Raw genomic sequence first — 72,089 nt, forward strand, 5'->3', positions numbered from 1 at the left:
ACTGCTCTCCACTGAAGAGGACTTAAATCCTACTTTTGCTGCCATCAAGGATCCTTTGCTCACTGAGCCCAGCAGTCTCAGTCTTGCTTCCAGCCTTGAAACTCCGCGATCTTCCAAGCAGCTTCCTCATGCCTTGAAATTCCAGCATCACCGTGTGTCCTCACTCCCGTCCAACTGCACTTCACATGCTCAGCCATGTTCAAGTACTTCACACCTATCTTGTTCTGGATCTGTGTTCCAGTCCAGTCCAGGGCTTCCAGCCAGGTCCAGTCTTGTTCCCAGTTTCCAGCCTTGCTCCAAGTCTCCAGTCCAGAGGATCCAGCCTAATTTGGGGCTTCCAGCCAAGTCCAGCCTTGCTTCCAGTTTCCAGCCTTGCTCCAAGTTCCCAGTCCAGAGAGTTCAGCCTAGTCCGGGGTTTCCAGCCGAGTCCAGACTTGTTCCGAGTTCCAAGCCTTGCTTCAAGTCTCTAATCCAGAGAGTTCAGCCTACTCTGGGGTTTCCAGCCGAGTCCAGCCTTGCTTCCAGTTTCCAGCCTTGCTCCAAGTTCCTACTCCAGAGAATTCAGCCTAGTCCAGGGCTTCCAGTCGAGTCCAGCCTTGTTCTGAGTTCCGAGTCTTGCTCCAAGTCTCCAGTCCTGAGAATTCCACCTAGTCCAGGTCTTCCAGCTGAGTCTAGCCTTGTCCCAAGTTTGAGTCCTGCTTCCAAGCTCCAGTTGCCATGTCCAGACCCAACCCAGTTCCAGATTGCCAGAGATCCAGCATCAGAACAGCTCCAGCACACCGTTCCAGTTCAAGATCTGTTGCCTCCTGCACACTACGTTCCAGCTGCATCCAGTCTACCTATCCATGAGAGTCCTGTTTTGCTGCCTGTTGTGCCCAGTTGGGCTTCTCAATTTGAGTCTTCGTATTCAAGGACTTAATTATTGTAAATAGTTATTTAATAAAGTGTGTTTTATAAGACCTTGACTGGCTGCATAGTCTGAACAGGGCACTTTCCACTTGTTTGTTGTTTATTCATTTAGTCGCTTCCGACTCTTCATGACTTCATGGACCAGCCCACGCCAGAGCTTCCTGTCAGTCGTCAACACCCCCAGCTCCCCCAGGGACAGGTCCGTCACCTCTAGAATATCATCCATCCACCTTGCCCTTGGTCGGCCCCTCTTCCTTTTGCCCTCCACTCTCCCTAGCATCAGCATCTTCTCCAGGGTGTCCTGTCTTCTCATTATGTGGCCAAAGTATTTCAGTTTTGCCTTTAATATCATTCCCTCAAGTGAGCAATCTGGCTTTATTTCCTGGAGTATGAACTGGTTTGATCTTCTGGCAGTCCAAGGCACTCTCAGAATTTTCCTCCAACACCACAGTTCAAAAGCATCTATCTTCCTTCGCTCAGCCTTCCTTATGGTCCAGCTCTCGCAGCCATGTGTTACTACGGGGAACACCACTGCTTTAACTATGCGGACCTTTGTTGTCAGTGTGATGTCTCTGCTCTTAACTATTTTATTGAGATTTGTCATTGCTCTTCTCCCAAGGATTAAGCATCTTCTGATTTCCTGACTGCAGTCAGCATCTGCAGTAATCTTCGCACCTAGAAATACAAAGTCTTTCACTGCTTCTACATTTTCTCCCTCTATTTGCCAGTTATCAATCAAGCTGGTTGCCATAATCTTGGTTTTTTTGAGGTTTAGCTGCAAGCCAGCTTTTGCACTTTCTTCTTTCACCTTCATCATAAGGCTCCTCAGTTCCTCTTCGCTTTCAGCCATCAAAGTGGTATCATCTGCATATCTGAGATTGTTAATGTTTCTTCCAGTGATTTTAACTCCAGCCTTGGATTCCTCAAGCCCAGCATGTCGCATGACGTGTTCTGTGTACAAGTTGAATAGGTAGGGTGAGAGTATACAGCCCTGCCGTACTCCTTTCCCAATCTTAAACCAGTCCGTTGTTCCGTGGTCTGTTCTTACTGTTGCTACTTGGTCGTTATACAGATTCCTCAGGAGGCAGACAAGATGACTTGGTATCCCCATACCACTAAGAACTTGCCACAATTTGTTATGGTCCACAGAGTCAAAGGCTTTAGAATAGTCAATAAAACAGAAATAGATGTTTTTCTGAAACTCCCTGGCTTTTTCCATTATCCAGTGGATATTGGCAATTTGGTCTCTAGTTCCTCTGCCTTTTCTAAACCCAGCTTGTACATCTGGCAATTCTCGCTCCATGAATTGCTGAAGTCTACCTTGCAGGATCTTGAGCATTACCTTACTGGCATGTGAGATGAGTGCCACTGTTCAATAGTTTGAACATTCTTTAGTGTTTCCCTTTTTTGGTATGGGGATATAAGTTGATTTTTTCCAATCTGATGGCCATTCTTGTGTTTTCCAAATTTGCTGGCATATAGCATGCATTACCTTGACCGCATCATCTCGCAAGATTTTGAACAGTTCAGCTGGGATGCCGTCGTCTCCTGCTGCCTTGTTATTAGCAATGCTTCTTAAGGCCCATTCAACCTCACTCTTCAGGATGTCTGGCTCTAGCTCACTGACCACACCATCAAAGCTATCCCCAGTATTGTTATCCTTCCTATAGAGGTCTTCTGTATATTCTTGCCACCTTTTCTTGATCTCTTCTTCTTCTATTAGGTCCTTGCCATCTTTGTTTTTGATCATACCCATTTTTGCCAGGAATTTACCTCCGATGTTTCTAATTTTCTGGAAGAGGTCTCTTGTCTTTCCTATTCTATTATCTTCTTCCACTTCCATGCATTGCTTGTTTAAAAATAATTCCTTATCTCTTCTGGCTAACCTCTGGAATTTTGCATTTAATTGGGCATATCTCCCCCTATCACTGTTGCCTTTTGCTTTCCTTCTTTCTTGGGCTACTTCTAGTGTCTCAGCAGACAGCCACTTTGCCTTCTTGGTTTTCTCTTTCTTTGGGATGTATTTTGTTGCCACCTCCTGAACAATGTTGCGAACTTCTGTCCATGGTTCTTCCGGGACCCTATCTACTAAGTCCAGTCCCTTAAATCTATTCTTCACCTCCACTGCATATTCTGTAGGAATATTAGTGAGCTCATATCTAGCTGATCTGTGGGTCTTCCCTAATCTCTTGAGTCTGATCCTAAATTGTGCAAGAAGAAGTTTGTGATCTGAACTACAGTCAGCTCCAGGTCTTGTTTTTACCGACTGTATAGATGTCCGTCACCTTTGGCTGCAAAGGATGTAGTCAATCTGATTTCGGTGTTGTCCATCTGGTGAAGTCCATGTATAAAGCCGTCTCTTAGGTTGTTGGAAGAGAGTGTTTGTTATGCAGAGTGAGTTGTCTTGGCAAAATTCTATCAGCCTATGTCCTGCTTCGTTTTGTTCTCCCAGGCCATGCTTACCTGTAATTCCAGGTGTCATTTGACTGCCCACCTTAGCATTCAGTCTCCCGTGATGAAAATAACATCTCTTTTAGGCGTGTTGTCCAGTAGGTGCTGCAGATCCTCATAGAACTGCTCTACTTCAGCTTCTTCAGCATCTGTCGTTGGAGCGTATATTTGGATCACTGTGATGTTAGATGGCTTGCCCTGAATTCAAATTGAGATCATTCTATCGTTTTTTGGATTGTATCCAAGCACTGCTTTAGCCACTTTACTATTAATTAGGAAGGCTACTCCATTTCTTCTGTGGTCCTCTTGTCCACAGTAGTAGATCTGGTGGTCATTTGATGTGAAGTGGCCCATTCCAGTCCATTTCAGTTCACTGATGCCCAAAATGTCTATCTTTAATCTTGACATCTCCCCAATAACCACAACCAATTTGCCCTGGCTCATAGATCTTACATTCCAGGTTCCAATGGTGTGTTGATCCTTAGAACATCAGATTTGCTGTTCACCACCAGCATCGTCGGCTGCTAGCCATCCTTTCGGCTTTGAGCTAGCTGCGTCATCACGTCTGGGGCTAGTTGAGCTCATCCTCTGTTCCTCCCCAGTAGCATTTTGACCATCTTCCGACCTGGGGGTCTCATCTTCCGATGGTATACCGACATATCTCTGGTTGTACTGATCCATTGAGTTTTCACGGCAAGAATACTGGGGTGGGTTGCCATTACCTTCCCCAGGGATCGCGTTTAGTCTGACCTCTCTGTCATGACCTTCCCGTCTTGGGTGGCCCTTCACGGTTTAGCTCATGGCATCATTGAGGTGCTCAAGCTCCAGCACCACAACAAGGTAACAATCCTTTGCTGAAGACTTTCCACTTACTGCAACGAAAAGGAATCCAGGGTTTATTTAGAGTTGTTGCAGTTGGGCAAGGAAGTTGGAAGGAAGTCGGAAGTCGGAAGGCTTTCAATCAGGGTGACCTTTTTTTTTCTTTTTTTCTTTTTTGTAGCCATGGGCCATGCTTTTAATTGTTCAATATTGTTTCACTTCTGTGAGTTGCAAGGCTGGGACCAGTAAAGCAGTCACATCATTAGAGTGAGTGTGGCCACCCTTTTGACTCAGGGTCTTGGAGTTTGGGGGAGTTAAGGAATACCATCCTTGCATACTTTTACAAGGAACGGGGGATTGGGGACACACAAAATGACTTGATTAAGCCAAATTATGGCAGCAGCACGTTCCAAAGCCGGTTGGAGACTCGATGCGAGGGGCAGTTTTCCCACCGCTGCTGTCGAGCCTGAGATCCTCGCATTTCCCCTGACCTCTCTCCCAATGGCCAGCAGCTGGAAAGCAATTTCAGAGGTTGGAGCTACCCTGCCCAGAGTAGAACACTTTCTCCATCCAAGAGATGGAGCTTTAAACATCCCTGGGTCCCAGGAGAACTCTCCCCGTATGACTGCAGCCTTATTGCAATCTCAGGGTTATATTCAAATATTTTTTTTAAAAAAAATCATTTAATTTTACTTTTTAGTGAAATAAGGGTACATATTTTAAGACCTGACATCTTTTTTGCTTATTTTTCTTTTAATTTTTATACTTCTATTTCATTGAAAAATTCTAATAAAATATAGGAAGGAAGGAAGGAAGGAAGGAAGGAAGGAAGGAAGGAAGGAAGGAAGGAAGGAAGGAAGGAAGGAAGGAAGGAAGGAAGGAAGGAAGGAAGAATGTAGGACTGGAACTACGCTATTAGTAGCCACCATTTTATTCTTCCTTTGCTTGGTGAAGAATTGACAGGTAGGACTTTTGAAATACCTCAAATCTTTTATTTATTTATTTGTTTGTTTAAAGGTATTGGCCACCCAACTCCAATGGACTCTAGACTATACTGGCGACATTTATCCTCATTGCCACCTTTATTAAGGAGCCCAAAATCTGGTGTAGCTCCTTATCGATTGTTTTATATGTCTGGGCAAATACTTGTGCAAGTTTACTCTGTTCCCATGATGCTGCTTCTGGCTGGCATGCACAGGATTTTTACTGCATGCACCAGGAGTTTGTGTGATTTTGCTCCGAGCATAATCTAGACCCTCGTATTTCCATTATATGAATGTGCAATGGTTCATCTTCATGGCTGCCAGAAGAAATCACTTCATATCAATGTTCATTTACCATCTTGAGTTCCCTCACAGCAGTTTGCTGCAGAGAAGTCAACAGTGAAACTGTGATGGGCTGAACAGGAACAATAAAAAACTGTCTAGCAAGCCAAGTCTTGTAGAGAGCTGCCCTATTTTGCTGAATGCAAGCAGCTTCTGACAGTCCTATGGCAGCTAGAAAGAGGTACATCTATCTAAGAGAATTAGCTATTTTTTAAAATTTAATTATGTAAATTCAACTTTGGTTTCTGAATTTTTTAGCCTCCCCTCCCCATCTGATCTGCAATATGAGAGTAATAAGATCAGCCAACATAGTCAGTACTGGCTGTGTTTAAAATTAATATGGTAATGTATGTGATAGGGCATGAACGGCTTTGTTCACACAATAGAAAACAATCTAAATACATACTAAGCATTGTTAGCCAAACTACTCATTAGCTTTTGCCAGCTTAGTGCCAATATTCTTGCTGGCTGGGAATACTGGAAGTTTTTTCTCCCAGCAACACATCTGGTGGTTTCCTGCTGGGAAACACCACTGATCAAGAGCACAGGATTTAAGAATAAAATTATTGAACATTCCTTAGCAAAGAAGGGCTGCCATGCAATGTAAGTGACAAAGATTTGCAGAATGAAACTGCGAAGGCATTCCCAGAGTAGAATGTTATGACCAAAAAGGCTCTTTTTCTGATGGACACCATACTTCATTTGACCTAATGGACACCGTTTAATCTCTTCTGGCCCTCTTTGCCCCCGCACAAACCCTTCAGCCACTCTGAAAGGTAAATGCCACCATTATCAGTCAAGTCACTGAAATGATAGAAAGAAATTCATGGAAACACTGGGAAGCCAAGAAGCCAACTGGGGTTAAACTTGGTAACAATTAATGGCAGTATTTATTCCAAAACCAGATATCTGAAAAGCAAGTTCTTTCTTCCTAACTGTGCATTATCTGGGCGTCAATCAGTCAACATGATGCAAGCCTTTTGAGATGCTGTTGCACCATTGGCTAGATTTGAACAATTAAGGCCCTCTGCACTGGCCCCTTGCCTTCTCCTTTGCAATAACTAGCCATTGAAAAATGTCCCCAGCTGGAAAGCTGAATCCCCTTGTCTGAAAAGAGTCCCTGGTGAACTGTGCTTAGTTCTGCAATTCGTCCTTGGAAGCCAAGCAGGCTTTTGAAAGGAAAAAGCCCCACTGCTATTCTGGATTAAGTGCAGAGCAAAAGGAGTGCCAAGCACAATCTTTTGCTTTTGCCCTACTGTGTAAGTAAGTTGTAGGAAGGGGTTGATAGTAAGGATTCCTCCTGCCACTGGGTGTAATCGAAAATGCTAAATCACACCTGTTTTAATCCCACTGCTGCCCAGTCACTCACTGCATGCTTTTTATAACCCATATATCCAGAACCTGCCAAGCAGGTCAGATTTGTCTGTATTATCCAGCACTGAGCAGGAATTAAATCAGGAGCAGGCAAGGCTCAAGCTGAAGAGGAGAGTACTGACCCCAAAGGTGAGAAACGGCACATACACTCCACCCACTCCTTGCTCCATAAATCAATTTTGAATGAGGTGAAGCTGAAAAGACCTTTGGAAAAGCCAGGACATTGACTGGGGGTGGTGGGGAGAGTGGGGATAAGACTGGACCGATGGTAGGGAGTTTGCTGCAGCAATAGCCATGAGCTTCAGAGAAAAGAACTGGCTTCCTGAGCTGGCTGTGCATTAGTGAACCTCTGATTATTTTTGTGCTGTTTTCCTCGCAGCTATCTTTATCTCTTTCTCAGTCTGAGTTCTTCCCTGCCACCAAAATGCTTGGCCACTGAAAATCTGATGCTTATCTAACACAACAACTCCCTATCAGCTTCCCTACCATGTTTTAGGATTAGCTCAGCCACGAGAGGGTTTGCTTTAGCAAAGGAAACACTTGTAAAGTTCACATGCTTCATCTCCAGTCAGAACATGTGGTTTCTTTCTCCTTTTGGCTTCCAAGGGAGGCCGGGGGGAGGCCTTTATTCTGTATAGGACCCACGCAGAAGAACATGGATGGGGGCAGCAGATTCTTGTGGAAAGCTTCAGATTTATGTTGCCTGTGGGACTATTAAATGACTAGGACCAAGATACCCAGGCTCAATACCATCCCTAGCTTTGGAAAGTCACTGGGTGCCTTTGAGCCATTGCATATGCTAATATGACTCTGGGGAAAACATAGCAGTTAAAGATGTATATGTGATGCTGAATTACAATCCAAAAATGCAGAATTTGACCTCTTTGAAGACCTCTGACACTATCAAGACTAGGGTTCAGCAAAGAGAACTATCCTACATAGGTGAAAAGAAAGTGATGCTCCTGAGGTTAAAGATTGGATTCAAGGCATGTGTTCTTGATCAGTTTTTGAAATGTCTTTATATTGTTGAAATGAAAAGATGAAGCAAGGTGTTTCTGGTTGGTCTAGATTTAATAATATATTAAAGGATTGAGGTAGTTCAATATAAATGTTATATGGTTCTTTTTTATTTCTTTAGTTTTAGTTCATCTGAGTCACTATCATGTATACATTTTATTGTATTTTCACTGCATTATTATTATTATTATTATTATTATTATTATATTGTGGTTGTTATATTTCACCGTATTAAAAAATGTTTAAAAAGTAACTTTGAGACAGACACTGTCTTTCAGTCTTCCTCACAGGTTTCCTGTTGTGGGGATAACATGAAGGGTGATCCCACAGAAAGCCATCTTGAACTCTTTGAGAAAAGGTAGGATATGACTTCTAAGAAAGAACTAAATCTTAAAACTGGGGATTGGGTGAAATGTCCTAACCTTTTAACCACAGATAACAATATTTCTAGAATGATAAATATTACCTCCAGCAATATAGTTGAGCAGGTCATGATTAATTGTGAAGCATTCTCATATGGATGCCAATCAAAGTTATTCTGAGGGATTTGTCTCACTAATGTGATGCAACTATGAACGGGCTATGCCACTTCTGACCAAAAACAGGGCCTTGCATGATTATTCCTTTGCATCAAAACAAAATAATTCTTCCACATAAATATATATTCAGCTGTCAGTATATGAAAGTGGATACTAGAACCAATCCTTTGAAGTCAAGAGACCAACTGGGATTAAACTTGATTAATCCTCCTGTGACTGGTAACAATAGGCTGACATACTTTTCAGAATACCAGTGGCAATAATTAATGGGTCTTCCTAGCTCATTAACAATCAGCTGCCATTTTTTTTTGCTGTGCTACTTTAGTCTTAGAACTTGCTGACTGCCTAAGACCACAGACACTGGTTGCAGAAAGAGATACTGATAACATAAGGCAGTTTTGGATTCTTAAGACATGGCTGCCATGGATACACCTAATTAATTGCTCTATAGTGAGACCTGTACTGATTTGAATCCTAGCAAAAATCCTCCATGTGTCCAGTCTTGGACCACTTTGTACAGTGGAAGATACTGCTATGATGCCTTCAAACACTGGACAACACATTCCAAAATTCTGAAGCTCTGTTATTTACTCAGGACCTGCACTGTGGTGTTACTATGTTGTTCACTCAAGTAGTTCAGGAAATACACTGTCTGGATCAATACAGAATTCAGTTCAATCTACACTGGAAGTAAAAGGGGTGGAGAGATGTCAAAAGTTGTTTTTCTGAGACGAACCATCAGTTTTCTGGCATATTAATTATGTTCTAAACAACAAACATTTGGACAGGATTCAGCTCAGCCGGGAGGTTCTGAAACTGCTTCTTTAAAAAAGAACAGTGACAGTCAGAATGATGGAAGAGAGGCCAAATTCGAGGCACATACTGGGAGATATTCACTGCAGGTGCACCTTACCAGGTCCATATGGTAGTTCAGGTGCCAACAGCTTCCAATCTGACATCCAAGTCTTGTTTATTCCCCTCTCCCCAGATATGCTTCCCCCGTGGCTTCATCATGAGCTGCTTTTCTCAAACTGGCCTTTGTGACAAGGCATTTCCTGTGATATACAGACTAGCCCTCCTTAACTTTGTGCCTTCTGGCTAATGGCTGGGAACTTGGGAGTTGATGTCTATACATGGGGAGGGGGGAGGCTAGGAAAGGCTTGTGTGAAGAGTTTTAAAATCTCAGTATTTGGTCACCAACAATGAGAGCTTCTCTTCAACATGAACAGAGTAACAGTGGTTCTCCTGGCCAAGTAGTTAACAAGTTCTGTAGTCTCAGGCCTGGGGTTTATGGAGATATATTATGCTATGGGATTCTACTGGATCTCATCCACTTGCTATTTATCTCTGCAGCCTCCCTGTTGCCAGAGCAGAGGAAACATGTTGCACTAAAAGCCTCCCCACCCCCAGCTATTTGGCCTTGCGTTTAGCTGGGCCAGAGTGATTACCTTTCTCTCAAGTCAAGGAGAGATAAGAAGGAACTTTCTGATTTTCCAGAGGAGATCAGAGCTTGATTGCTTCCATTTGAGAAGAAAAGCCCTGGGACTCCAGCCTGTGTGAGAGCACTTTATCTAATCCCACTTATTGTAGCCATTCAGTACAGAGGGACCTATCCTCTGTACATGAGCAAAAGCATTCTCTTGTTACTTTAGTTCTATTAAAATAACTCCTAATCATGAAAATGGATTTCGGGTTAAAGAAGCCTTACCACCCCCAGTCCCTTCCAGATGGGCTGGGACTATAACTTCAGAATATCTAGCTAGCATGGCCAGAATATCATGAGCTCATGGCTCATATTAAGCCCTGGGGATGATGACAGCATTTCCTGATTCCCTTAGTTTATTGAGAGCTCATATACCCACATTTGGAGATCTAACAAAATTGTGAATTTGACCTATGCACATTTTTTTTCTGCCTTTGCTGTTTATATCTATTCCCCAGGGACCAGGAAAACAAACTATCCATATATCAGTATTAAGCAAATATTTGTTGTTGGGATTGTGTTTGTTATAATCCATGCCTTGGGAGCTGAGTCAAGGAAAGCTTTGAAGTTCATGGCCTCCATGACAACCATTGGCATGTCCTAAGTCAGTGTTTCTCAACCTTAGTAACTTTAAGATGTGTGGACTTCAGTTCCCAGAATTCCCCAGCCAGCAAGGCTGGCTTGAGAATTCTGGGGGTTGAAGTCCACATGTCTTAAAATTGCTAAGGTTGAGAAACACTGTCCTAAGTAATCTCTGCTCTGACGCATGCAGGTGGTTGTTCAGAAGGGCTTGTATAAGTGCAGAGTGGTTGGTGGTGATCTGAATAAGGAGGGCATCACATTTAGCTTGTTGCTTTCAGATTGGTCAGATTGCTTTCTGGTCCAACTAAAGTTAACTGTCTCAGGCTGCACGGAACTGAAGGGTTCCCAGAGGATGCTTGGGGAATTTCCCAATCATCCAACAGGTGGTTCTGCTGATTGCCTAGTTAGCCTCTGACAGAAGGCAACAGAAGGCAACCTGAGCAATCAACAAAATTGCTCCCAAGTGGCCTCTTTCTGTTTGATGAAATTGGGGCGCACCTTGGTTTATTGAGACAGCCACAGTTTAAAAAAAAGTAGATTAAAATGATGAAAGCAGCATCACCATGTCATGACACAATCTCTACCCTGTTCATACAGTATGTCTGTACAACATGTACAACATCACAATGTGCATATAAAAGGGACTGCTTTTGTCATCCATCCCCCCCCCCACTTGCCCTGTCCCTGCAGATGTCTCTCCAAGGAGATGAAGCACTGGAGCACTGATGGAGAAATTCCAGAAATGGATCTGATCAAGCTTGGACGTGAATTCAAGTGTGAGCCTATACCATGGAGTTATGGGAGATGAAGCATCATTACTTTTCCTCCCTTACTGCATCACTGGGCTGTCAGCCAGTTCCCTTGTTGAGGATAGTAAATTCCCTCTTAGGAAGGGATATTCAGGAAGATCTCCTGCCTGATGGATGTGACCATTTTACTCAGCAGTTTCCCAGTAGTAACTCAATTTTGCCTAAGTCTTGTTTCTGCCTGGGCAGAGTCTGTAGTAGTGACTGGGGTTAACTTGATTATCTTTGATTTATTTGGCCTGTGAACTTTGAGGAAATGGAGAGGGTACTCTCTCATATGACCCTGCCACTTGTGGATCCTGACTCCTACATGTGGCTGGTGTGCATGTATGATGACCTGATTTGAGAAAGGGTGATACCTGCATCCTTGAAATAAGTTTTAGTATACCCCTTCTTAAGAAGCTCTCCTTGGAACCAGGGTGATTGGCAACTATTGCCTAGTCTCAAATCTTCCCTTGTTGAACATTTCATGGGGACTGTAGAATATTCTAAAGGAAATTGATTATCTGGAGCCTTTTCAATGAGGGTTTAAGCCTGGGCATGGGTCTAAGAGGGCACTGATCACTTTTGTTGAGTCCTCAATGGGAGCAGTACAGTCCTGCTATATCTCCCAGTCACTTTTGATACCATCAACCAAATCCTACTGGGCCACTTGCAAGGATACAGAGTCTGAAACACTATGTTTTCCTACCATACTGGGTGGTTCCAGGTAGTGGCTATGAGGGGGGGTGGCATCTTTCTAGTGGGACACTACCTACAAAGATTGGTTTTCTACACACATAGACAACACCACTGTTTAACATCTATATGAAGCTGCTGGTTCAGAGTGCCCTACCATCAATATGCTAATGATACTCAGGCTTTATTTGGCTATTCTGGCCTGACTAGATAAGACTATTGAAGTCTTATCCTAGTTTCTGAAGGCTTTGGAGGTCAGGGTAAAATTAAACCTTAGCAAGAATGGAATTATTGTTTGTTCATTTTGGTTCTCCATCAGCTCCAGTGTTATCTTCCAAAAGAATGGCAGGGTGCAGGTCCATGACTTGGGGAGGGGAGGGGTTCTCCCAATTCATGGCTACAGCTAGAAGGGCAGTTAGAGGCTGTGGCTAAGAGGGCCTTTGTCCAGCTTCAGCTCTAGTGCCAGCTGTGGCCCTTCCACCTGGCTATAATGACTAGTGTCTTATAGTCACGTATTTAGAGTTCTGCAATACGTTTTATGTAGGGCTGCCTTTGAAGACCACTTAGAAACAACCATGGATCCAAAATGCAATGAGCTGCATTTAGATTGTGACTAGTTGCTATGATCATATTAAATCTATCTTGCAAGCTCTGCATAGGTTACCAATTGATTTCTGGGTGCAAGTGATACTTTTGATTTATAACCCCTAACATGGCTTGTTAGATAACTTCAGGACTGCCTACTACAATCAGAGTCAGCTTCTCAGAGATCTATCCTGGGGACTCCAGTGCAGTCCAGCACAAGAAAGAACACCATCTGAAAATTGTGTTTTCCTCCATAATGGCCTAAAGGCTGCTTAGAAGGCTCTGTTAATGTTATCGTGGCTGCCAAAAGACTGATCAGTGCAGGCCTTTTGCTCTGGGGAAAACATGAACCCCCCCTCCACCCCAATCCTTAGTCCTTCCCTGCACAAACCATAACCATTATACCGCAACCACCAACTCCTGTGGTCTATCAGTTGTGCATCTCTGGCCTTTGTGCCACTTTTTTTTTTAAAAAGCATACCATAAAATTTCTCAAAAAAAATTCATGGGCTGCACCATATAGAGCAGTGTTTCTCAACCCTGCTGACTTTAAGACGTATGGACTTCAGCCCCGAATTCCCTAGCCAGCATGCTGGCTAGGGAATTCCGTAACTTGAAGTCCACACATCTTAAAAGTCGACAGGGCTGAGAAACACTGATATAGAGTGTAAAAAACAGTCTAAAGTTTAGCATCATGATGACTGGTTATGTTAGTTGCCCTTAGAATGTTTTTATATAGAACATTTTGTGGTTGACTTCCCAGACTTAGTAAAATTAGCTACAAATGGAATATTTTGAAGCAACTTCAAAATTTAGACACCCCTTTCATTTTTTAGTTTGCATGAGGCATTCCAAACTTCCCAGGGTAATGAATGCAAAAGATGGTAAAATCTTTAAATATTCTCAGGGCAAAAGAAAAAAAGAAAAAAGTAGTCTTAAACATATTCACATGAAAACGTTTATTCAGAGACACCAGAATAGAATAAGAAATCAGGCATATATGAAAATAAATATGCATACTAAAAGAATAAAACACTGATTTATCTGGAAATGGAAAATGCTTTGTCAGGGCAAAATACTTAGCATAACAATAGATCCAAAAATACCAAGCTATTTCAGGAGACATAGTTGGATTCTCAGGCAGTAAAGCAAGCATCTTGCACATATCATCAGGAGAGCTGGTTGGCATACGGGAATTTTCCACATTTGTTTTACAAGTTAAAATTAAATGCTTCTTTATGAAGAACAGAGAATCCTTTGAGTGGTGGGATATAGCTAGCAACCTTATGAGTTAAACAACGTGGAACTGTTCAGAAGAATTTGGTTATATTTCACATGGGATTATTGGATCATTCTAAGGAACACAGAGCAGCAGGTTCAGGTCAGCCTTGTAGCAGACTTGGATTAACTGAACATGATGCAGAGAGAGTATAAAAGAAGAACCAGGCAGTAAGTAAAGTGCATCTCCTTACATGTTTTCATTTTATTATGACTTTCAGGCCTACAAAATAGTTTGTAGGGGAATGTCACACTTCGTTTGTGGGGCATATGAACTGCAAATATCTAATCAAAAGGCACTGGAAGGAAGAATGAGCCCATACCTTTCTTTCTGAGCAAGATGATTGCTATCCAAGAGTCAAAATGTTGGTTAATATGCTAGTGAACCTCCAATGGAGAGTTTTAGTGAAAGAGAAAGAAGATGTATTGAAGAATCTTCATCATCCTTCCATTTATATCCTGAAACAGTCTAAAGCAACTCTAACATCTTGGGATTGTTACTATCTGATAATAAGAAACTGGTGTACCTATGCTCTGGCAGTGTTGCGGTTGTTTACAACTACTAAGAGAGAAACATCTTACTGCATTCAACTAAATATTGTTTGTTTCATTTTCACCTCAGTAGACTTCAAAAAAGGCCACCAAGAGCAACTGTCAGGCATGATCTGGCCAAAGACTATACTACATCAGCAGGTGTGGGGGCAATGCTGTGAGAAGTAGTTTGGATTGAGAGCAAAAGCTTCAAATTCACCAAAATAGCATGACCAGCATCACTGTAGCTGTGTTGGACTAGTAAAGGGCAGCCTCAGTGATGGTCAGTGGTGCAGGAGAAGCAAACAGTACAGTAACAAGCAATATCCCTTTCACCACAAAAAAAAAAGAAGGATAAAGCTCATTAGACCCTTGCTTCAACTCTTCATCTCATTCCAGCACTTCCCACACAAGACTCTTCTGAACTGCAAACATCAGAAAGAGAACATCAGTTCAGACACCAACCATAGACAGTTATGAGTTGCTTAGATGGGAGCTCACAGAGGTAATATGTATTTTTATTCCTTACCTTTATAGAAAAGCAACCACCTTCTGAGAGGCTAGGTATATGCCTCAGGTTCTGGTCTGAAATTGCATCCTTTCTTTTTGCTCTTCAAAGTTCAATAGAGGAGAGCATTTGCTATTCCATAGGATAAGTTGGCAACTGTGGTCCCTGGGGGTGGAGGTTAAAAAGTCAAGGTGGCAGTTGTGTGCATGATTAAAGCCCTACCCTTTTTTATGTGTGCATCTATCATACATGTAGAAAAGATGGGGGTTTGGTCTGGTGGTTGCAGCTGCCATCTTGACTTTTTGACCCCTCTGCAGATGCTCCTGGCTCGCAATCTGATGCCATTCAATTGTTTTGGACTACAGTCCCTTGCCATTAGCCATTATGAAAGTTGACATCTAAAATAACTAAAGGCTTACTTACTCCTGTTTTAAGTATACTGGAAGAAAAATTCAGGTAAGTAGTGTATGTACAGTCCTGGTAATGAAAGAGCACTTCCCAACTTAATGTTTCCACTTGCTTTGGACTATCATTCCCAGCAGCCTGGCCAATGGTTGGTGGAAGAGGGTTGTTCAGTTTTGCTTTTTAATACACAAAATCTATACAGCATCAGTAGAGGAACTGTCATTCTTATGAATCAGGGATACTGTAAAGAATGCAATTCAACTGACCCACAGGTGCCATCAGGGAGATTTTTATTCTGTGCCTTTATAAACGAATCCTACTTCAGTGTGCTTTCATTTCATAAACTTGTGATACCATTGTAATTAGTTCTGGAAAGGAGTGTGTGCATTTGTGGGTGTGTGATTGTTGCTAGAAAATCAGCTAATATCTGCAGGACATACAGCATTCTCAGACAATTGATTTACCAACTTAAAAGCTGCCATTTGTCAGTGATGCAAATGGGATGCCTGATTGTGCTGTGAAAGGGATCCCTTTTTGAGGATGCACACATGCACACATGCACACAAACTTATGCAGAAAGTGTAGGCAATCCAGGTCTAATATGACAGACTCCCTCTCATGAAATTCCGGCCTGCTTTGCTTTGAGTATGTTTTAGCTGCTCATTCGAAAGGAAATCTGCTCATCCCATAGAGCGCTTGCTGCTGTCACACAACATACTTTTTTTTCCTCGCACCAATACACTCCTCTGAATGCATGCATTCACCCTCAATGGACATTTAGCAGAACGTTGCAGCATAACTCACGTTTCTTGGCTTTATAGGAGTTGTGGAATTTTAAGTACAGAGCAATACAGCAATATTCATTGTGTGTTTGATGAACAAGTATGGTGAATATTAATTAGGTTGCTAATAAGCAGGTATGTTACAACCATGAAAACTGAAAAGCAGACCTGCCCATGTCAAGAGTATATATTGTCCTACAGATCCAGCATCGTTTATTTGGGTTCATTGATCCCACAAGGAGACAAGCAATATGAAATAAATGTTTCAAGCAATATGTGCTTGAGTTCTCGTATCTACCTTTGATAACTGAAAATCAAGGTTGTTTAAATCTGTCCTTATTTCTTCTACCCAGCATGTTTAGATTAAAGCCCATGAGACCAGTATGTTGCTGAAATCCTGAAACTGACTGTTGAGAAGTTCATAAACATATGCTTCAGGTGCTAGCTAAAGACACTTTCACATTGTCTTTCACTCTGTCACATGCACACACACAGACCAAGTATAAGCAGATTCATAAAACTACTTTTTATTTAATACAGTGATGCTGCAAACTTTCTAGATTTCCTTTTTGCAAATCTCCAGAGTGCCATCTTGATGATGGCATGTTGGCACCAGGGTTGTGGCCAGGATTTAATGCTTCCTACATTCTGCTTGTTCCCTAAAATAGACTTTTCAGTCTCATTCATTTTCCCTGAGAAAGAAAAGCCAGTTTCTGCTCTCTTTCTACCATTCTGGTTTTGTTTACTAAAGTTCTATTTTCCTGTGCTTGCAATATCACACCACACTCTGACATCACAACATCCATCTGTGCATTAGTTTCAGCAAGATCTGGGTTTAGTTCAATACCAGCCTTTCTGCCTTTGATGCTACATACAATGAGGATTTTCACATATGCAAGTTTCCCCGAGTAGGGGCAGAATTTTCATAGTGCAATTCCCTTTAGTGGTGTACTAGCAATGTTCCACGGTTGACTGGAACACTAGATTCAATGTACTCTACTTCACATTTGCTGCAATGTCATAGTAACAATAAACAAGATGGGACTGTGTCCCTGGGAAAAGTAGGCAGAGGTAAGGTTGAACTGCCATCTGTCATGTTTTCTTTTTTTCAGTTCTGTCTTCATCCCAAGGGTTCCAAATCATTAAATTTAAGCCAAAGCTTCAGATTATGTAACAGAGAGTCCTCCATTCTCTCTGGCACTGTCCATAAGGGTGGACAAGGAAAGTAGGATGTCACTTATCTTATGTGCTCTCTCTTGCAAAGGAATAATTTCTATGCCTTCTAGGATGCTCAATGAAAGGGGTTTTTTTTACATATAAGGTTTAAATATGTTTGTTCTTAAATCAGACAGTCCTTAATAAAATTAAATGGTTGATGAACATTCACATTTCATGTTCTTCTACATTTTGCCCCACAAAATTAAACAACATTCATGATGGATGCAAGTAGTTCAAAGAGAAGCTTAAATATATGCTGTTTTGGGTCATATGCATGACTCTATCGTAACAGCTAGGTGAAGCAAGATTCTTCATCTTTAGAACATAAGGACATGGAAGAAGGGAAGAACGGGGATCTAGTACTGCAAGTATTTTCATAGTTCATGGTAAGTCATGGCTTGTCTAACCAAGGATTATTGAATAAATCACACTTGGCAGTTTGCACACAACGCTAAGCTGTAAACAATAATTTATAAACCACAATAGCTGGGTTCACACAACATGCTACAGTGAAACAAACCAGATCACATAAGAGCTTAGTTCATTGTAAGAATCAGCCAAAGTGATGGCCGTAAAATAGGAAGGAAGCATTTGGTATTTCACTTTAGGTAGCAAAATATGTTGCTGTTGCACTGATCTTAAAGCAGGGATGGGTAACTTTCTTATCGCCAGGAATTGCAACTGATGATATCATAATGTTAAAGGGATAAGTGGGGCAGTCTTTTGGAGAAAGGTTCTTAGAGGTAAAATCCCCAAGCATCCCCACCCCCACCCCCTTTGGGAAAAATTGGCCTAAATTTAAGACACCTATTTCACCACTTCTTGAGTTCCTGAATGCGAAAAAGAAAAGAGCTGAAAAAGTTGGCCTTAGCCACTCCAGGATCCTCTGGGGATAACATACAGGACATGAGATGTTGGCCTTTGTCTTACAGAATTCCAAGAAGACTTGTCTTCCAAGTAAAGACCTCACAAATTGAACTCAATCCCTGGTGACTACATGAAATATACCCATGTAGTTTTGTTTAGCAACACTGTGAAAGGAGCTTGCCATTGCCATCTTCAAGGATTTTTTCTTTCAATTTACCCATCTTGCATACAGCTGTGGGATTTTCTGGCAGTCTCCCATCCAAATATGTCTGATCTGATTATCTTTTTTGAGATCAACAAAGGTCAGCTAGGGGTTGCCACCTCCTGTATTGGACTTCAGATCCCATTCTCCTCAAACAACATAGCCATTGGTGACGGAGCTAGGAGTTAGGAACAAAGGTGAGGCAACTCCTTACTATTAAAATATGAGAAGTTCGTTTCTGGAGTTTGATTGCTTCCCCCCTCTCTCCTTCCTGCACTTGGGGCATGGATGTGTTTTACAGTGTATCGTAGGATATATTAATCTTTATATTTTAAAGCCAATGCACTTTTAAGAAGTAACTCCTTTATAGTGTGATAATTATGTAGAGAAGTAAATATAGGTAATAAAAGAGCTCATTTCAAGGATTATTGTCCTGTTCCATTTATTAAAATATCCCCGTTCAAACTAATGTTATAGAGGTGGATGTATTACTTTTCATTCAATCCTCATCCAGTGGGGTAGCCCATGGGCATTTCTAAATGATTAAACACTGGAGTGCACAGTTCACCGTCAGCATGGTGGAGAGGATTAAATAAAGGAGGAATAGTTTACACTGCACTGTTACAGAAGAGGAACCTTGACTTTCAACCACTTATTTGATAATGTTGATTTGAATGCTATATACATATAAAAGACCTTTAAGAGCTGTAGTGAAGGAGCTCTCTAAAATTATTTCATTTCTTAAAAAATTGTATACAAGAAGGATGAATTTATCACCAGTTACCATAACTCAGATACCCCATCCAATCTATGTGTATGACATTTATATACATAAATGTAAACAAATAGTTTGGGATTTTAAAAAACATGATGCCAGCCTGATTTACAAGGAATATGGAAGAGGTCTGCTTGTGATTATGAATCTCATTTCAGCTGGGATAGTATTTCTTCAGCTTCCATGTTCAGGGTGAAAGCAGTTCTTGTGATCAGAAGGAATGGCCACCACTGCACACTTAACCTGTCTCCTTGCAGGTCCCCTGCAGCAGGTGGCACCTGCTGTTTTGCTCAGGTGGGCTTATCCCTTGCCTTGGCTTTGAGTGATCTCAACATGAGTCGACACAACTAAGATTGAGCTATTGGAGGACACCTCCCACGTTGCTATGTTTCATACAGTAAAGCAATGTCATTTGGGCGGGCCTTGGAGACAGCCTTCTCTGTGGTTGCCCCTGTCCTATGGGAACAGCATTCCTGCTGAAGCCTGTGCAGTCCCAACCCTATTATGTTTTCATAAGGGTTTAAAAATCTGACTCTTCCAGTAGACTCTGGGGTCAGGTGAGATATGTCCTGCTCCCTGGCGGTGGATTTTTGTCTTAGGCTTATAAGTTTGCCCTTCCCCCAATTTGTTGTTGGGTATTATCACAATAAGTTATTGTTTGCCCTTCCCCCAATTTGTTGTTGGATATTATCACTGTTTCTTCTGAATATGGAATTCGATAGTTTATGAAGTATTCTGGCTTTATCAAGCCTGGAGTTTGGCAAAGAGAATTCTTTTAACTTTGATGGAAATAAATCTACACTCCTGATGTTAAAGGAGTGGGTTCTTTTTCAATTTTTGAAGTCTTTATATTCTAAGAATGAGAAGATGGGGTAGTATATTTCTATATAATCTAGATTTAATAATAAGATCAAGGATCGAATCAATTTTATATTAATATTATTTGGATTCCCCTTAGTGCCTTTCCCCCCTTATGTTTAGTTTAGGGCTAGCTCATTCATGTGTAAGTTTGCTTGAGTCTTATTGCAACATATTTAGCACAAAACCATCCCTGTCAAGTGTATCATGCCATACCAATGGATATTTGCACCAAAGTAGTTTATAGAGACCATATGTCATGGAAGGTTCTCTGTGTCTGCTTCATGGTCTGGTGGAGAATAGTATAAAGCTGCCAGTGCAGAATGAATGTGTTCAGATGCTCTCTATGGAACATGAGGGGGGGTTTGCAGGAAACTTTCTTCTTCTTCACCTCCTCCTGTGTGGCTGCCAGCTCCATCTCTCTCTTGACAGCAGACATGATTTATAAGACTCCACTCATTTTTTCTGCAAGCCTGGAGGATAGGCCACCAAGCTCATTTTTCTGCTGACCTTTTACAGACATTCCCACTTAAAATGGGTTTCCATCTTCTAAGCTGAGGGGACACCTTGTGAAGCCTCTCCAGCAGGAAGGCATAGACAGCAGCAGTTCCTACTTTTGCCCTTTCAAAGAAGAAAAATTATCAGAACTGTTAATTTAACAATAGTATCCCTTTTCCCCATTTGTTTTCCTATTAGGAGCTTGCATATTTTTTTTAGCCTGAATATACATTGCTCATAAGCCCAGCAAGTATTGGATTTCTCCTTGAAGTTTATCAGAAACCAGAAGGTTATCTAGTCCACACCAATACACTCAGGCATTACCTTCTGACTCTCCCAAAATGACTGTTTGTGAGAAGCAAAACAAAAAGGAAACCAAGCATCATAAATAATGTCAGAAATGTTGTAAGGTTGGGCCTTTTCTCATGGCTGATTAAGTACAATTGCCTCATCCTTCAGCTGGCTAGAAAACTATGCTGCATAAATTATGCTGCCCCCACTATCCTGCCCATATAACCTCTGTTCTGGCTTGCTGAAGTATGGTGGTGTCTATACCTGGTGGTGGCCTATGCAGGGTGTGTAAAGCAAGACTATTGATTTGCTTGGCAGGTGGCTTCCATAGATGGCAGGGCCAAGAGGTAAAGGGTGGGGGCCAGGATGTAATGGTATGTGGGAATGACCTTGGGAGACAGGAGGAAGAGCCCCAGACTAGACTAGTGGCAGCTGAGTCTGCAGAAGGAATGGAGGTGTTGCAAATGCCTCAGGAGAGGCCCTCCCTAGTTTCTTGGACTGCAAAGAGATGTACTTTCAGATTCTGTTAATGTAACCTTACAGTAAAGTTAATACTAATACTTCTAGGTGTGCTTCTTGTCTGGACTACCTCGCAAGGCTAACACAGGTAAGGCAGAAGAGCCTCTCCCATTTTAAGAAGTGACTCTCCCAGATCCAAAAATCAGCTATCTGGCAGACTTGTTTTCAGTGCAGGTTTAGCACCTTTTCCATTGCAGAGCCCACTAGGCAGCAGGTATAGGAGAAGAGCCCAATTTGAAAAAGCCAGACTTTCCAGCTTTCCAGAAGAGAGGAGGGTAGCGAAGATTCAGAGGGGAAGCTAACCCACAGCAACCTGAAGTGATGAGGAGGTGCTGGGCTGATCTCACCACCACCAATGGTCACCTGACTCACCACTAACAGCAAAGAATGCTGGATTTTGCATATAGCTGCACCATGTAAACACCAGAATAACTAAGGACAACTGAAGGATGCCTTGGATAGAGGAGATGAAGGCAATGTCAAGAGGACAAGGCAAAAAAAAGGGGGGATGGGGCATGTTCACTGCGAATGGGGAAAGCCCCACATTAGCACAAAGGCAGATATTTCTTCTTTCTTTCTATTTCTTCTTTGACTACCACTGTGCTGACTGGGAAGCCGACTTACCTCTGTGCAAAGACACCCCGTGATAGTCTGCCTCAGTGAAATGGCAGAGGGGTGGGAGGCTGCCACTGCCTTGTCCCACTGACCCACCCCACTTCCAGAGTAGGAAAACTGTTGAAAACCCACAGGGCCTGACTGGGGCCAGTGTCCACATAGGCAGTGCAGAGGAACTTGCTCCCCTCCCCATGTGGCTGCCCACTAAGAAGAAAAAGAACGCAGAGATGGAGAGCTCAGAGAAACTGTTCCTTCAGGGCTGCTCCGTAAATATGGTTAGTTATTCAAATTTGGTTGTGTTTGGCTTTAGTGGTAGCAAATCTGTCATTTGTCACAGACACATAGGACCTGGCCAGTCCTGTGTGGGCTGCAATTCTAAGCAGGGTCAGTCTTAATAGGATTTGGATGGGAAACTCAAGGTCTATCAGGGCTGTAGGCTAGATCAAGAAGTTGAAAAATATCCTGTAGGAAGACAGTGGCAAACCACTTTTATACTATTGCCAAGAAAACTGCACGGTTGTGTCCATGAAATCATCAGAAACTGAACTTGATTTGAGGTGCCATTACTTTTTTTAATCTGTTATTTCGTTTTAAATTGGCAAAAAAAAATTACCTATGTCCCAGTTAACTTCAGAAATGATTTCTGCATGAATTATGCATGAGTACAGCAGTACCAGTTCTTCTAAAAATCAATATATATATATGATCATTTACAAGACTGGCAGGTGAGCAAATACCCACCAGTACATTTGGGAAAGAAATTACATCAGATGGGTATTACTTAAAAAAAAAAAAATAAGCTCATATGGAAATTTCAAGTCAACCTTTTAAACCTGGGGTCAGTTGTATTAGGCAGCAGTTAAATTTTTAGAAGAGTGGCTTGTATGAGCCAAAGCTCTATGTCTGCTTCTCACCTTTCTGTCTCTTTTTCCATTTTTGGAACAGAAAATGGCTTCAGGCATTGTTCCGTTACTACAAAGACAGTAGTAACAATTGACATTTATATACGCCAAGGCCTTTTAACAACAAAATTAGTTCTGTCATTTGAACAAAGAAATCGTAGTTAATTATTTATATGAATTTTAATTGAATAATCAAATCTGTATATGAATAAATATTCAGAAGAAAAGGCGTTTGTAGGCCGTAGTCTTATACCACGAAGCAAGTTTCACTGAATTTGGTGGAACAGTACTTCTGAGGAAGCAAGTGTAGGACTGCACAAACATTAGATAATGCATGAATGTTTTACAGACCTCTCTCAGAACTTGCATCTCCTATGTGATTAAGATGGTAGATCTTGTATAAGGAGATGCCTACCACCCATGGATTGCTGATATAAAAACCCCAATATTTTTAAAAGGTGCAGCCCAATTAATAAAATATTCCATTTTTAATGGATCAAAAATTATTCCATGTTTTGATGAGCAACTTCCATCCTGATTTTCTCTAGATGCATTAGACTACAACTACCATTATGGCTTGTCATCTGTGATGACAGATGTTGTAGCCAGATACATCTTTACGGTGCTAGGCTGACCAACACTATAATGTTTATTTCTGAACTGCAGATTAGGAAACCCAGCAGTCTTGAATAATTTCCCATACTAAAAATATGATCACAACATAGGAAACACTGAGTCATATAAACATGCAGTTTTCATACACTACCATCATCAGTGACAAACAGGCTCAAGACAGGAATCTTCAGCATGAAGATTGCAACAAAAGAATGAACTTTTGTTCCTCCCTAAATATTAAAAAAAAACTTTTATAGTATAGCTCTTGCTAATTTTATGTGTGCATTTCCTTTGTTATACTCTTCCAAGGACCAAACACCAAAATGAGCAGGTTATAGCCAGGTGGGGAGGGGCACATACACACACAATTCACATGCAAATATCCATTCACATCCTACTCACACACACATACTCCCTAGTTCATATAGAAAGCCTCTCCTTGGGTAGCAATTAGATTCCCCCCCCAGGGTGGGGGGAAGCTTTATGTGGACTCCAGTGCAAGATTTTGGCAAGTCACAGAAGGCAGGAAAGACAGAATTTACCCTCCCTAATTCCCCCATATCAATCCTGTTGTAATCAGGCTTTTAAAAACGCACTAAATATTTTAGCTGATATAGCAGCCATTCCTTGTCCATAGAGAGCCCTGACTGCATTTGTGAGCAAGTTGGCTCACTAACACAGAATTCTTAAGATATATTCAATGCTGACCAATGACCATCCAGCGGTGGAACATATTCCTGCTTCCCTTTGATGCTCCCTGCATTCTTCTCAAATAAGCTCTGTATGACGAGAGAACCTGCCCAGAGGGACTCTTTTTAAATTTCAACATGTTAATAACACAACAGCCTGTATTTAATCCTCTAGCAATTGTCCAGCTAAGTCCAGCTCTCTAGCCATTCCTTTGCTGAGATCTAAGACAGGTAAGGGCACTAGAATCTGCTTTACATTTCCAGTATTAATTCTGACAACGCTGAAATGAATCACTTAATTTGAAAGGTAAGCATGCGTAGATTAGGAAAAAGGAAGTTGAGAAATAAAGATTGGTGCCAAGAATGTTTTAAAGACTGTGGTGATGGAATTGAGGGAAGGGGGCTGCCACTATCCCCATTCAGGCCTAACTCCAGTAGTTCTCTTTTATTTGGGGTAGCAGTCTTGGCCATTTCCATCTCCTTTAACTGGACTCTGGGGGCTCCAACTAGCTACCTACCCTGAATATACAGTGATTCTATCTGGCAAACAGGCAGGGTTTTTTAGGCTTAAACTCTTGAGCTGTGTTTTGTTATACTGGGTTAACCAGTCATAGGTGTCTGGTACAAGCTACAATGATATTACATGTGCCATATCATCACACAAATGTAAATTATGTAATGTGCCTCAAATAGGTGCCCCCCCACCTGTGTATTCCCAGGCAACCAGCTGCAACTGACTAAAAAAAAAAAGGGCAAGTATTTAAAACCTATACAGATCACAGGATTGCCATCACTTCTGCACTCTATCACTTAAATCAGATTGTCAACTTACTATCATTCTTCCCACTGCCCATCCTTGACTCTTTAAAAATGCAGTTGCCACCTCCTCCTCCTTCTACCTCACCATAACATTAAATGGTGTCCTGAACAGAGTTCAATGGTCTGAAGATTCATTGAGCCTGGCTTGGTGAATTTCACCCTCCAGGAACAATTGATTTTATTGAATTCTTTATTTGCAGAAAACACAGAGATAAAGCACTGTTATTCCTGTTTAGCAAATCTCTCCCCCCCCCCTTTCTCTCTCTCTCTCTCTTTGGCACAAAGAAATGTCGTGTTACTAAACAAACCATGGATCAGCAACCAGCCTGATAACATGACTCAGACATATCAAAACAAGATTAAAACAAGGAGATTATTCCACGATCAGCTAACAGTAAAACCTGCTCATAGGAGTTGGGAGGGAGGTGACAACACTGTTCATAAATTAGATGTATATATATTTATATATTTATATTTATATATTTATAGTTACCTCTTACATTGTAAAAGTAAAAAGTGCAAAAGTATAAACCTTCAGATTCCCATCAGTGTGGAAAGCCGAGGGTTACCTTTTTTTTTTTTCCTTTTATACATTGTTAAGTGTGTGTGATTTGTAAACATTGCTACCTGTCCACAGTTTGTTCATTTTAGTTTTTGCTCTTAAGAGACCCAATAGTCATCCATCTATACAATAGTTTGAGAAAGGGAACTTTCTTTTTGAGAATCCCATTCAACAATTAGTGCAAATTTTGGAGAGTAGGTGGGAAAGGGGAAAGTAAGGCAACAGTTACAAATGGCTCATCTCAAACTTACAATTCGAGCCCTAACATCTGCATTACCAAAAGGGCAAGAAATCCCTTTCTTCCACCAGGCTTATGGAGAGGTTCTTCAGTTCCTTCTCAGAGGACACCAGTTTGTAACCCAGTTGTACTAATACCTGCTGGCATGCATTCTGTGTGAATGCCACAATTTCATAAGAGAGGCGGAACCGCCACTTCTCTGCCGTTGCTGCTGAATTTCGGACGGTCCCATATTTGTGCTTGGCTGCAGACCTGTCTCCTCTTGTATTATTCTGTATCCATCGTTCCACATTGCTATCCATTGGGATGCCAAGGAATTCGTACATCTCCTCAGTCTTTTTTAGAGGATTCCTAGCTAAGTCTTCATACCGCACCAGCATGTATTTGCCTTTCAGCCATGAGGGTCTATTTAGGCCAGTGGAAACGGAGTTCAAAAAGTCCTCACAGACAGTGGTGAGTTGTGTCACATCCAAGTTGTAGGGTTTCCTACCTGTGCCATCCCAGATTCGCCAAAGTCTGTAAGTGTCCCTAAATGTTTCACTCCTAGAAGCAAGGATGCCTCTGGGGTCTCTCACTAATTGTATAATTTTCAGGTTGAGCCTTGGATCATCCACCAAAGCCCGAAGGTCATTGACCTCTGGCACTCGCACTGTTTTGATTGCAACATGCCCATGATCTTTGCATGATTCAGTAGCTAGGGTCAGGTTCAAAGTGCCACATTTTTTCACACAATCCCCTTCTTCCAGAGTGGTATCAGTCAGTGCCATTGTCTCACAAACTGGTGCGGAGCACAAAGCTTTGCTGGCCCCTCTCCTGAAGAGTCTGTCTGTGGTGTGGTTCACTGGCTGGGGTTTGATGTAATTTTCCAAGAAGTAAAGATCACAGTCATAAAGACTCCTCAGCAAATCTCTGCCAGCCCCCAGCATGATCCGTCGGTCCATGGAGCCCTTCATCTGTGTTAACTTTGGAATTAAGGTGTACTGGACATGATAAAGGGGCTCAAATAAATAGAAAACATCAAAGTGCTGATTAAAGAGCTGACCAACAAAAGAAGAACCACTTCTGGTGGTGGCCAAGATCAGGACATGAGTCTTCTTAGAAAGGTTGTAAGAAAAGGTTGGGCTTTCATCACACAGTCTGTCAGCAGATTCAACCTCCTGATTCAGGCTACAATTCATGGGATTAGGTACAGGACAACTTTGGAAGGACTTGGTTGTGAAGGTGCGGATGGCTGTGTACTGGATAGCAATGGAGGCCAAAGCAAGTAGGAGGACAGCCTTCCAAGAACATTGCATGGCTGGTCACCTTCATGGAGATTCTTCACAGTTCAGTTTAGTATCTGCAACACAACAGAATCAATCTGATTGAATGCAAGATTCTCAGAATATCTATATTCCAACAGAAATCATGCACACTCTGTGAAGTAGCTTCCTTTTAGGAATCTCAAGGAGGCATTACAAAAAGGTATGTGTGTCTGTGTATGTGTAAACACTGTGTTCTGTAATCTCAAGACTTTATATTCTAAGTACAGTGGTTTATACATCTACATTTTCAGCCCCTGCTGAGAAGAAAAAAAGTTGCCTAAGGGCTTTCCCTTTCTCTCTTAGTAAAAAAGGTTAAAATTGCTGCATATTCATTGCCAATAAAAGGCAGTTGCCTGCAGTCTGATCAGCTGCAGCAGGCTGTATTAATAGCTGTGGGTGGGGTGGGGGCAATGAATGACCCCAGGTTTGTTAATGCATGGAATGATGTATATAATTCAGGGACAAACTGAATATGTGAATTTCAATTACAAAAAGTAAAATTCAAAAGAATTACATTTTCTCCCTCCTTTTTTTAAAAAAAGCAATACCTGGGATGGTTAATGGAAGGGGGAAATGTTTTTCACAAGCAGTGTACAACCCACCTTGCCAGAGGATGCAGAGGTTGGAGTCCCAAATTCAAATCTTTACCTATAAAGCACACTGAAAGGTGTGAGTAATTTACCACCACACAGCCTAATCTCCTGCAGAGGAATGACAGTAAATTAGTCCTTCTTTTCCCTTCCAAACAATCCTGATTTCATCTGTTTCATGGATAAAACAAATAAGCACACATTCACACAAGGGGGAACACAACCATGGGCATGTCAAGTGTGGTCACTGAAAAATCATCTCTGTCATCTCATCTGCTTCCTGACCTTTTACATGCAATATTCCAAGTTCTGTTATACCCAGTTCCTCATTCCACCAGGGTTAAGTTCTCATCTGCTTGCACAGAATACCCATTTCTGATTAAACAAACAGACCACATAAAGCTTTAGCCAATCAAATGATAGAGACAGAGAGAGAAAGAGAGAGAGGCAAAGACACATACACACACTTATTGATTAATTGATTGCCAAAGGCCTCTGCTTAACTGTTTTCTACATATGATCCATGAAATTATTGAAGAGTAAAGCAACTGAGTGAAATCAATCCTATAGTGTATTTTTATTTTCTAAATTATCAGAATAAAAATATCAAAAGACAAAATGTCAGCCTTCTAGTCTCTAATTATAAAGACATGTCTCACATTGTTCAAAATAATTGAACAATTCCTTCCTATGACATGCAAATAGATAGACAAACTTGTTTATGATTCAAATGCTGATGTTCAGCAGCAACAAAATTCCCTCTGTAAAATTAAGATGCTGCTACTGGGACAATCCAACAGTGTTGTTCCAGAAGTTTTAGATCTAGTAGATACTTCTACTAATGGAAAAGGAAGTTGCACACTTTTTCTCAAGCCCTCCCCCATTTACACATTCAAAAAAATAAATTTCAGAAGGTTGGTGGACCACTCAAAGCAGGGTGAAAGATAGTATATAGAAGGAATCAGAGAATATCACCTGTCTTCCTCCTTCATTAGCAGAGGCATCACCTGGCTCTAAAAGTTCTCTTACCCAATACCACTCCATTATTCTCAGTACTGACAGCTTAATCCACAGGTTGAACCCTTGCTATGATCCAATGTCACCAGATGGAACAGTCCTGCATGTGGACCTATTTCCATTTCATAGGAAAGAAACTGAAATTGTTGTTTGTAATGTGGGATTTGAAGCAAAGATTAATACATCAGAGTCCTTTTTGAAGTTTCACTGATGGGAGGCTGACAGCCTCTGGAAATATGCCCAACAAATTTCTTGAAAATGCAATAAAAAGGATTTTGGATAATGCAACTGCTTTCTCTGGGCAGATCCACACTTATTGTTTAAGCTGCTCCTGTCCTGCACTTATGGCAATTTACATTTAATCCAGTTTATGACAAATATGGCCAGACTGAGGCACTTGGCAACAATTTGTAAGATATTCCATCTGGACTGAAGGCTACAATATCTTTCTGCTGCTGTGCCCTCCCATCTTTCTGTTCCAGGAAAAAAAACTTCCCATTGCTTTCCTTCTTGTGGATGGAGCTTAATGCACATACTGTATATGCTTAATGCAAACATATACTGTTATATTTGTGGTGTGTGTGTGAAAATACACACACACAGAGCAACCATCTTTAAAATAAAAATTTCTTTCTTGTGGATTGTTTTTCACTCTAGTCACTACAAGACCTTCCCTTTCTCATTACCGCCAAAATAGCACAATAGCTATGCATTCTGTGGTGGTTCAAAAGCTAACAGAATTATTTTAATTACTTTCCTTCAGCTAGCTAGTTTTCTCTAACTAGCTAACTAGCTAAGGAAAAGAAAATCGTAATTAAAAACAATTGCGTTGCATTATTTGTTGTCAAAACAATTTTTGAACCACCAATCTCTTACATACCAAACAAGGCTGCCAGCTACTGCATTATTTTAATACCAAAACTGAAGAGAAGGTCTTAGAAGTTCTTAGAGATTAGGGCAACTGTCACCTCCCTGTGAAGTAGCCGATGAAGTGCTAGACTTAGCCCTGAAGTAAGTAAAGTGCTCCAGCCAAAATGCACAACAGCATGTAGGCAATGAAACAAAGACTTTCAAACTGCAACAGGAAAATGTACCCAGAGGTTGAATTGGCAATGGGAGGGAGATGCCTAAAAACTGAAATTATCTGTTTTCACCATCAAAATAATAGTTGCTGACCCATTCTGGTGACAAGTCTACTAAGTAATGCGGATAAGCCCTCTTTCTACTGAACTAACCTTCATTTATTATACCAGGAAAAATAACCATTGAAATGCATGATTTGCAAATCTACCAAAAAAAAAAAGCAGGGGAGATTGTAAAAGGTGGCCCAGAGAAAGGGGAAACACATTATTTGATTCATTCAGGTACAGACCCCGTATTCTAACAAATGAAAGAGACACAGCTAAGAAGGTAGTAAAGTCCTCATAGTGTTAGAAAATAGGGTGCAGACTAGTAGAATCAACTTTCAAAATGGATCTTATTTATTTATTATTTGAAAAACTTATATCAGCAAAACCACTCTTCCCACCAGGCGCCAGACCAAATAGCCTCCTGACTCAACCCCCATTCTAGCCCAATGCTTGGGGGAAGAGCCAGGTCTTTGTGGTCTTCCAGAAGGCTAGAAGGGTAGGGATCTCTTGAATCTCAGATGGCAACATTTAACCTTTTTATCCTACTAGCATCTCAGGTCAGCATAAGTCAGCCTTTCCACATCCTACTGTATCCTGACAACCTTATAAAGTGGATTTGGCTGAGGGATAATGGCTTGGCTCACATGACACCAAACAAAATTATGAGTTATTCACATGTACCATCTTTGAAAATTGCTCTCCAACAGTTGCATGCAGCTTTTTAAACAAAATTTGTAGCTTACAGTACCTAAGTAAACTAGGAATCCTAGTTTCCAGAAACCCAATACAACTGTTTCAGAGTTTGGTGATGCAACTCACAAAGCTTGGTTAAAGAGTCACACACAATGGGTAGTAAAATAGTGGAATGTGCACATTGATATTGCTTTTGGGCTGAACTTGTCATGTGAACACCAAGCAACTGCTCAGAATCAACCAATGAGCTAGACCTAAACTTGGATCTCCCCGATCCTAGTCCAATATATTAACCTTTATATCCACACTAGCAGTCATTTAAAGTCAAGGAAATGATGTCTAAGGCCAATGTTTAAAAGGGGTAATTTTTCTACAGTGAGCCCCTCCCCCATTTTTTTTTCTTTGAAGGAAATGAGATGAAAGTAAAGATGCCTTCAATCTAATCTTGATTCCTGGAGACTACATCAATATATTCATGTAGTTTTCCTGGCAACAATGTGGAAAATGTTTACCACTGCCTTATCCTAGAATTACCCACACACCCACACACACACACTTCTCACTCTAGCCATAGGCATCTGCACAGTCTTGCTACTTTGATCAGACTGAGTGGTTTGGCCATCCCTTGTCCCTGTGGATGCCAATACCTACAGGCCTAGAATTTCTTGATGGTTTCCATGTATGTCCAACACTTCTTAGCTTTTCAAGACAACCAAGACTGCCTGAATGTTGCACCCAGCAGGGCAAAAAAACAAAAACAAAAAACAACAAAAAGGCAGGTCATTCAAGTTTACCATTGCTCAGATTGTATCAGGATTTTTGTCCTGAAAATTTAGATTTTTATCATCCTAACCAAAGAGAATTACAACCAGTTTCAGTTTACCTTTACAACCTTCAAGTTGTGGGACAAATCAGCAATTCAAGCAGCATGAGACCATCCAGAACTTGCTACCTGGACATGCAAGAACAAGGAGTTAATCATGCAATACTTAACTGTTTCAATGGGTAACATGTTGTGCAGCTGTTGCAGGATAATGGCATGTCCTGCTGTCCTCTGCATCACTATTGTGAGCTTCCTGGCTACACATGAAGATTTCTACAGGAAACAGCAATGTTATATTAATGTTCTCTGCAGCAAATACATATTTTTAAGCAACACAGAGTATCTGGAAAATCTGAGAGGTCAAGATTTCCTGTCTTCATAAATGTGTTATACAGAATTTATTTCCACAGACTTTGTCTCACTGCACAAATGAATAATATCAGTGTTTCCTAGAATAGCTACCTGCAGTGGAACTCTGAATCGAAGAGTTCCCTGTTGACTCTTGAATAGTAAAACCTTGCCAGCTGATGTATTTGGTGCTCAGTGTTTGAAACTATGTACCAAAGCTCCCTGAGGTCATTGCTTGCATTCAGTATATTCTGAACTTTACTCCCTTTTGTATACTTAAGATCATGTCAACTTTGTCTAACTAACTGATCACTTACCCACAGGGAGAGGAACTTATACGTAACTAATGTTGTTGATACTCAACTGCAGTGCAGGCAGCATGGTTAATGGCTAAAGATGCTGGGATTTGTAGTACGGCGACATTTAGATAATCACAGTATTCCATTGCTTTAAGAGCCCAACTCATTATTACTCACTTCCTGAGAAGCATAACTACATCTGTCCACCTTGATTATGGCATCTGTTTATGAAATTACATTGGCCCAATTTCTGGGTGAACCTGCTGCATGTCAAATTAATACAGCTGTCCTCTAGAGTTATTTAGATAACTGTGCAGGTTGGATTTTCTATACCCACAAGCCTGACAGGTAAAGTTCAGAGGCCTCATGATCAATAATCATAGGTTCTTGAAGTGAAAATTCATATCCTGAGCATATCCTGGTTGTGTCTGGGAGCCAACTTTGATATGACATTGCTTCCGATTTTCTTTTAGTCAGTTGGAGCAATCTGGCATCCAAATTGAATAAAATAAATAAATAAATGGTCTGTTAATTTTCAGGTTTTAGTTCCACGTGGACCTTATCAAATACACATGTTGGGCTATATTCTATCCAGCCAAAGATAATACTCTGCTTTCATTTAATATCTCTTGAATTCTCTGTGAAACTCTTTATATCCATGTTCACCTTTATAATATACTTGTGCATCCACATTTCCTCTTTATTGTATAATATTAGCAATTCCTTAATGGAAAACAGAATCTTCAAGTATCCTCTTTGGTCAACCATTCTATTAATCAGAAAGATGAATCATTTTTTCCATGTTTTTCAAGACTAATCATCTCTATTGTTATGTTTAAATTCATCCTGAACACTGCCAAGCCCTGATCATCTGCAGTAGAGAAGAAGGGGCTGCAACTCAGCTGTTCTCTTCTCAGTTCATGTTCTACGGACAAGTGCTGTTGGAACAGGCTATCATGGGGTGCATCAGATTGGTCAGGGTTTGTCTGCTCTGATATGGTGGCCCTGGCTGTCCTCCCATTGTGCCTTATTTCTATATCTGTTGGCTTTAACTGTTGGAAACAAGGGATTGAAAGAACCATCTTGCATGTAGCATAAGATCTTTGCATACATTTTGCTACACTGTTAATCAGTATTGGTTCAATAAAGTGATCTTCATTGTTTATTCATGTTGATGTGTGTCTTACTAATTAAAGTACTTGAAATAAGGAGGAATTTTCTGACTGTGAGAGTGGAACAGCTTGCTTCCTGAAGTTGTGGGTACTCCATCACTGGAGGTTTTCAAGAAAAGATTGGACAGCCATTTGATCCTCACATTTGGTGTGAGGATTCCTGCACTCAGCAGCAGGTTTGACTAGATGACCTCCAACTCCATGATTCTATAAATCAACATAGCACTCATAACTATTTTGTAAGCTGGAGATTGTGGCCAAGAACACACTTAACAGGAGTAAGAAAATCTGTTTAAAATTAATTCCTTCGACAAGTTACTTACTTCTACCCTAGACCAAGGTGATGTCAACAAGAGTACAGAATATTTTGTTAATATTCTCATTCAATAGCTTTGGACCGTGCATGCAAATGAAAGACAGAAGATGAAACAGATGTTGCTGCATTTTGGCTCTCTATGGGATCTGGCTAAACAGACTATGCTGGCACTTTTTCTCTGTCCCCAAAATGAGCTGTATAAGCTGCACTCAGGGAGGAGTATCTTCTTGGCACAACGAAAATACTATATAAGCCCAGAATCTCTTCCAGCTGATATAAAACTCTTGCTCATAACATTTTAGACATGACCTATAAAGTTCCAGGGTAAAATATATTGAAGAAGTACATAACTGGACATACACACATGAGGCAAGATAACATGAAGTATCATCATATAACATCATCGTAATTTTGTCCCACTATTCTTCCAAAAATATTAGGCTAAGCTCTTTGATAACCCAGGATATTAGCAATATCCTGTGAAATAAGTAAAGTTAAGAGCTAAATGACTGACTTCACAGTCAGCCTGATCAACTCCTACTGTATATTCGGATCATGACATCACGCTGATGGATCTCTCCATTAGAAATGAAACCCGACCATCACACTAAAACAACAACTGTCATGGGTGGTACAGTATCAGAGCTTCCATCAGTGCTCTGTCTTGTGTTCCTCTGGACCAAAATATACAAACCAAAAGTGGCTAGTTGTTATTTATTTACACTTGGGGAAGGAAAAAACAGACTAGAGTTTAAATCTAGAAAAGGGATTTGTTTATCTCTTTCTTCTTGCATATAACGAACCTGGGTTCACTTGCTCGTTGGATTAGTAAGGCAGCTTCCATGTTTCCCACTTTACACAAAAACACAATCATACAATGTTCACTGCATCCCAAGGAATTTAACCTTCCACCTTTCTCCTGACAAAATTCTTGCTCACACTGAGAGCAAAGTGAGAAATTCCAGCAACAGCCCACAATATGAGACCATGTTATCATTCATAGGTCCAGCAACTCTCTTCCTTGGCACTGTGACTGCAACAACTTTTTTTTTTCACTTTTGAAAAAAATAATAAATGGGCACAACAAAACACATATCCCAGCCTGGTATTTGAGATCAGACGGACTATTCCCACTCACTGAATGACGAGTGGTCATGGATTAGCAATTGTATAAACCCATGAAATGATCTTAATAAACAATTTTCAATAAGTGGTATGGAATGAGACACTCTACTTCTAAAACAGAGGATATTCTGCTTTTGCAGTTACAGTGAGAAAAGGCTGTTTACACAGCAGCAGGTAAAGCTTAGAGAGTTGGGATGTTCAGTTTTAGAGACTGAGCACAAAATGCTGACAACAAATGCCATGTAAATCCCAGATTAATTTACCCAAATATTTTTTTTAATCTGCCCCTGTTGCAAACAAGAATCTGAGGTTGTTCTGTTTGACCAGTAGTTTGCTACTTTCTCTCCCATTTGTTGTGGAGAAGTTTCCCTCCGTCCGCTCCTAAAAGGCACATGCACAACCTTTCATCTTTAATAGCTACTCTGAGTATTGCTTAAACACCCCAAACAGTTTGCTTCATTGGTGTATTGACGTACACACAATTCTCATGTCTCCTTATTGCCCATTAAAGCTCAATAGGAGCACAAGAGCAGCAGCTGGCAGGCAACAAAATGAAGAGATTTCTGGAGCCAACAACATATCTACATATACAATGCAGTTCCAGGAATACAGTGGCTACAAGTATGTTAGTATTCAACTATTCCACCTCAAAGCTTATGTGGCTTTAGCATACTAAAATGCCAAACTTAGAAAAGGCCCAAAGTTCTTGCTCTTCTCTCCCAAGAGAAGACAGTGTTATGGGCTGATTGCTTGGCTAGAGAGGAATCAAGGAAGGCAAAAACAAAGACTAGGTCACCTCCATGTCAGTTATAGAAGGCAAGGCAGGGCTGCTTTGAATGTGCCCAGAGGCTGATTCAAAACAACAATGTTTTCATTTATCAGGAATGATCATACAGCCCTAGCTCCAAAAAATGCATGAGAATCAGGGTTTTTTTTTCCGAGTAGAATGTATACATAAGAAACTGCAAGTCAAAGAACAGATGTTGCCACAAAGTAGGATGGCAGACATATCCCAACACTATCTGGTCGGCCAATAGTTAGCAAAGCTGGTTAATAATAATAATAATAATAATAAGGCTTATTGTGGAACTATATCTCAAAATTCAATCTGCAAACCCAAGATCCAGAACACAATTATTTATATGGTGTGACCAATGTTCACAGGTCACTTTTGCAAAAAGAAATAACCAAGAAATGCCTGCCTGAAGGGACTTACAGTCTAAACTTCTTTAGGATGATGTGGAAGATGTGGAGAAAAGGGTTTTAGTCTCTTTGCTAGATGAATTTCTATTTCAAAATTCTCTGCTTAAATCAGATATTTTTCAGTCTCCAGTTCTAAAAAATGCCCATTAAAAAGTATGGAATCCCATACAGACATAATCTTTTAAAACCAAACCCATTACTGTCCATCAAAAAAATAAGCTCAATATTGTCTTTTAATGTGAAAATGAGGTGGGGGAAATGTTCTGAAACCAAATGTAAGGCAAATGGAACCTATTTATTACTATTTAGCTGGTAGTTAGATATTCAAACTGTAAAGGTGCTTGCTCACTTCTGTATCATGGAAAACCTAATTCTGTCCAGTAATTACCAGCCCTACTTCTAAAAAATTTTGAGCACTTGTAAGCAAGCATATATTGTTGCTTAGCGTTCTTGCAAGAACGGAGAAAAGTCCAAACAGAGTTATTTATTTTCATAATTGCTTCCCTAAGAGATATACCCATAGCAGGTATACAGTATAGTTTGTAATATATTGAGGCACATGACTTGAATAATCAGTGGTAGAAACTATGCTCCTAGCTAATACATACAGTATATAAAGTTCAGTTGGGCTAACTTTATTTATTGATCTGGTTGTTACAACAATCAGCATATTCACTGGAAAGCTCGAAATATAATTAAATGAAATACTGTATATCCCAGAAGGCAAAATGGGTTAGAAACACCCTCACTAAGAACACTTCTGCCACTAATCACCTGGCATTTTTCATCAGTATTTCAATAGTCTTCATCACACCAGCAGCCAAATTCCACTAGTTCTTCCTTCACAAAATTGGAATCCCTAAAAGAGCCCCTGTATCCATTCAGGAAGCTGCCAAATATATTGTCACGTTATCCATGTAATCTAGTCTTCTCCAGTTAGATGTCCTTTAGATGTGTCAGATGTCAATTCTCATAATCTGTAATCAGCCTAAAGCATCTGGAAGGCACTAGGGAGATAGCATATTTCCAGAGTCTTGCACAGAAAGGTCTTTTTCATCACTACTGCTTAAGAGATGCCAAGGATTGAACCTAGAACCTTTTGCATGAAAAATATACGCTCTGTCAATGAGCTACTGATCCTCCCCAATTCCTCTGCACTGATAATTTATTTAAATTCATATTCAGCCTTTGCTATATAGTTCAGTGTGGTCTACCACAACATATTTAAATTCAGCAGTCCCCTAACAATAAACAACTTGAAACAGAAGCAACAGAATACATAAAGCCAGGAGTTTAAAATGTTGAAAGCTGACATATTACTCCAAGCAACAGTAAAATTCAGCCTATAAAAGCCAAATGCCTTCCTACGTGGGAAAGTCTTAATGTTGCAGCAGAACATCAAGCGAATCTGCTTGGAAAAGAAGTACTAGTCTGACTGCAGCAACAGAGACAGCTGTCCTCTTCTGTCAACTAAACATTGTCTTGGAACAGATCTGAAGGTCTCCACAGATCAGTAAGAGAGACAACGAGGTAAATCAGATACCCAAACTGTGGAGATTCGAAGATCACTCTGCATCACTGCAAAGAACCTGCCAAGCAAGGCATCAAGTGCCCTCTTCTAAAGAAGGTTCACTGCAACAGTTTTACAAGTCTCTCTACATCACTGAAGCATGAGTGTGCATGTTTCTGCTGAAGTGAAGTAGCACACTTAGCTTTTGACAGGATGTGTCACCTTGATGCTTTGAGGAGCAGGTCCTCGTAGCTATGCTATACAAACACACACAATCAGCTAGTTTCTACTTGGGAAATATGTTGTCCCCACTCTGGAGAAATGAACACACACAGTTCACTTCCAATAAGCAGCCACTGAATAAGAGGTATAAGCCATCTGCATATGCCAATCATAATCTCTCTTAAGTAGCTAGAATCTCTCAGTCTCAGTTCTACAACACTAGTAATATATCATACAGATGCTAAACAAAGGGAGTGCTGGGAAACCCTAGCTATAGGACTCTTACTCCTGGCCATGTGGAAACTGAAGTGACAGAGTAAGAGTTGAGGACTCACCAAAAAACCAATGATTTCCAGACAATCTAGTTTTTCATGTGCACTCCAGCTTTTCAACAGAGCATTCTCTTTTGCCCTCTTGTGGTTCTCTTCTCCCTTGTCTTCTAAAATATTTGGAACTTTCCTTTGGATTGATAGCGGCAAGAATTTAACGGCAATGAAAAATGAATCCTCATCCTTTTGAAGTTGAGACAGATGTCAAACATGTTTTCTAAATCCCTCTTTTACCAACAAGTGTCACTGTTAGTTTACAACCCAATTTTATTTCACCCTTCTTATTCCTCCTTCTCAACAATATGCTTTTTGATGGCTGTAATTCCTGAAATCTCCAATTTCAATACACACAGTATAACCTCATTTGTACAAAATGGTTAGAGAACCAACATTCATTCAAATAAAATCAGGAACTTAAAGCAAAAAAAAAAGCTCCTCTAATGAAGATTTAATTTGATTCTCCCTTTTTAAGGGAAATTGTGAAGACTCCTCTGTCTAATGCTTACCATTTGCCCTATCTGACTCCAAAGGATTAGCATACCTGATAGCTACAGAAAATTCTCCTCCACTATCAGTGAAAATAGTGCTGTATCCCAACTGGAAATTAAGGCATTCCCATATTTATAATTACAATTTTATAAAACTACACTTCTGTGCCTTGCCTTTCCTTTCCTTTCCTTTCCTTTCATTTTATTTATTTTATTTTTGGCTCACTAATATGGATGACCTGCATTCAACAGAAAATCAGGAGAAAACTACTGATGTGCTAAGAGTAATTTTCTATCTCTTAACCGTTTAGTGATCAACACTCATACTAATTACTGAAATAGACAATGATTGCAACACTTCAGTACAGCAACACAAGAGAAAGAGAGGATATGGCTAGTTTTTGTTTTTGGTTTTTTTTTAATGGGGGGATGATGATATCCCATAGGGGTGGGTAGGGTGGGGGGGGAATTACGATCCAGCATACTGAAAGAAGCATGAATCTATTGCCTCACCAAACTGCTCTAAAGTATCCTGCCTATAATGGTATCAGAGGTTTTGCTGTGTGAAGCAAATAGCCTTAGGGCAGGCAGTTTTAATTAGGGAAAATGATATGAGGGGAGTGAGTAGGGGGGGGAAAACCTCTCCCCCCCACCTTCCAGGATTCTATTTTTATCTTAATTATACAAAAGCATTAATGGCTAACACACATAATTTTTTAAAAAAATTAAAATCTCATACAAAGCAAATTAAAATCCCATACAAAGCTTCTTGACATGTTAATTTCTTTCTATTACAACCTTTCCCCACTTAGTGCTTTGTGAAGGTGCTAGACTATAGCTCCCATCACTTCTATTTTTGTCATGGCAAAGATGGGCAATACAGTCCCCCACACTTCAACAGCACAGACATAGGGAGGTCTTACAAGTCTCTTCTGCCCACCTATTTTTCATTGTTAAATATATTTTTACTTCAGTAGCACTTTTCGTTTGCTTCACCCACAGTGCTTATCAGAGATAAAAAGATATGCAAGTACTTTTACTTCTGAAATTGTGGAGAGCACAGGTAAACAGCAAAAACACTCTGCTGCTTAGTTGTGGTTTATCTTCCATGCACACCAGGCCAAGGTAGCCATAATCCTGAAGACTGCTTGGCACAAAACAATTGTTTGGAAACACCAAGTAAATCCTAGTTGCTCTCACTTAGGCTAACTTGGTACAATACAGAGGTTCCACAAAGCTCAGTGAAAGTGAGGGCCTTAAAAAATAACACAATAAATAATATCAAGAACCAATATGAATTTAAAAAAAAATCAGCTGCAGCCAAATGTTTTGCCCTTTCTCCACACCATTATGGGACTCAGTATTTATTGGTCATGCCCTCCTAATAACATATTCTTCCAGACAACACAGCAAAAAAAAAAATGAGCACATTCCAGTACTGTTTTAAAAGAGCACAGAAGTGTACTGCTTTACCCTTATTTTGTGTGTTAAGCCCTCTTGTCCTTTTGTGCCAACGTTTCTGCAAGGCAGCTGCACCAACAATGCCCCCGGCATTAGCAACCAGAGCCTAACGCTAAACCTCTGTATGGATAGGGGGAGATTACCAAGGTACCCTAACCAAACACATTCTTCATCTTTGTATATCTACATCAACCCTGCCTAACCTAGCACACTCCCAATGTGTTGGGATTGCAACTCCAAAATTTCTAACCGGCATGTCCTCTGAAAACTGCAGTTCCAGCTCACATGTAGGATACCAGCAACACTTAGCCTAAATTAGGGGTTCCTAAACTTATTGCCATCACACCTCCCTTTGGTGTTATCTTAAACACACCTCGTCCAAAAATCCAAACACCAAAATGAACACAAATGAACAATGAAAACAATACAGTGAAACTTTATTTTTAATAAAGACATAAAATGCACAACTAAAAGGTCCACACCTCCCCTGGACTCTGTCTGCACCTCCCTAAGGGAGATACACCTCACAGTTTGGGAAACCCTGGTGTAAATAATCCAGATTCCTCAGCACCCCAGGCCTCCCAGATTATCCACAAACCACAATATTTCTCATGTTTCCCAGTTGGTGCATGAAAGTAAAATTTCATATTGTAAGTAATCATATGTACCAAATTGAAATTTCTAAGCCTATGGATAAAAAAGAACAAGTTCGGTGTAGTGGTTAAGACACTGGGCTAGAAAGTGGGAGACTGTGAGTTCTAGTCCTGCATTAGGCATGAAGCCAGCTGGGTGACCTTGGGCCAGTCACTCTCTCACAGCCCTCTGAAGGAAGCAATGGCAAACCACTTCCAAAAAACCTTACAAAGAAAACTGCAGGGACTTGTTCAGGCTGTCACCAGGAGTCAACAATGACTCAAAAGGGACAAAAAAAAGGAAGGGGGATAAAACTGCTTCCTGGCACCTCCAACACAATGCTATTACAGGTAGTCCTCACTTAACAACCATAATTTTGGTTGCTAAGTGAAGTGGTCATTAAGCAAATCTGACCCGATTTTATGATCTTTTTTGCAGCAGTCATTAAGCAAATCACCACAGTTGTTAAGTGAACCATGTGGTCATTAAGTGAATCATGTGGTTCCCCATTGATTTTCTTCACCAGAAGCCAGCCAGGAAGGTCAAAAACGTGACCACAGGATGCTGCAGTGGTCATAAATGTGAACCAGTTGCCAAGCTCCCAAATTGTGATCACGTGACCATGGGGACACTGCAACAGTCATGTGTGAGCACCGGTTGTAAGTCAGTTTTTTCAATACCATCATAAGTCTGAACCATCACTAAATGAATGGTCATTAAGTGAGGACGGCCTGTATTTCTTTCAACTTGTTTCAGGGAGGGATGTGAAGACCTAGAGGGAAAATTATCAAAACTAGCGGAGGTTATTTCCAGAACCTTCACATTTGTATTACCTTTTGCTAGCTTGGAGAAAAAAAAGTAAGCATAATATCCATCTTTTCATTGTTCCCATTGTGCACTTTGCATGAACTATAGCCACCTTCTTAGGGTGTGTACATGCAACAAGGTAAAAAGCATGGGGAACACACAGCAGTGCTTCCCATTTGGTAAAGATGAAACAAGACTGCGACAATCACTGCCACCTTGAGAGCCGGACTCCGTCCACTCTGACTGAATGGAAAGCAGAAGGAAGCAACCCTCCTGAGGAAGTGGTGTGGGTGGCTCAGCTCTGGGTGGGTGGAATGTTCTGCCCTGTGAATCAGACACCATCCCTTCTCAAACTTTCATAACTATCCCCTTAACATCAGGGAAACATCACAAGCTTTTTCATACAAAAGCCCAAAATTCAACCCATGTGAAAAATGCATCATGCTTCTGACAGGTTTACATGTTTATTTTAATCTGCAGGTTTAGACACCCTACCTCTACTTCAGATTAACTTCATATTTTTCCATTTTTATTTTCTGTTATTTTTGGCTTAACCTTGCTTTCTGGATAGACCTGAATTGACTTTTTTTTCGCCCATGCTGGCTGCATCCCTACCGGGAAGAATATTTCAAGTTTCTATGTATGGAGCACAGTGGGAACAAGTAGAAAAATAGATGTGGGCATAATTATTAACACATGGCTTTTCACTTGAAGTTTGGTATTGATTTCCAATTTTATTTTATTTTGTTTTTTATGCCAGCAGAGGGGCCCTCAACTGGGATTACTCCAGCAAAGCTTTGAGACATCTTCTGCTGACTGGCAACCACACTCTTGTCTCAGAGGAGGAGGGAGACCAGGAGGAGGAGACCTAAGAGCTGAGCATCTATTCTGGGCCATCAACTGTTCCCCCACCATGCCTGTCTGGACCCAGCAGACTCCAACCAAGATATGTGCTTCCTCCCCTCAATCCTCAAGAGGACTGCTACCTAAGGTCCCCGGTCAGAGAAAGAGAAGTGAAGGAGTGCTAAGCTATGCCAACAGACAGTTACACCAAGCAGGGCTATTCAGGAGCAACCTACTGAAGGAAACCAAACTTAAATACAGTTAACTTTGCTAAATGAGTTACAGCAGTGTTTCTCAACCTCAGCAACATTAAGCTGTGTGGACTTCAGTTCCCAGAATTCCCCCAGCCAGCCATGAAAAAATCCCTGATATCTCATTTTGGCTTCTCTCTTCTCTTCACCTCCTCATGTTTATTAATTTGAACACTGTTTCTCAATAAGCTGAGTTTTGGTATTCAGAGTTTGGATTTCATTTAGGACTGTGAGATTAGCTCGATGGATTTAATATAGTAATAACCCAGATAATAAGCTGTCATTCATAATGCCAGGTCAGTAGCTTCACTATTCTGCTTCTATCCATTCCAGTCTTGCATATGCAATGTATCCACATCTTATTTTGGTTCCTGGTTTTCTGGCAACAGTGCTGAGGAATAGAAAGTACAGCTTTCATAGCAACAAGTAAGAAACAGAAATTGTGTGATTAGGATATGTACCTGTAAATTTCATGGCTTAGCTGTCTTACAAACATGGCCATATTAGCCTCAAAACCAACAGGCATGATTTTACACCACACTGCTTGCTACAGTGGTTGAAGATGAAGTATGAGCCCCTCACCCAGCGCTATGAAATCTTGCATCTCTCTTGCCAATATGATTCTGGCAGAGGTCCAATCCCTAGCAGCATCTGTACTATATTTTCACTATCCCTAAAATGCATTATAACGAACAAGTCTGTTTCCATGGAAACAATAGTGTGACTCAGGATTTGGGGGCTGGCTTGAAGCATGATTGTCAACAGCAAATGCTCTGGGAGATTTAGGATACTCAAGAAATGAGATTAGAAGAGGTCTCTCTCAACAAGCTGACATGAATATCCCATATGATGTAATGCAGAGAGTAAGATAAAGGCACATGGCTCAACTCCTCTCCACAGTCCCAACTCAAATTCCTCCAGATGACATCAGAGCTACTGCAGCATTTGGGAATTACATGGCAGCATGCCATGTAATTCCCTACCAGGCTGACAGATGAGTTTCACTCAGCCAAGCTATCAGTCATTTTTGATACACTCAACATATATTCATACCCAAAAGTCAACTCTACACCTTAAACAGATATAATACAGCCTTACCATTATCTCTCTGTACAGTAAATTTCCAGTTATTAAATAGCCAGTGTATAGCATATGTTTTCAGACTTATGAAACAGTGTAGGTCACACCCTTCCAGGTTGTGAATTTAAATCAGAGCATTTGCGATAAAGGAAATGATTTTAACATATTTCTCCACTGCACAACCCTTATTCCAGAACCATGTCACCAACAAAGAATAACTTACTAAATCTCAGCAGTTTTTCTATGAGACCCATTACTCTTTTACAAAGTTATATACTGTTAAATTTACTAGCTAGCTAAGCCTGATACCACAAGTTGGTAACCATATTTCCTTTATTAACTAATTCAGCTTTACCACATATTGGAGAAGCAAGTCAATACTATGCCCATTTAGCCAATGAGGAATTAAAGCTGACTAAGATTTCCAAAACCACCCCAATAATATTTGCTTATGAGGCCCTGGTTCTCAGAATTATCAACATCCAGCATTGTCCCTACTATGCCATAGGTAAAGGTAAAGGTTTCCCTTGACATTAAGTCCAGTCGTGTCCGACTCTAGGGGGCGGTGCTCATCTCTGTTTCAAAGCCGAAGAGTCAGCGTTTGTCCGTAGACACTTCCTCTGTGGTCATGTGGCCAGCATGACTAAATGGAACGCCGTTACCTGCCCGCCGAAGCGGCACCTATTAATCTACTCACATTGGCATGTTTTCGAACTGCTAGGTTGGCAGGAGCTGGGACTAGCTTCAAACAGGTCCCGTTCGTACACGTCTACAAGATATGAGAGTTCATTCTATCTGCGGTAGTATTTATTCTAGTAGCAAAATCACATGAGCAGAACTTCAGCCATCCCCAACTTGTTGCTGTCCAGAGGTATTGGGACTAAAACTGCCAGAATTCCCAGTCTCAACTTATCTAAAAGTCATGAGATTGGATGGCTAATACAGATCTTTCCCAACATCTGGACAGAAGCAACTTCTTCACTGATACAAGAGAGAATATGGGGACAATGAACCATCATATCTGAATAGATTCAAACATGTCTAGTTCTGTTATTTGTGTTGGGTTGGGCTGTGCTGGGTTGAGTTGTGTTGGGTTAAGCTTAAAATCAAATTAAATAAAACTTTATGAAAGATGGCTTTACTGGCATCTTTTCAAAGCAATAGAGGCTGTTGGAGTAGGGAGGGAGGGGACTTACTCTGCAGAGATACATGAATCTAAATAGAACGACCTTATTCTTCATGAGCCCCCTTGCTAAGCATATGTGAGATGGCCACAGCCCAAGTTAAATCAGAGGAATCTACTTCAATGTTTCAGTAGAGGCTTTGTTTTTACAATTCTGAATCAATTCCATAAGTTGCTGTAGAGTCCTAGAATTTGAACTAACTAAGAGCACAGCCATGACCAATTACTGATGGTGCCCCCACCCAGCTACTGACCATATGCAACTAGAATGTGTAATTCTTGCTCTACTGTGTTCAGGTAAAGGTTTGCATGGCCTTAAATAACAAACTATTAAACAGAGAATATGTACCCGATGCTGGTGCTGTCATAACATCAGGATCCCAAAAAAGTCCAGGACTAAATCACTCCACCGTACATTTATTTATTATTAAAATGTACCCAATTTGCTATTGTCAGGGGTTAAGACGGCAACAGAAATCAGTGCAAACCCATTCTTATCTATATAAATTGATTGAAACTGCTCCTCTCCGCTTTTGTGAGATAGCTGAAGGTAAATAAAATTACCTCCAAATCATACTCAAAGAACCTTTCTCTCACTGCTAAGAAGCTGTTGCCTTCAAAGCTAAGCTGTGTGGTTTCCAGACATATTTGAGCTTCAGGGACGTTGCACCAGAAGTCATAGGAACGGAGATCCTGAAGAGATGCTCTGTCTAACAAAACAGCCAGTCTCCCTCTTCAATTTCTCTTCCTTTCCTCCCTACAAGCAATTTTTCCCCCTCCTAATGGGTGCTTCTATTACACTTATAAACATAAGACTTTTGGTTTGCAAAACAAAAGTCCTGCTGGAAGTGAACAAACTGCTTTTTGCTACTTGCTGGACTGAATAACTTCATTTTTTTTTTATTATTATTATTTGAAATGCTGCTGCCTTGCAGGCATAGAATAATAGAATACAGCAAGCCATAATGGCAAGAGTTAGGCTCTGACATGGCTTTATTCTTTGCATATCCATTCTCATGACACTCTGAAATTGTTCCCAGATTGTTGTTATGCCTATAAGTATTAGCATGTGTTGGCTAGAATGGTCAGCTAGTTTTAAGAGGGTTCTATTTAATCTTAGGTCATTCATCTTACACTAACATGGTTCTCACATTCATACACATAGCATGATAGTATTTTGTGCATATATGTAAGTGGCCTTAAAATTAGGAGTGTTGAACAGTAGAGCTACTGGGTGTAGTGAGACAAAAAGTTATGTTTCCCTATGAATTACTTCATGGAAAAACTTTTCCTCCTAATAAGTGCTTCTTTTACAACCACGTAAGATTGTTGGTTTGCAAAACACAGACCCATCTAGAAATGAACAAACTGTAGCTTTGCTGGCTGCCTTAACCATTTGACTAAATAACTTCGTTTCTTGAAATAAAATGCTGTTGCCCTGCAGGCTTGGAATACAGCAAGCCATAATGGCAAGAGTTAGGCTCTGACACGGCTTTATTTTTCTCATATCCATAAGAGCAGGAGGGCAGAATAATACTAGATGGCTGGAAACACTGTTGCCATGCAAGAGGAAAAAGAGTGGGACAATATTGAGAAATCCTTGTGTTAAAGATAACTCAAATATCTCTGGGTTTGCCAGATTATCTCCAATGGGAAAGACTCTGTACGGCATACCAGTGGTATCAAAGTCACCTTTCCAAGTAGCTGAACAGCCTTTAACAAACAGATCCAAGAACTAGCCACTTTTTCAGTTAACAGTAGAGTTGTGTCTTAAGAGGGGAAAGAGTCTGTGATTGAACATTCAGAGTATACATAGCTAAAGCTCAGATTAAACATGTAATGAAAACAGGAGAGCTAATTTCAATCCTCCTGATAATTTTTTTATACATAACGCAAATCATTTAAATTGTCTTTACTAAAAGGTTCAAATCTCAGCAGAATCAGTAAAGCCTTCAGTCCTAGAACAAGCAACATATACTGACTCCATTTTGTATGATTTTTCAAGCCAAAATACACCTTACTATCAAAAGCCTATCCTTCCTATTTTAAGGTAATTAATTAACTTTATTATCCTAACCTGTCTCCTTAAAACAACATTTCTATCTGCCTGGATGATGATGAGGATGATGATGAGGATAGATTTAAATTTGTATAATCACCCAAACTGGCTAGACTTAGGGATGAGCATGGAGTGTCTGATTTCAATTCAAGATAAAATTTTGACATAAGTGTGCATTGTTCCATGCTGGGAATATTCACAACAGTTGAATATTTATGCTTTCTATTTTCTTATAGGAGTTATGCTACAAGTATGCTTTTAACCTCAGAATGTACTATGAAACTCCTCTTTTGATCTTTCTCTACTTTAAAGTAGATAGGATTGGAGAGGGGGTGATATTTTATGCAAGTATCTCAATCTTAGTGCAGTACACTTGACATTAACATTCTGTCCTACCCACAACAGTTAGTATGTCATTGTTACTATTATTGTAATTGCTTCAAAGTATTGCAACCTATGAGCCAAGCTATTTCATATGACTTAACCCTTGCATAAATATGCATATGATTATAAACCATTTCATGCCTTTCTGGATCTGACCCTTGGTCAGCCATGACAACTCAACTGTTGTGAATATTCTCAGCATGGAACAATGCACACATATTTCAAAGTGTTGTCTTGAACTTGAAATCTCCATGCTCATCCCTGATCTTAGGGACATTATTTTAAGAGTTCCAACATTCTATGATCAGCTTCTTCTTCAAACTATGGAGATACCAGTAAGATAGCAGGTATAGATTCCAACTCTTCTGCCACTGGCCAGAGCTAGTTGAGTGGAGGACACATAGAAGATAGGAGGGGAGTCAGCTAAGCACAGTTTGCAGACTAAGAACAATTGGGCTTTTTTATTTGTTTGTTAAGCTCCTCAGGCAGATAACTGTATTTTTGCTTTTATTCATGGGCTGTGTTGAGTTGAAGGGAATCTTTTGCTAATGTTTGTTTCTTTGCTGGGCTCATTGCTGTGGCTGATTGTGCAGCAAGTTAAAGTGCAAGGCATCTGTTCAATTATTGCTTCAATTGCTTATAATGGGAATTTTTAAAGTTTTACTTTTTAAAAAATTATCTCATTGGACAAGGTTTGGTAAGATAGGATTCAGCAAAGAATACTGCTCCAACCACTTTTATGATCCTGCTATGAAAAACTTGTTTCAAGTTTTCACTATTGCCTATGGTGGAATACTCAAAACATTTTAGTTTAAGTTCACATAGAACACTGGAGATGTTTCAACTTTTATTCCATTAAGATGGGAGGCTTCATTTTTTTCCAATGAAATATTCTAAATGTCTGGTTTTGTTCCAAGCTCAGAACAATTTTATTTTTATATTTCATGCATACTTCTAGTAGGAGAAAGTTAAGGATGACTGAATTAAAAAAAGAAACTATCTTAGTTTGGAATCTTAAACAAATGAGCCACCCCAGTTTAAAACACATTCATCTTCACTGTCTAAAATGTAGCATTCTAAAACCAAACATATACTGTAGAAGTGTGAAAATAATAAAAGGGTACATCTTTGAAATGTGTGAAGCATCAGATGGCCATGCAAGTTTGTGGTCAGTGAATAGAATATTCTTCAGTATTTTACCAAGCTGAATCTCAGATTTGCATCTTACTATTCGTGCAACACAGAGTTGCTGATTTTCCTCAAAAATCATGTTCTAATTTAAGATATTTTTTTTTAAAAAAATCATTCTTGGTAAGCATATGTCCTACCTACGTGAAGGCACAGAAGTCAGAGACAAATCTGCAAGGGCAGGAGTTTCCCCCCTTTTATTCACCCCAATCTTTCCTTGCCTGGAGCTTGTTTTTATTTCCTGAGCTGAGTTCCAGTCATAGAAGCCAGCTTGGCTGTGGGGGAAAGGTATATAATGGTAGGAAAAAACATCTGAGAAAATCACAGGTGCAGAAAATATTAACTCTCACTTCCCCACTGCCTTCTGCAAGTATAAACCCATCTTATTATGAGGGAGAACTTTCATATGCCTTGTAACCTCCAGTGGACCTCTAACATAGGAAATTTTGTTCAAAGTGTGCAATACTATACTTGGAATGCACCATGATCCCAAATATTTTGTAGTAGGCAGGCTGCATTTGAAACAAGCATATACAGCTCCCAGCATCCCTCATCACTGGCCATGATATTTGGGGCTACTTGAATTGCAATTCAGCAACACGCAAAGGGCCACGGGGATCTAATAATGAAATCACTACTAAAAGCTAGCAATTGCTCCATGGGATGGAATTTCACTCACAGCTCTGCAGGCCTTAAGAATGTAAATAATGTACTAACATAACCATCAGCCTGTATCTTTTCATTCTCAGTCTGTCTTATACAGCTTCTCCTGATTTTTATCTCATTTTATCCTTGACAACACCACTCACATACTACAGAGCATTCTGTTAAATGCTTATTCAAAAGGTCCCACAATTACTTTCAACTGTTGTCAACAGCCTGCTTTAAATTAAGGATCTTCTTTCTAGAGTATTGAGAAAAAGGTTGTTTTACAGCCTGAGCATTAAAGATAATACTTTCTACTTATCTTTTTGCCTGTCAGATATACATAGTTTCATTTACACATAAACTATAGCAATGCATTGAACATGGGGCTGCTTCTAGAGTTGAAAAAAACAACAGCCAGAAATTTTGAAGTGTGGTGGCAAATTTACCAATTGGACAGGGAGAAATGAACCCATCACATGAGTACATATCACTGGCTCCATCATATTTGGAGGCTCAATTCAAAGAGCTCTTTTTTATTTGATCCTAGTTTGGAAAGCAGAACAAGCTGTGTCTCTTCATACCTACCTACCTGGATTTTGTGATGTTCAGAGGACTTTCCCTGAATGTCCCTGCTGAACATGGTGCAGCAGTTCTCTACAAAAAAAAGCTTCTTTTCAGGCTGTGGAATGTTCTTCCCAGAAATATGTAGTTGGCATCTATCTGGGTTGGTATAATTTCAGTTTCAAGCAAAAGCCTGTATTTTTTTTTAATGTTTCTGATCTTTCACCTTTAAAGTGATTTCACTCTCTGCTACTTCTAAAGTTTTACTCCTGAATTTTACTTTTTATCTTGAATAAGGACTTTGTTATTTGGTAACCTTTAAATTCTAAAATAAAATATCAGTAAGAAGTCATATTTATTCTACCTCCCCGAGGGACATCTTGGCATTTGTGTTGATGGAACAAAATCTTGAAAAATAAACAGAACTGTGGAATTTGTTTTACTCCAAATATGAAAAAAGTATATTTATACTACTCCAAAGTTTATTAAGAATAGTTTATTAAAAACCCTAGAGTTTTTAAAATCAATCTTTGCCCTAACAATACTTTTTAGGAGTCATTATAACAATCAACACGTCTATATTGCATTTTGGTCTTTACAGTACAGAATTATTCTACAAAACCATTATGAACAGCTGATCTGCACATAAGAGATTAAAGTAGCTTTCCTACTACAAGAGAACGCCCATTATGAATGGGAATAGATTAGAAGGTGTATTTCCAGGGAAAAGCCCCACCTGCAAAAGAACTTTCTCTGAAAGCTGGAACTATCCAGCAAAGTCTGAAAACTTGCTGTGTTTGGGAGTGGGAAAATGAATAAGAACATTCTTCTTCACCTGAAGTCTGCTCAGTTTCAGGTCTTCTCTAAATCCTCTCTTTGCAAGTTGAAACCCAGCTTTTAGATGGGGAGAGGTTACAGATGGCACAATTTTAATCAGTGACATGGCCTCACTCTCTGGGGCAGGGTTAGGCTCTTCTAAATAGCAGAATATTGTTTAGGGCTAATCCAATGCCACATAATAGACATGGGTTCTTAAAAAAAATAACTGTCCATTCAATCAAAACAACTTTATTTTTCTTGTTGCACCATATAAATTAAGTCATCTGGGCTGAATATCATTCTCATTACTTTGAGTGCCTCATATCATTTAGGAGCACAGGGATGCTGCCCATTCAGTGAAATCTTTAATGTCTTTCCTGATCCAAATAGGAAGAAATAAGGGTATATCTCATCCATACAAAAACTTGTTTCTACCAATAGGTTGTTGAAAGGCATAGGTTTTTCTTCCTTCTGTTTCTTCCAAATTAAACTGGGGAGCTACTCAGACTATTTGGAAATTAACATCAAGGAAATCCCAAGCCAGTAGGGAAAGAACTTTAAATAGAGAACGAGAAATTGGAGTTTGGAGTTGTGGACTCCAGCTGTTGGCTTAATTATCTCTGGAAATCAGGAGTAGTCTTACAGAACCCCAGTGAAAGCAGAGTCCTCAAGACCCTCTATTCCAGCCAGCCCACTTCTAGCTTTGGACAAGGCTGGAACTTTTACCACCCTGGCAGGCTGGAGGAGAAATCCATATATCTCATATTCTCCTCCAATGCTGTGCCATTCTGTTCTTTTATATCGCAAGGCCAACCTATTTCCAAAAACTTCCACTGGGAATCAGAGCCACTCCACAGCACTGAGTGAAAAAAGGCAGAGTTCTAAGACAGACAATAATTCTCATGTCTCCATATGGACTGATATACATATAGCCACCGCTTCTATTTTACATCTCTCATACCTGCGAATTAATCCTCTCAACCTCCAGCACAAGGTATAGACCATCTCATCTCCCTGAGCCATAATTGCAGCTACCTATAGTTTATTGCATGACCCACCATCATGCCGAAAGCATGGTTCAAGGGGGGGAGGGAATCCTCTTCTTTTCTACTCTTTAGTAACCCTGGTTGGACTGCGAGTGCAAAGGAGTACTGTAGTTCCAGATCTTCCAGGGACAAGTAGCCTGGACAGTAGTCAGTTCCAAAGCCCGTTACATTGGACAGACCCCTTAAAGGTTAAGACACGGTACCTTATGCTTCGGTAATCGGGAGTCTGGAGCTCGGCGAGAGGGGCTCTGAGCTAGCAAAGCCGAGGCCACAGAAGGGTCTGTTAAGACTCTGAAGGCGGCGCGCCACTGTTTTTGGCTACCATGAAGCCGCGTCTCACAGAGGAAAAGTACATTCCCGCGGTGTACTTAATGTCCAGTAACCGACCCAAGGTGTGGGATGCACATGTGGAAATCACGTCGCACCCTTCCTCCCCTCGCTTCTCTAGTAATTCAGTTTAAGGGCCGGCGAGAAAAGCCACCACACGCTCCAGGTAGCGGATTCTGTGCCCCCTCCCCGCCCCAGGCAAGGGGGACTTAGGCTGCGCCCTGTCACGCCTCGCCTTCCCATTCAAATAAACTACCTTCAAAACTGCGGGGCTGCTTCAGACGCGGCGGCGGCGGCGGCGGGTGTCCGCCTCATCGCAAGAGATTCCCAGCCAGAGATGTTGCAGCATCTCCCTTCCGCCTGCACCTCAAGCTCCCTCTGTCCCAGCGACCGGCGGCGAGAGGACCATCCTCTCCGCGGGGCTGAGCTCTCGCGCCCGCCAGCCCTCTTCGCACGCGCACGCGCGGCCAGACGAGGAGGAGAGCGGCGATTCTCGCTCGACCTGCCCTGGCCGCGCGCGCTCGGCTTCTCTCTGCAGCGCCAGCCGCACGCTGCCCCCGCGTCCCCCTCTCAGAAGGTGCGGCGGCGCGGGCGGAGATGAGGGGCGGAAGAGAAGAAAGCGCTCTCCGTACTTGCCGCGTCGGTCCCGCAAGGCTGGAGAATAGAGCGAGGAGGAGAGGTCTCACTTTCTCCTCTCCAGCAGAGCCGAGTCCCTCTGCAGAAGCTGCTAAAGGAGTCGTTCGTGCTCTCTAGCCCCCCTCCGGCGGTATGTTATCCTGCTTTGACCAGAGCGCAAGTCTGGCTTTTGTTTCACTGCCCGAGCTCCCCTCAAACTGCCGAGTAGCAAATAAGCGGTTTAGGTGGCAGCAGCTGAAGGGAGCTTCTCTCACGGAGCCAGATCTGCAGCAGGAGCAGCTGCCAGCCCCTCCCGCGCCCCTTCTCCAGGGTCAGCGCACAGCCCATGTTCTGCTCTGCCTTAATTGGATAAAACGGGAGGGGGAAACTCCCACCGGGCCTCTGCTCTGCAGCTTTTCCTCTCTTCCACAAGGAATTTGGCACGAGAAGGCGCGCAGCGGATCAATTCGGCCCCAGGTAATTCAGTAGCAAAGGACCTCAGGCGGGAGCTGATGCTGCGATCACCGCTCGCTATCCAGCCAGCGGATAACTTTGATGTTTCCAGATGGCCAAATTGACGGGTTTCTCCCTCTTAAAGGCGCCGACAGGCTATAAATGCCCCTGGAAGATTTGCGGCAGTCGCGGTCAGAAGCGCGCTCAATTACTCCAAGAGTTGCGACTGGCCACCAGGGGTCGCTCTCCTGATCGCTGAGAAATTTCCCAGATTAAAAGAGACGGCATCGGGGCCCCTTTTGTGCGTCAGCTACTTCTCTCGCGGATGCTTCAAAAGTCAGTAATTTACCAGTTCCCATATGCAGGTGGAAATTCCTGCATATACACTTCTTCAGGCTTCCAGGAGCTATGGAGAGAGTCCTGAAATGCGCTCAGAACACCTTCCCCCCAATACTTGGATTAAACTCTATAATGTTGCTTTGGACAAATAAAACCAGGAAGCCATATTAGCATGCCAGCCAGACCTCTTTTTGGATCTAATGAAAGGGTATCTGACTTTTTTTTCACTGAGATTATTTATAGATCAGAAGATGATTTACCATCTCAGGGGCCATGTAGCTTTAGAGTTTCCTTAGTTTGAAACTGGAGAATCTCACTTAACCCATTTCCTTCTTCCTACAATTTAAAAAGTATGTGAGGATTCCTTTTTCTGTGATCTTAACTGAACCCTACAGTGTATACAGTCAGCACGGGAAACAGATTTCTTCTCCCTCAACATCCTCATGAAGCCTGCGCTGTGTACTTTTGTGCTGGTAGTCTTAGATCTGAAACAGTACTCCATTTGATTCATTTTCATGAAATAAAAACCACACAGTCAACCTCTAGAGAAGGAAACATTCTTGCATGATGTATCCCAAACCATAAAAGAAAAGCAAAACTGTTCAAACTTTTTCATGGCAACCTCTTAACTAATGAATCACAGAATGGCAGGGACCTTGGAAATCAACTCCTTGTCCAGTGTCAGAATCCCTTACTACAACAGGGTCTATTTACCCCCAAATAAATGCATATAGGTTTTCAGCTGCATTCATATATAATACTGCCAGATAAAAAGGGTAAGGTTACTTATGAAGACTAGGTGATGCTATCATGTCCCTTTGCTATGCAGTCAACTGAAGTTCTAACTGGTTAAGCTGCTAGATATGATCTACAAACTGAATGAGTTCTCAATTTTACAGCAATGTCCAAGATTCCAGTACAAAAAGTGGTGGTATGGGGGAAGATGAAATATGAACAAGAATACACCCAGAAGTTTATGTTTTCCATCCTTCATCCCCACCTAGCTTGCAGAATGGCAATGCCTGGCCAGCCAGGTTGTCTTGACTATTGACTGAGATTCAGGACTTTAGGAGAAAGTATTAAATGGTTTATGACAGCCTTGTGGGACGCAGAGTGGTAGGTGGCAGTATTGCAACCAAGAGTTCGATCCTAGTGGAAGCTGGATTCTCGGGTAGCTGGTTCAGATTGACTCCGCCTTCCATCCTTCCCAGGTCGGTAAAATGAGCACCCAGTTTGCTGGGGAAGGTGACGACTGGGGAAGGCAATGGCAAACCACCCCGCTATAGTCTGCCAAGAAAACATCGCAAAAGCGGCATCCCCCCAAAGGATCAGACGTGACTCAGTGCTTGCACAGGGGACCTTTCACCTTTTTTCACCATGCACAAGTGCTCCCCTCTTTGCAATTACATTTATGTACACTTGATACACTTGCTTTAGTTTCAGACAGACAAAAGCACTTCTTCCAGAAAAAGTGCCTTGACCTCTTAGTCATAGATATCTTGATATATCTTGCCTGAGTGAAGGGAAAGAAAGAGGCTTGCATGAGTCTGCACAACAGCAGAGAGAGAAAGAGAGAGAGAGACTGCTTATGTCAAGTAAACCTTATTCCTAACAGATTCTGAGAACTCGGTTATAATAGCAGTTCAGCATCTCTTACTTCACCATCCTGCCTCTAGCTGGGATATTTGGAAGTTTCTAGCTCCAAAGGTTTTGAATACAGATTGCTTTTCTAACATTATTTATTCCAACTGGAAAAAAAGGATATGTTGTGTATATATGGATTTTGCCCACTCTTGCAATGCAAATTTTATTCCCATTCTGCCTTTCTACTTTTCTATCACATCACTGCTTCCATGTTGTTGATTTACTCAAGGTACCCTTATGTCCTCACTTACTCTGCTCTCCCAAAGTACACAAACAATCATTATTTGCATGTTTCTTCATCCCGGCTGCCAACCTAGATGCAAAGTAACCATCACAGCAGTAGTTAGAGTTTAATGTGAATGTCTGTGCTCATTTTCCAAAGATATTCTAACCATACCTACCTCATGACTATAGTATCCACCACCTTACCCTTACCCTCAAATCTACTTTTGGCAACAGCTTGCCCAATACAGAGGTCCAAAGAACTTGAAAACTTATATAATTTTGTGACCTTCCAATTGACCTAATAAGGAGTTGTCCTAACTGGAATTGTTCTTTGGTTTTTCACTCATACCATCACTAAATTGGCTATCTGAATTGTGTTCCATTTGTTAAGTCACCACTGATGCATGTCAGTATATGTCAAAAGGATTAACACTTTCTCCCACATTACTGTCCCAGTGTAGTTGGGGAACTCTGGAGGTGCTTTTAGGAAAGAAAAATATATCAGGAGATCCAATTACAAATCTCTCTTATAATGTACTGTTTGGCTCTAAATTAAAATCATTAGTGGAATTTTAATTGGAACTTAAAGTTAAGATTAAATCCTAAACTTATTGAGTTGGAGATAAATCTTATTTAAACTAGCAGAGTTAATTTTTCAGTTTATGCATCAAATAATCTGTTCAATGCTGTGAAACACAGGTATTTCTCTTTGGTAAGGCTTAATGTAGACTTTTCCTTCCCAAAATCTAGTTAACTTCTTTTTGTTCCTTCTCCTGATACTTTTTCTGGTCATAGAGCAGTCTCATACATGATAGCTAGTGGGGTGTTCCCAGTGTGTGTGTTTGTGTGAGTGTGTGTGTATGTGTGTATGTGTCTGTCTGTCTGTCTGTCGGTCTATAATCTTTGTTGGAAACAAAATAAAAATTTGCACTGGACCCATACATGGTAATACCTATAACATATGAAGTTTGTCTTTTAAAAGCTTGTCTCTCACTTTATTATTGATTTTTATCCTGCCTTTGTAATATGAGATAGATAGACAGACAGACAGACCAAGAGACAGATAGAGTCAACTCAAAGCAGCAGATATACCTAATACTTCTGCCTCCTATTTTCCCCACAACAACCCTGTGAGTTGGTTGGGCTGTGAGACAGTGACTGGCCCAAAGTCACCCAGCCAGCTTTCATGCCTAAGGGAGGCCTAGAACTCCCTGTCTCCTGGTTTCTGCACCAACACCTTCACCACTACACCAAACTGGCTCTCTTTATTGCATATGGTAATAGTAAGTACTTCAGAATGCTATAAGAGTTCCATTGAACTCATCCATTTGGGAAGGAATACCCAAATATCTCACATTGCAGTCAAGAGAATTTGCTATAGTGCTATTGATCATTCATTAAAAAATAGATTGGAACCACAAAATCTGGAAAATATTTGAGGTAGAATTTCTCATTTTGGGGTTGTGCTGAAAATTTAAAGCAATTTGATAGGAAAAGAGAAGATTACTTTAGGTTTCCAAACATGAATTTGTGCTATACCTTGATAGAGACTGAACTGAACTTGTTGTAGAAGGAAATAATTGCTCTACTGTAGTAACTTCAGTTATGCCAGTTTACTGAATTGTGGTTGCTTAAAAAAGCCTTAATAAAATAAAATTATTTTGTCATTGTTTTGCACTATTTGGGTGTGCTAAAAATAATGCCGTCTGCTATAAGCACTTGGGCTTACAAGCTCCATTACAACTACAGGGAGAAAAGAATTCTAAGTATAATGTTTGTTAAAACAATAATTTTAAAAATATTGGAAGGAACCATTTTTGATAAGATCCCAAATCAAAGTTAATGTCAAGTCATCAAATATTCTATAAGATAGAAGAATAGAATTAGAAGGAGCCATTTAGATCAAAACTGAAAAATACTTTGGCCACATAATGGGAAGACAGGACACCCTGGAGAAGATGCTGATGCTAGGGAGAGTGTAGGGCAAAAGGAAGAGGGGCCGACCAAGGGCAAGGTGGATGGATGATATTCTAGAGGTGACGGACTCGTCCCTGGGGGAGCTGGGGCTGTTGACGACTGACAGGAAGCTCTGGCGTGGGCTGGTCCATGAAGTCACGAAGAGTCAGAAGTGACTAAACGAATAAACAACAATTTAGATCACCTACTCCAACTGCCTCTTCAGTGCATGAATTCAAATTAAGCAGGTCAGACAATAGCTGGTCATTCTTTGCTTGAATAATCTGGGGAAGGATAATTGGTACCTCTGCAATTACTGTTAGGATTTTTTCCCCTTAACATTCAATCAGAAACTGCCTTCTAATAACTTACATCCATTTTTCTGTGTCTTGCATTCTGGAATAGAATAGACAACAGATCTGTGGGACATCCTTCCAAATATTCCAAAAGTCTTATCATACCCCACCCCACCCCACTCCCAATTGTTCTCAAGACTAAACACTCCTTGCTCCTCAGTGTCTTTTCATAGGACTTAGTTTCTAGCCTGGATCATCTGAACCAGGTCTGGTTTGTCCTTCTCGAAGAGTAAAATCCAGAACTGGGTACAATACTCGAGGTAGGATCTGCATCATGACTAATGCAGAATAAAGTGAAATTATTTCCCATGATTTGGAAACAATGCTTCTGATGATGCAACGTTAAATTGCATTTGTCTTTTTTTTTTTTTGCAGCCACATCACATTGTCCACTAATATTGAATTTGTGATCAACTGTGATTCCAAGATCTTTTTTGCAAGCTAGGTGTCCTCCATCCTATTCTTGTGCATTTACTTTCTCTGTCCTAAGTGCATAGCTTTCCTTTCCTCTCTGTTAAGTTTCATCCAATTATGTTGAGCCCATGTTGCTGCCTATCAAGATAGTTTTTAATTTTATTTTTGTCCTTTAGTGTAATAGCTATCCCACTGAATTTCATGTAATCTACAAATTTGATAAACTTTTCTCCCACCTCTTAATCCAAATCATTAATGAAATTATTATTATTATTATTATTATTATTATTATTATTATTAAGTTTGTATTTTATTTTTATTTATGGAATTTGTGTACTGCCTGAAACGGAACAGACTTAGGTAGGTTAAACAGTAAAGGATTCAGGAGTAAACCTTGTAGCATTCCACTCAATAACTCTCTCCAATGTGATGAAGAACCATTGATTAGCACTTTTTCTAATCACTTTTCATGTTCTGGTTTCTTCTCAGATCATATAAATCTTTCACCTTTTACTAAAAATTTCCATGGAAATGAACATCTATGAGTTTTCTTTCTTTAAGAAGTGCTGTGCTTGAACAGAAATCAGCAATTCATTTTTATAAAGTATTAAAATGTGAAATGAGAGTATTTATTATATGCTTGATCTGTGGAAGGAAGAATTGGAATATCCGGTTTTAGAAAATCAATGGGTCCAGGTATTAAACATGTAAAATACATTTCCTATTATTTAAACATGAAACTAATTCATCAGAAATTATTGTTGTGGGTCAATTGAACCATCAAAGAATATTTTTAAAAGGGTGAGCATTAGATTTCTTATTTTTGGTGATGTAAAATATTTGAAGGTTTTTTAACTCACATGATTTGGTCTTGCTCTGTTGGTTTTAGATCAATAGATATGTTAAAATAATTTGGGGAAGAAATTTTATAGTTAAAGATCTTAATGTGATGTTGAATTTTATTCCAAAAACATGAAATATATTAACTTATATTTCTTCAGCCGTTAACTTAAATTTTACATTAAAATGTAGCTGATGTTTGCACACTCCTGAACAAAGGAATTGGCTAGATAAATGATTCACAGAAAAGGCAGGGTTTGAGTATTATAAATATATATGTAATTGTGAATGTAACAGGAAAAGTCTGACAAGTGGGTTACAGAACAGCAGTCTGTTCTGTTACCCCAAATTTGCATGCTGTATATAAGATGGAGTCACCAAACATGATTAAGCCTTCTTTGTTGCATTTTTATGCATCTGGGAAAAAGGGGTTTTCTTCTGTAAAGCATGTTATTTGTGGAATCATCACTGAAAGTTTACTTTCCCAGAGGACAATCCTTCTGTGACATCAGACTAGAGAGTGTTTTTCGCAGCTCTCTTCCTTGCCATTTCATTTCTGCCCTCCATGGATTTAATTCAATCCAAGTTCTATCCTTACCCCCACTCCATTCTGAGATTAGCTATGAAAACCCAGTGGGTTTCAGAACACTCATTGAATTTCAGAGCCTACCATGTAACATCAGTGAACTTGACCCTTTACTTGTTATTCCTTTCCTTTCTCAAGGGTACTGGTTTCAACTGCTTGTTGTTCGAGATGGAAAGACTCTGCCTACCACTTTCCCAGCAAGGTTTATGGCATGGTGGCATGCTGAAAGACTAATGCATGGTCCTCCCACCCCCTTGATTCGGTTGTGCCGTGTTGGGTTTCAGCAGATTAAGAGATGAATCATGGAAGATGGTGGAGGACAGAATAGTTGAGAACTTGATTGGCTGACAGGGAAAGAAACCAATGGAGGGAATCTGAAACTCCTTGAGATCACCAGGAACTTTTCAAGTGACAAAAGGTGTTAGCACTAAGAAAGGAAGTCCGAAGACATAAGGATGAGCCTAGGACATGGTAAATTAATGAAGACAATGAATTTGTACTGGATTTAAAACTGGACAGGAAGCAATACTTAGGCAGAGCTGGGAGAAATCGGAGCTGGCATAAAGTCAGCAAAGGAAAGAGGTGTCTGATTTTTAGCAGCTATTTCAGGTTGATGGGAAGATCCTACCAATCCTAGTCAGAAAAGCTATTAGCAAAAGATTATAAGATCTAGAGTCTGACAATACTTGGAGTGTCATGGGTTGCTAATACCACAAGAGATTCTGTTTCCTTTTGCAAGAATTGTTGGTATTCTAGCTGCTTCTTCTCACCCATCTGCTTAGATTTATAAACAATATAAAGGCTAATACAGTTTTTGTGGGAATGTTGGGTGTGGCTAGGGAATCATGCTGAGCTCACCAGAAGTCTACCAGAACAATGAAAGGAGCTGCTGCACCATTCCCCTACCCACAAACTCTCCACTGTGGCTCTGTTTGCACAACAGGTTTAATTAGATTAGTTACAAAACTAAGATCTACACAATGTGATGGTGGTGGGGGTCCTCTCTTAGCTGCTGGTTGAATCCAGTCCATTTGGATTCATATGGTGCCCCAAACTGAGAAAATTGGGTCAATTCAATAACCAAATTAATTTTATTGTGCAAACACAGTCATTATATGCTTTCCTCCAAGACAGTTTTCCTATTTTCTCCAAGGCATCTCAAGGTCTAGAAATAAATCTACAGAGTTGAGATAGGGAAGAAACATCCGCTGGAAAGGTTAAATAGCTCCATTCCCCACTCATCGTTGTCCTCTGTAAGAAGCTCCCCTCCAAACCATATTATTAAGCTAGATAATATAAAGAGTAGACCTGCCCCTTGTCAAATATTACAGCTCTTGTTGGTCCTTCTTGCAAAACAGCAATCTCTCCTTCCAAAGTAGCCTTTCTCAAGCTGCCTGTTGCTTTAATTTCAAAGCCCCTCTTAGGAGTCACTAAACAAAAACAGGCTCAAGTTTATGGTACTGAAGGGAGAGAAAGAAATTGTTCTGAATGCCACATAATCCTGCCAAAAAATCTGGGGCTTCCTAAAGCCAAGCAACAAAGCAGCACAGCTGGCAGTGGTTGGGAAAAATCAGGGAATAGGCAGCATGGCACTGTTACAAAATAATACCATGGAAGGCAACTGGATCTTATGCCAAGGAAATCACTGTTGGTTTTGATACAAGTAGCTACCAGTGGAAACAAACAGGAGGGATAAAGAAAATTAGAAGCAGCAGGTTCTGTTTACTATTTTTTATATAGTAATTTTATTAAAAATTATAATTAAAAAGATAAAAACTAATACAAACTAAAGAAAAAAGAAAAAATAGAAAGTGCAGAAAAGAAAAAAATAGAAAGAAAAATAGAAAAGAAACAATAAGAATATAGTAAAGGAAAAGAAAATATAAAGAAATGACTTCCCCCTTCATCACAAGAAGTATAAACAATTTTAGTAATTTATCACCTTCTCTTAAAATACAACAAATGATCTCTTCTTCCCATATCTCATCTCTTATCTACCAACAAATCCTTAAAGTCTTGCCATTCAGTCCTGATCAGCAAAAGCCCATTAAGGGTTACCAGAGATAACAACATATCTAAAAATAGATAACCTTGATCAAATAAACCAACTTTATATTCCTTCCTTTTCCTAGAACTTGATTTCTTTTCCTTTTTTCTTTGTCCCTTCTCACAAATTTCTTCAAAGCTTTTACAAAGCTCTTTTGTAAATCCAATATAGGAAAGTTATCCAGACCACTCTTTTGGTTTGTTATTTGTATATCGCTTTTAATTATTAAGACATCAGCTGGTTTCATTTGTATGTCCATCTTTTCTCATATCATTCTTGTAGCCTGTCATTTTAAAATCCACTTTCAGTTCAATCTCAGACTTCTCTGGTAAAACTTGTTCTTCTTCCATAACATCTCTTAAACACAATCTATCTATAGAGGCAGACACTCTTAAAATTAACTTCTGGGTCCTTTGTTCAAAAATATCTTTCAGTATGTCCAACATTAAATTATTTTGCTCCATTCTGTATTAGTAAGTCAAATTTAAGTGTTTTTCTCCTTTAATTTGTAATCTTTAGTTCCTTCTATTCCCTCTAGTGTTCAACCTTCAAAGTCCCATCCTATCATGTTTTTTTTTAAGAATTCAAAACAAAAGCATTTTCCCACAAGAAGGATTCTTATAATTAATTCCAAAATCTTATTTCAAATCCATCTAGACCCTTAGTCCATTTGTACTTTTCCAAGATCCACATTCTAATCACCCTTTTGCTGTTTATTCCAAAAGGGGAAAAAAATTAAGTCCTTAAACTTGTATTTAAAACTTCTTTCACAAAGGACTGAAGGAAGTCCACCAGGTGCTGTAAAATTTATCAATCCAAAGGTTCCTAATAGCGGAAAAGCAGTTAACAAGCAATTTCCAAAAATGATTAGAAAAGTAAGTATGCAAATCCAATGTCCTTTTGAAGGTGCCAACTGTGATTTAAGCAAAGAGATGGCTATTCTCAGAGCTCTAAACCCACCAGAGACCACTGTCTTGCAGTCTCCTTATAAGGAGCAACTGCATGAAGCACTTGGGGTGATTTCAAGTCCTCTTCTTGTCCGGAGAGAAATTACAAAAAGCCGGTCTACTTGCCAGCTCTTCATTCTGCCGCAGTCATCAGTTCTGCTTTCACCATTTCTTCCCCAGAAGTCCAGGTTCTGTTTTCTTTCAAGGACAGTGTTTTATTTCTTTTTCTCTTCCATGATCCCAAGAAAGAAACATAATTTTAGCAAACAAACCACAGCACACTTTCATTAACATTTCCCTTTTCTGCACAAATCACTCTGAATTGTTTTCCTCTAACCTGGTCCCTTGAGTCCTATTTCTTCTCACTTGTTCTTATCTGACAGTCTTAGAGATCTGCTGAATCCTTGATGTGATGACAGGAAACTCCATAGGAAGTATTAAGAAATGCATCAAATCTTACCAAAATGTGGATCTAGGAAGCAACTGCAGATTTTAGGAGCAGGGGGAGGCACTGAGAGCAAGAATACATAGTTATCTCATGTAGATGTACAGTTCAGAATAAGGAGTTACCCTTAATCCTGAAAGAGCAGCTTCAAGAATGAAGGGGGGGGGGAAAGAATGAATAAGTGGTAACTGACTTCTGGCATGAGTTCTATCCTGCACTAGCAAGCACCCATCATTTTATTTATTCATTGATAAAGTACATTTCTAGGGTTTCCCAACTCCAGAATGACTCTGAGCAGCATATAAATTTTAAAAGGCAAGGAACATCATAGCATCAAAAAGAACAAGAGTTAGCTAGATGGAAACAATAAAATCCCTCTTCCTCACACAACGACCAACCTAAAGGGGCCTGGCAGGTCCAAGGTCTGGGGAAGTGCCAGGTTTTCAAGGCTTGTTTAAAGGCAGGCAGAGTAGAAGTAGTTTGAATCTCTGAGGGAATGCTGTGACAAAGGACAGTGCTGTGACAAAGAAGCATACCTCCTGGATCCCACTTGATTACATTGTTTAATTAGCAGAATCCAACCACACCACTTCTGTTTAATCATAATGGATGGGCAGAAATCATGGGAAACAGACAGTCCCTTAGATAAGCAATCCCACATTGATCATCATGTACAGCTTTATAGGTGATAACCAGCATCTTGAATTTTACCCAGAAGTCTATTGGTAACCTGTGCAGTTCATAGAACAGAGGTGCTATGTGGACATAATTAGACCTGCACATAACTGCTTGTGCTGCTGTATTCTGGTCCAATTGCAGTTTTTAAGTGGTCTTCAAGAGCAGCCCCATGTAGAGCACACTGCAATAATCCACATGTGAGGTAACCAAGGTCTAAGTAATTATAAGAAAGGCCTCCTGGTCCAGGAATGGGTGCACATGGAACACAAGATGGATCTGTGCAAAGCTTTCCTACCCACAGTTGCCATCCGTTCCTCAAGTAGCAGCTGAGAATCCAGGAAGACTCCCATATTGTGCATCACTCCCAAATGGGAAAGTGCAGCCCCACTCAGAACTAAATGTGGAAGATGCCCCCAGTCATGTCATCCAAGAAACCATAGACTTTCTAGGGTTGAATTTGAGCCTGTTCCTCCCTGCCCAGATCCCAATAGCCTCCAGGCACTGGGACAAGACCTTGGCAACATTATATGGCAGGTCCACAGTCAAGATATACAATTAAGCCCATACTGACAGATGACCTCACCAAGTGGCTTCATGTAGATGTTAAACAAGAAAGGCAAGAGTGTTGAGCCCTGAGATGCCCCACAAAGTAGGCTTCCCCCTCCCCGCCTACACCAACTGAAATTGGCCATAGAGAAAGGAGAACCATCACAACACTATGCCCCCCACTCCCAGTCCCTATAGTCAGTCCAGAAGTATTGAAAGCCACTAAGTGTCATGGCCCCAGACTCTGAACTGACTCTGAAAAAGCTGCTCAAGCCAAACCTGTGGAATGTCAGCCTCAGGAGAGACAAAGCCAAGAATCACCTGAAGCCAATCAAACACAGGAACACCTGAACAGCTGGAGCAGTCAGATGATGATGATGTAACATCTCTCAGCCCTTGCACCCTGTGAGTAGAGTGGAGAGCCAAGCAAAGAAATTCTATGAGGCTCCTTGCCAAGCAAGGGAGTAAATCTCTTGATTAAAGACAGCTGGCTGCAGCCTGATTTAAGAGGCAGCTCTCACCCATATCCCCTTGTTGGAAACAACTATCTGATTTCCTGCTCTGGCATGTCATTCCTGTGAATCCTACTTGTGAAACTCTGACCTTTGGCTGACAAACTGGACGTGACACTTTGGAGTGGATTTTGACTATTCTTCTGCATGCTCCTGTTGAAAGTAAAAGCACCCAGGCAAGCTTACTGTCTGAGATACTTTGTTGATTTACATTTCTTGCCTGCTGTTATCTGCTCAGCCTTGAGTAAATTGCTTTCCTCACTAGCAACTGTGTGTGAGAGTTTGAGACCTAAAACGGGACACTGAGAGATCAAGGAGAGCCAAAATGTTTGCACCACTGCCATCCCAGCTCCACTTTCAATGCTGTCTCAATACTATGCCCCAGCCTGAAACCCAAAAGGGTCTAGATAATCTGTTTACTCCAGGCACTGCAATTCAGCTACCTTCTCAGCAACCTTCCCTAAAAAGAAGAGATTGGAGACTGGCCAAAATTATCCACAATGGTCCTTCAAAGCCAGCAAAACTACTACCTTCTTGAAGGAGGCTGACATCTCCTGCATAAACCTAACCACATGTCACTCCCATGTGACTTTGACCAGCCAGGAGGAACATGGATCTAACTAATGGGTGTTTAGGCTAACAGTCCCAAGGATCCTACCTGTGTCTTCAGGAAACACAGAATCCAACTCTTCCAGCTAACCAAGCAAGACTATCTGTTCATCTCCTTGACAAGATCTGATGAGTCAGAGTCAAACTCTGAGTAACTCCAAGCAACTTTATCCCTCAACTACCTAAAATATTCATAGAAGCCTGCTAGATGGTCCATTATCCCCCCCAACAAAAATAAGTTACCCAAAAAAGGACAACTGGTCAGCTACCAGGGGACACAATAAGATCAGAGAAATAACTATGTTTCACTGTCCTTATCACCATAAATGTAATATCTAATATTGGCTGATAGGTCAGATTCACTCTTTGTTTTCCTCCAGTAGTGTTCTAGCTGTCTCTTCCTGGAACTTCTTGGAAACCTAGGGAGCCCCTTGGGATCGAAGAACAGCAAGAAGCTGCATAGGAGCAATCTGATCCAAGGTCCTTGCCATCTGCCCATTCCAAACCTCAGATGAAGAGCTCACCAAATCCTCAGAAAAACCCCGAGGTCTTGCTGAAACCCTCTGAGGTCATTAGATGCCTGTGATGGACCTGAGCCTCCCACTAATGCATACATATCCTATCAGCCTCACTAGGTAGACTAGACCAAGAAATTGACTCCAGAAGAAGGCTACTATGACTTTTATTGAGACTGACTATAACAACAGAATCTTGCAAGTCTGATTATATTGTACCTCTTCCACCTCCTTATAGTTGTGAATTAGGGAGATGTCTATCTGAACTGCTTCTGAACATTACCTGGGCATTCTGGACTTACATTTTACCACTTGTCACCTTAATGGAGTCTGCATATCTCCATCAAGGTCATCTTCCTTACTCTCTGATACCACCCAGGCACAATTTCTCTTGCCACATTGTCTCCCCAGCTCATGACACCTGGAAAGCTGTTTAACAGAATGCTCATCTTGTGTTATCTTCAGCTATGTTAGTCTCTTGGTGTTAAGCTAACAACAAATCTTAAGGCACCTTATTTATTATCATAGAAGCTTTCATGGTTCACAAGAAATATCTGGCCCAGATATCCTAGTCTTGTAGGCCTATTGTTGCTAGTTAGTAGCTGGTTAGTATCATACCACAGTGATACACATCCAGGTTCCAAACCTACTCCTATGTTTCAACTGGCAACACTCTTATACCAACCAATAATGCCAATCACAAAAGCAAAGGAATCTAGATTTCTTCCAATGTGGTACATACCATTATTTCTTAGCAATGTTTGCTATGCTTTATACTGGACAATTTCATCGATCTCTAGGCAAATAAATGGAGATGAATCAAAAATGGAATTATCAAACACTCCATATACACTGCCATTGACTTTAATGTGGCTGGCCCTCACAAAAAGAATTACAAAAACTGATTTTGTCACAGAGTAGCTAAGCTAGTTCATTTGAACTCTTAAACACCATTTCTCATGGACTGAAAGAGAGCAAGGTTTCCTATTACACTACAGCGTGCTGTAATGGTGAAGGATTATGACAAAGAAGATCCAGGTTCAAATCTAATCTTAGGGATGGAAGTTCATTAGTTAAATTCTGAGGCAGTCTCTTTTTCCTCTCACTCAGCCCAACCTATTTCACTGGGTTATTGTGGAGAACCATTGGAGGATGCAGTGCTTTGCACATCATCATGTACTTCTTGGAAATAGTAGTAGTATATAAATCTAACAGATTAATAAAATAGAATAAACCAACCTATCCATGCTAGGATGTAGAATGCCTCAGTACCATCTTGTTAATGGTGTATATATCTCTCTGTGTTGGCAGTACCCAACTTCTGCCTTTCTTTTAAAAGGATAGAACCTTTTTTATCTCTGTAGTGGAGAGACAGTTCCAGAGGGATCTCTCTTTTGGCTAGATACTCAAGATCTTGCCTGAAAGAAGATGTTGACTGAGAATGTATACCATTTCTCTGGCATGCATCAGGCTGTCTGGAGTGTTGTGAAGAGGACACAGTGGTAATAAATTTGTTCGTTTTTAAGGTTGTGTTTACTTTGGTCTGTGGACACTTGGGTTCAAATTAAACTTACTCACCTGCAACACTCACAGGAGTGATTATGCCTGATTCTGCAGAGTCAGTTCGAACACTGCAAAATAGGTTGTGTAGATACTCTGCTTATATCAGCAACTAGCTCTTATGATGGGACCAAAGAATTTTGAAAAGAGCTTTCTCCTTCATAAACTGAAAAATCACTATTTGAGATCTTGTGTGAATTATTTATAATGTTCATAGAGAAGCAACATTGGTTCCTATTGCTCAAAGTGATTCTCTTGTCAGTCTAACTAAACACCTACATGATTTATTAGAGTAAAAGGGAAGAAAAATCTGTTTTTGATTCATAAAGTAGACAAATACAATAAATCTGTTAGATCTGGTCTTTAGTTTTCTATATGTGAAAGTTGTTATGATCATTAATATTATCTATTCTAATAGGAAACTCAGTTCTCTGACTTCACTAAAAATCTTTCATGTGAGCATAACGTTCTGGAGTTTCAAATGAGAAAGAAAAGGTTGGTAATATGCTTTACAATGATCTAAAAATATTAGCCAGAAAATGTTCATGAGGACTATACTGATGGAGTGTAATGGATAGTTAAACAAAGCTGGATTATATTTGGATTTATGACCAAATATTTACTGAACATAGGACTAGTTGGGTATCCATGTGAAAAATATACAGCTTTCACTCACATTTCCATGTTTATAAACAGAATGATACTGCATGCTTTACAAAACTAATATGGAAGAGTTGTTACGCAAGCCAAAAGAGATTTATTATGGATTTAATACTACTTTTAATTAACATTGCCATCATTTATTTTTCATCTTGTGTTACATATCCTCTCCTATTATCAAAAGTTTTCTCTTGAAACTATTTTTCTTCAATACTGAATTGCACTTTTTAAATTTATTTTGGAAGGAAGAAAATACTGGGGAATGTGGCAAAGTAATTCAAGACTACATTTATAATCAAAATAAATTTCAACCTGATGTATTTATTTATGCACTGTAATTAAATGGAAAAATATGAATCCAAATTTTCATACTTTAGGCAGCAGTAAAGTCTGCCAGCTCATCTTCTGAAAGGCAATTAAAAGGAATTCAAAATCTAAATAAAAAATAATAATTCAAAGCATGAGAAACCTGACTGATTGATGTTAATAAATCTACTTCTGCAAACTCTGAATGGTTTATATTGATAAGACTAGGAAAGCATCCATTCAAGATTGATTTAAAAAATGCTATAAAAATATTAGTTACTTCAACTGTAGCAACCTGATTCTATTGTAATACCAGCCCTAAACAATTTTCAAAGCCAGCCTCACCATGCAAGATAATAATAATATAAAATCAATTGTCAAATAACATATTCCAAAACTTCGATAGAATAGAAAATATTATGTATTCATATATATTTATATTTGATTATTCTTGACAGTGGTAGTTCCAGACATATTGGGACTATAACCTTAAGATTCCTGCAAGAGTTACCTATATCAGCTGGGAATTCCAGGAGTTGTACTCCTAAAACATCTGGAGGATTTCAGGCTGGGGACAGATATTTTTTATGATAGTGCAAGCATATAGCCTATACTCCACCCAAATTTGTATTAGCACTAAGCTTAAAAAGATTGCAAATACTTCTGGCTAAGTTGTGACCAAGATTATAGCTTTTCATGAGAACTCTACACTAACCGAGCATTCTGATTTGAAATTTAAGTGAAATAGGTTGGAATTCCACCACTCCAAAAACCACATGCAGGTATCAATATACATTATATTCACTTAGTTCAGTGTATCACATGCTACAAGAAAATAGAACGTTCTGACTGAAATTCATTATGAAGCAATAATGGGTTTTGAACACAAATCTGGATGATCCCAGGATGGAGATAGATATTTTTTATGATAGTACAGACATAATCTATACCTACAGTGACCATACATCCTTTATTATAAAGGACAGTCCTTTATCTCAGAAAGTTGTCCTTTAGATTATTTATTTTTCAAAAACTTACTTTTATCCTTTACCCTTTAAGTCATTTAACTTTTACTGTACAAATGGTACCACTTAATACAGTCTTTCACATTCATGTGAAAAATATGGAAATTGAATTGTCTTTATAAAATAAATTTACATATACCGGTTGATGTTAGATATTTTTATATGAATATGCATTTTTGTAAAGTTTCCTTGGTTTTGCTCTGGAAATTTCCTTGGTAAAGCAAAGCTATAAACATAAACATTTTTTTTTTAATCCTTATAAACCACTTTCAGATTTGCCCCTTTTTCAGGTTTTTCCTTTATTTTTTCCAACAAAATATGGTCATTGTATCTATACTATACCCCAGTGACGACTGGGGAAGGCAATGGCAAACCACCCCGCTATAGTCTGCCAAGAAAACGTCGCAAAAGTGGCATCCCCCAAAGGGTCAGATATGACTTGGTGCTTGCACAGGGGACTTTTCACCTTTCACCACCTATACTTCACCCACATCTGTGTTAGCACTAAGCCTGAAATGATTGCAGATACTTCTGATTGTCATTGGAATACAGGCTGCAGTATTCTGTTCAGCCAGCTGAAATAGTGGCTTGGTGATAGTGCAGTTATGGATAACAGAAATAAGGCCAGCAGCTCCCTGCGTTTAGATCCTCCCACAATTGTGCAAAGTATAAGGCCTTGCTGCCAGAATACAACTGACAATTGGTGGGAAATTGGTGTGCCTGAAATTATCATGTTGATCAGTGAAATACATGGCATCAAGGTCCTGATCCTTTCCCAGTCTTCCATTGAATTAACTCATATTAATTATATCAGTTAGAATTAGCCTTTTTTTTTAATCTATTCAATCATGTCCAATTCTTGGAGATTGCCTGGACAAATCCCTGCAGTTTTCTTGGCAAGGTTTTTCAGAAGTGGTTTGCCATTGCCTCCTTCCTAGGGCTGAGAGAAAGTGACTGGCCCAAGGTCACCCAGCTGGTTTGTGCCTAAAGTGGGACTAGAACTCACCGTCTCCTGGTTTCTAGCCTGATGCCTTAACCACTACTGGCTCTCAGCCTATTAATTATAATGTGTTAATTATAAATTTATTATAACTAACATAATTAATTATAATTATTATATTGTAATTCATATGATAATCATTTGAGCCACTCTTAAATTATGCGGGGAGAGTATGTTTAGTACAGTACAAAAGACTAAGCAAGAAATGGTCCTGAGAGGCAGCCACATATATGTTCCTGATGAGATAGCAGGAGATAGTCAGGTAATAGCAATTATTTTGAGTAAACATCAATACATATACTCAACGGTGTGTGTTGAAGGGGGACGAGGGGCTGGGGAAAGGGACAGATGACAAAAGCAGTATTACACTGTTGTGATGCAAGCCCCACCCCTTTTACAGGTATTGTGACATCACATACCTGCCCAGTGGGGCGGTACATGCAGTACAATGGAGCAACACTGCTGTTGTCATTTCTGCAGACATTTAGTGATAGCTGGCTGTCCTAAGTTAAATCTCTGAACTGATGGATATGAATATGAGAGCTAACTTAGGTACTGTCAAACTGTCCCTGAATGTGCTGATTTATACATTTTAAGAATTTGTCTGAGTTCTTTCCTGCATGGAATAGAAATTGAAGGTAAGAATAATTGCCTGAATCCAGTTTCCACAATTACTGAGTCCTTGTTCCTGGCAGTGTTTAAAACAGTCCTTCCAATCTGATGCCCTCCAGATGATTGAGATTATAGCTCATGGACTTCCTAATCAGTGGCCTTGCTGACCTGAAATACCAAAAACTGTTGGCTGGGGTTTCTGGTCGTTGTAGTTCCCACTTAATTGGAGAAGGGTTGGGGAAGAAAGCTTTAAAGGTAGGACTGGAAGTTTACGGAATTACTAGTAACCTTTCAGCTGAACAAATCCAGATGAAATATGAACCACACACAAACACTCAGTGGCCACATTTTGTTCCTGCCTGTGCTATTTTAGAATGTATTAAATACATGTATTAATAAAAACACAGAGACAGTTAAAATCATGCCTCTCTCAGAACATTTGCTACTAACTGGGCACAACTTGCATCATCACTGCCCCCAGCCCAGCAACAGTGGCCCTGTCTTTCATTCTTCTTGTCAAGTTGCCAAGTGACAGTGAGCCTTTTCCTTTTGCTGCACCACACCAACAAGGCTATAGAAACTCACATCAATACTGTCCTCTGTCAAACTCATGTTCAAGAATAAGACGACCATTCAGGGCACCCTAGATGGCATATTTTAGACTGGCTTACATGCCAATCATTATGTACACAAAACCAGGCAGCTAAAAGTAAACAGGTTGTGGCATTAAAAAATCCAAAAAACAAAAAATAAGCATTATCCAGGTAAAACATCAACAAGATCAACAGAAATTACACGTTCTGGAAACTGAAGCTCTATAAAGACTATCCTTCACCTCCTTTTACTATCCTTTAAGTCAATGCTTTCCAAACTTTTTCCTTCATTAAGGAAACTGGTTTCCAAAACTGCTTATCAGAAAGTCCTTTTTACCCAGTGTAGGTAAAACTCTTTAAGTTAGTTAAATGGGTTTGTGTGTTGTTACATAAAGAAAAACCACTTTTACTCAATTTTGGGTAATTAACCCAGGTTTGGGAAGCACTCCTTTAACTGCTTAAACAACCTATGGCTTTAGCATGCAGGGATTTCAAAAATCATGCTGGAAACCCCTATTGTGTTGCTCACCCAATGGTTTGCCTAGAAGTGAACCTATGGCAGCAAAAAAAAAATTAAAAAACTCAGTTCAGGTAAGGATGCTTAATGCTGAAAAAACAGGAAGCTGTATACTCAAAGAAGAGGAACAGAAATGCTAACATTAACAATACAGTACAAGCTCAAGAGGAAACTGATGCCCTAGTGGTACTAAATGACTATGAAAAACCTAAGAGCCACAGGGCTCTCAGCTAGCCACAGTGCCACCAAAATGACAAAATATGCATGGTGATACCATGTTGTCAGCATTGTCCCTTATATAATTATGCGAAGCAAGTCGGAAATGGGAAGTGTTTCTATGGCAAGATTGTGATGCAAGCTTTATCATTTACACCAACTTGCTATGGGAGTTGTAGCAGCACAGCCGAGCCTGTAGGATTAAAGGTGGGAGGTTCCAAATAGGGGGTCTACTCTGCCTTCTGCTTTAGGATATATGTTTGGTAGGTACTCT

The 72,089-nt window shown here is 40.3% G+C and overlaps 1 protein-coding gene and 1 non-coding gene across 3 annotated transcripts; one reads left to right on the plus strand and one right to left on the minus strand.

The window, feature by feature from the left end:
* Nucleotides 1-25,200: 25,200 nt before the first annotated feature.
* Nucleotides 25,201-52,100, minus strand: CHST1 (carbohydrate sulfotransferase 1). Of its 2 annotated transcripts, XM_063293312.1 has the most exons (3): nucleotides 51,856-52,100; nucleotides 31,469-31,570; nucleotides 25,201-27,079 (listed from the first exon to the last, which is right to left on the minus strand). In XM_063293312.1, the coding sequence occupies exon 3, from the start codon at nucleotides 27,033-27,035 to the stop codon at nucleotides 25,776-25,778; it is 1,260 nt and encodes a 419-aa protein (XP_063149382.1). In that variant the 5' UTR covers nucleotides 27,036-27,079; nucleotides 31,469-31,570; nucleotides 51,856-52,100; the 3' UTR covers nucleotides 25,201-25,775. The 2 variants fall into 2 exon arrangements, with proteins under 2 accessions (XP_063149382.1, XP_063149391.1); XM_063293321.1 differs by lacking the exons at nucleotides 31,469-31,570; nucleotides 51,856-52,100 and adding an exon at nucleotides 28,610-29,135.
* Nucleotides 52,101-58,070: 5,970 nt separating this feature from the next.
* Nucleotides 58,071-58,185, plus strand: LOC134488661 (U5 spliceosomal RNA). Its single transcript, XR_010066985.1, has one exon. It is a non-coding gene; the product is annotated as a U5 spliceosomal RNA (small nuclear RNA).
* Nucleotides 58,186-72,089: the final 13,904 nt, after the last annotated feature.

The sequence above is a fragment of the Candoia aspera genome, chromosome 1 (assembly GCF_035149785.1).
Source record: "Candoia aspera isolate rCanAsp1 chromosome 1, rCanAsp1.hap2, whole genome shotgun sequence".
NCBI classification, from domain to species: Eukaryota; Metazoa; Chordata; class Lepidosauria; order Squamata; family Boidae; genus Candoia; species Candoia aspera.

What these genes read in the sequence shown, in the direction of transcription:
- CHST1 (XM_063293312.1), bottom strand. Translation starts at nt 27,035, where the DNA reads ATGCAATGTTCTTGGAAGGCTGTCCTCCTACTTGCTTTGGCCTCCATT.